General features: G+C 39.6%; 2 protein-coding genes across 2 annotated transcripts; both read left to right on the plus strand.

Moving 5' to 3' along the window:
• The first annotated feature begins 5,010 nt into the window (after nucleotides 1–5,010).
• LOC135472935 (acetylcholine receptor subunit alpha-like) lies at nucleotides 5,011–33,426 on the plus strand. Its single transcript, XM_064752672.1, is given in 12 exon segments — nucleotides 5,011–5,431; nucleotides 24,192–24,236; nucleotides 29,007–29,116; nucleotides 31,423–31,457; nucleotides 31,460–31,579; nucleotides 31,582–31,610; nucleotides 31,612–31,717; nucleotides 31,720–31,954; nucleotides 31,956–32,049; nucleotides 32,051–32,337; nucleotides 32,339–32,438; nucleotides 32,755–33,426. Coding segments are annotated over 12 exon segments (1,566 nt in total). The 5' UTR covers nucleotides 5,011–5,206; the 3' UTR covers nucleotides 32,935–33,426.
• A 9,556-nt stretch (nucleotides 33,427–42,982) lies between these two features.
• On the plus strand, nucleotides 42,983–49,899 carry LOC135473614 (cytochrome P450 10-like). Its single transcript, XM_064753474.1, has 9 exons — nucleotides 42,983–43,111; nucleotides 43,654–43,845; nucleotides 44,168–44,364; nucleotides 44,871–45,061; nucleotides 45,811–46,031; nucleotides 47,081–47,239; nucleotides 47,472–47,717; nucleotides 48,932–49,135; nucleotides 49,777–49,899. The coding sequence occupies exons 1-9, from the start codon at nucleotides 42,983–42,985 to the stop codon at nucleotides 49,897–49,899; spliced, it is 1,662 nt and encodes a 553-aa protein (XP_064609544.1).
• Nucleotides 49,900–72,089: the final 22,190 nt, after the last annotated feature.

Here is a 72,089-nt window from a genome sequence, read left to right on the forward strand (position 1 = left end):
TACAGGGGGGTTGACAAGCTTGCGTTTGTCTATTATGGAATAATTGACCCTACTGTGGCGGAAAACGATATGCTGAAAATAATACAAATTTCCCGCAAAACATATCTCGAACTTTGACACCAATCGGAACAGGGGAAATAGCTCTGGTTAATGTATATGCATGGGACAAGGTTCCAAATGTCCTCATAAGTCTCTAGTGTTCGAAAAAAATAATCAGTAAAATCAAATAAGTATAATATCTTATAATTTAGACCGGGTGGGTAGCGTTGAAGACATAACTGGATACACTTTATGAGGTTAATCCCGAATTATGAATCACCATCGCGTCATTGTCAAACGCCAGGCATGAGCTAACAATAGACACAGGCTCATTCGAATGATCACCTTGGCCAAGTGTCGTGAAATGGCGTCTGTCCAGTCGGCTTCCTGATACCTAATGTGTCCTACAATAAATAACAACACCTGAGTAAATAGGCGTCACCGCACTGATGAACCTGTGTGGTCAAAGATTGGCTTCTAGTATGCGCTGCATTAATGTATTACCGGAAACCGTGTTGAACAGTACAAATCGATACATTGCATGTGTTGACCATAGCCTGTACTTATTGTAATGGCAATCTCTGCAGCTAACAAACTGAGTGAAGCGAGGAGATTTCACACGTTTGAGCGAGTAACCCATTTATGTCCTGAAATCTGTTTGCCGTATTCACATATCCGGTACAGAAATTTGTGATGAATCTGGGACAAAGAGAAAAGCGAAACTTTGAGAGCACCTATAACCAAAACGATTAGTAGTGGAGATAAGACAGGAGATAGCTTTCACGTGTCAAATTAATTCGGCTTTCTTGTCCGTCATTACCCACAGCGGTGACAATGGATAAAAATGTAGTTTTATGTAGTTATGCATTAAAAATGTAGTTGTGTGTAGTTATGCATTTTTTCTGAGCTGGGGAATCGTTCTGGAGGTAACAAGACCCTGTTTCCGTGAGATGTGGGGTGGAGAGGTAGTTAAAACATTTGTTTTGTCTTCATTTCAAATGGCGATCCATCAGCTTAAAATGCGAACAATGTTACCTTGGTATCCAACACCAGATATCTCAAGTAACATAAAGAAGCGCTCAGACTTTGGAGATTTATATCAACTACGCGAAAATGATCTGTTTACTAATCCCTTTTACCCTAAATATTTGGTGTCAAACTCATCGTATAGCCTTCTTATCACAAGAGGCCCATCGGTGTTCATTCCACCTGCGGGCTGTATACAAAATTTGCAAAAACACATTAATTGTCTGTTCAATAAAAAAAATCGTGAAATAGGCAAGTTTTTCTCTGGCTACTTGTAGACTACTCGCTGTATGTGATTTAGTGTTGGACGCTGCTGGACCGGAACCTGTTTGTCGTTTGCGGTCGCTTTGTGGTTGGTGGTCTTTTTGTGTTAGTGTTTAATAGCGGCTGGTGGAATATTGTTCGTAGGGAGTGCTGTAGTGGTAAGTGGTATAGTAGTAGTATAGAGTATTAGTGATTGATGATTTCTCATGTGTATTGGTGGTAGTCGGTGTGTTAATGGTCTTTTTTTGGTAGAGGGTGTTTTAGTGGTGAGTGGTATATGAGTTTTATAGTTTTAGCTGTTGGTGGTCTATTGGTGGTATAGTGTGTTGGTTGGTAATTTATTAGTGGTAGTCGGAGTGTTGGTGATTGATGGTTTCTTGGTGTTAAGGAGAGTGCCGTTGATTGGTGGTCTACTGGTGGTAAGGAGTGTGTCATCGGTTAGTGGTCTGTTGGTGGTAAGGCGTGAGTTGGTGGTTGGTGGTCTACTGGTGGTAAAGAGTGTGTTGGTGGTTGGTGGTCTACTGGTGGTAAGGACTGTGTCGGTGGTTGGTGATGTACTGGTGGTTAGGACTGTGTCGGTGGCAGTGGTCTACTGGTGGTAAAGAGTGTGTCTTGATGGTCTGTTGGTGGTAAGGAGTGGTTGGTGGTTTACTGGTCGTAAAGAGTGTGTCAGCGGTTAGTGGTCTGTTGGTGGTAAGGCGTGAGTTGGTGGTTGGTGGTCTATTGATGATAAGGAGTGTGTCGTTGGTTGGTGGTCTACTGGTGGTAAGGAGTGTGTCGGTGGTTGGTGGTCTACTGGTGGTAAAGAGTGTGTTGGTGGTTGATGATGTACTGGTGGTAAGGACTGTGTCGGTGGTAGTGGTCTACTGGTGGTAAGGACTGTGTCGGTGGTTGGTGGTCTACTGGTGGTAAGAAATGTGTCGGTGGTTGGTGGTCTACTGGTGGTGAAGAGTGTGTCAGTGGTTGGTGATGTATTGGTGGTAAGGACTGTGTCGGTGGTTGGTGATGTACTGGTGGTAAGGACTGTGTCGGTGGTAGTGGTCTACTGGTGGTAAAGAGTGTGTAGGTGGTTGGCGGTCTACTGGTGGTAAGGGCTGTGTCGGTGGTTGGTCCTCTACTGGTGGACAGGACTGTGTCGTTGGTTGGTGGTCTATTGCTGGTAAGGATTGGTTGGTGGTTTACTGGTGGTAAGGAATATGTCAGTGGTTGGTCCTCTACTGGTGATAAGGAATGTATCGGTGGCTGGTGGTCTACTGGTGGTAAAGAGTGTGTCTGTGGTTGGTGATGTACTGGTGGTAAGGACTGCGTCAGTGGTTGTGGTCTACTGTTGGTAAGGACTGTGACGGTGGTTGGTGGTCTACTGTTGGTAAAGAGTGTGGTTTGTGATGTACTTGTGGTAAGGACTGTGTCGGTGGTTGGTCCTCTACTGGTGGTAAGGAGTGTGTCGGTGGTTGGTGGTCTACTTGTGGTAAGGACTGTCGGTGGTTGGTCCTCTACTAGTGGAGAGGACTGTGTCGTTGGTTGGTGGTCTATTGGTGGTAAGGAGTGGTTGGTGGTCTACTGTTGGTAAGGAGTCTGTCTTTGGTTGGTGGTCTATTGGTGGTAAGGGGTGGTTGGTGGTCTACTGTTGGTAAGGAGTGTGTCGTTGGTTGGTGGTCTATTGGTGGTAAGGGGTGGTTGGTGGTCTACTGTTGGTAAGGAATGTGTCGTTGGTTGGTGGTCTATTGGTGGTAAGGAGTAGTTGGTAGTATACTTGTGGTAAGGATGGTGTCAGAGGTTTGTGGTCTGTTGGTGGTAAGGAGTAGTTGGTAGTCTACTTGTGGTAAGGGTAGTGTCGGTGGTTTGTGGTCTGTGAGTGATAAGGATGGTGTCGGTGATTGGTGGTCTACTGGTCGTGAGGAGCGTGTTGGTGGTCTACTTGTCGTGAGGAGTGTGTTAATGGTTGGTGGTCTGTAGGTGGTACCCTAAAAAGAAAGCATAAACACATTTATAAACATGCTCAGAATTTATATATCTACAGTTTGGCACACGTTTAAACTTATTCATTTGTTCATTTAATCAAAATATATGGATCTCATTATGTTATGTAGTTGGTGTATCTTATTTTGAACGGTTGCTATTAATCATTTAATGAAGATAGTCATTATTTTACTTCCCACCGGATAGATGTAATGAATTAATTTGTTATTAATTGGGCCTTGGGGGGGGAGGGGTGGGAGTCACCACGAAAGATGATCTTCATACTCAAGTCGCAGGTAAACGCCCCCAATTAGCTTCGTTTCATACACTCTATAAAGTGTTACCCTATGCTGTAGGGAGCGACTGCCGCCTAATCTGAGGATGAGATTGTTCTACAAACAATCACCAAAGTATTAGATCTTAGCATCATTTGCGTGGAGAGCTGCATCGGTATAAAGCATACGGGAGCTTGCGGGTGAGTTTGAAGTTTGTTCTGTGTGATTTTCAACATTAACATCCTGAGCTAAGCTCTTGACTTCCTTCCTTCCTTATACCCTGAGGCTCTGTACTGTAATGTAAATGGATGTCAGTGTAAACCCTCGTCCTTCTATGTCCCACCTCTTGTATAATAGCCCGCCTAATTAATTAGATGCCGAGAAGCAAGGGCGACATCACCATCCAGATTGCTCAAAGGGCGAGTTCGGAGTGGAGATTCCGCCATTAGCTTTGATGCCAGAGTTGTCCGAATGTCAGTTTGCCTGGAGTGTTGACCAGACAGCACATCGGCTAATTAACAGACAAGCGGTTGCAAACTGGACATTGCTTATGGGACTCTCTCCCAAAGGTCTAGTTACAACTAACAAGAGAGCTTTGCCGAGTAGATTTGGTCTTAGCACAGGAGCAGATTTAAAACCTTCATTATTCCTGACATTGTTTGATGAATGAGTGCAGTCGGGAAATTGGCTGTAATTTTGACAGTGCTGTCTATGGACCACCCGCAGAAGACGGTGTTGATGTTTGATCATCTGACTTCATACAGTGTCCGTGATGTCATGTTGAAACCATCCGTTAGAGGAGCAGCTGTTTATTGATTACCGTGGTCAAGGTATAGTCTGTGCGGGCAGCAGTAAGACCCGTGAAACTAGGCCCACCAAATACCCATGTAGTTAAAGTCTAACGATTGTGGGTGAGAGTTTATCTATGGTGTCGATCTCGCTGAGGACAAGGCCGATTTCTGGTCTTATCCCCCGAACTTCATCCGGTTACACTACCGCGCCAAACTTGGTTTAATCATGGTTCCACCCTAGGAGTGGAAACGGCGGAAATTGGGCAAGCATCCGGACAGATGAAGGGCGCCCCCCTCCCCCCGCCGTCATCACCCGTACCCCTCCTTACCTTACGTCTAATCAATCCCACGCCGCTCTTTAAGCTCGTCGATCTTTGACTTACAAGAAATTAAGATTAAAATAACTGCTTGTGCGAAGGCATGCCAAAGAGGACAATCTGTGTTTTTTTTTTCCGCTGGCCGTCAAGTGTTTTTGTTCCGGATCGCGCGCTCCCCGAGCCCACAAGGCGGTTTAATCGTTGAAGGTGTCATCTCATAAGCTTTTTGCTCGGGGCTTATCCGCGTTAACCCGTCAGGACTTGCCGGCGAAAATAACTCATGATCTGACCGCCAGATGGAGCCTCTGGTAGTATGAGCTCGTCTCGGGCCGTCGACTGTCGTGTGTAGTCTAGCTGATACCAATATCCTGTAGCCTTTGCTGGCCTGTGTGTTAGCCTCAATGTTTTGTGGAGTGTGTAGTCGCCATGAACTTATATCGATACAAGCTCCGGTCCGCTTTCTTATTATGAATCCGACTTATTAGCTTTACCAGTGTGAAGAAAATCGGAGGGCGAAAAAAAGTCTACATACAGGATGTCAGTCTTAGTACGGTTCGCTAAAGCTCTGGGACTTGTTGGTGTTTATGCCACAACATTGAGTTTGTGTCTTACAGTTTGCACGGGGAATGAAGATGCGAAAAGACTGTACGATGACTTGCTGTGTAGGGGAGGATACAACAAACTCATACGGCCCGTGAGTAACAACAGCGACAAGCTGACGGTCCGGCTGGGGATTCGTCTGTCTCAACTTATAGACGTGGTGAGTACCCTTCCTCTCTGTCTTTCTCTCCCTCTCTCTCTGTAGTTCGTTATAACTGTAAATAGCTCGTTACCGTTAGGGTATAGGGGTTACAGCTAGTATATATAGATTTAATCGGCTGAACCTCGCACGTGTAACAGCCGGGTGAACCCTTTCGACTGCTGTTTACGGACTTCTCTACAAACTCTACACTTAAATTGAAACACCTTTTGGCACAGGCGTACTTATGTGGACATTCAGGTAAATCTATGCTTAACGAATGACGTAAACTAACTTGTATAACCATTAGTTTTTTGGTTTGAAACCTTGGAAGTCTTGGTGTAACGGCACTTGTTATAGCTGGTAGCATCTACCGTATGCGAAAGCCCCGCTCACCCCTATAGGTAATTGTTAGGCCAGTTATAGTGGGTGGGGTGCCGTACGGATTTGCTGAAAACTGATACATCCAGGCCTTCACACTCGACTTAAAGGGGGTCTTGTAATGATTCTACCGTCACTTATACTTCTATAACTCAAGCTGTTGTTAATATGTCTTCGTACAGGCTACCAGGCTTAAGGGTGCATTAACACCTTATGACAGCACCATTTGGAAGGCGAGAGTTGTGTATGTTGTATGTAGGTCTAAATATACACTCATATCATCATGCTCAAGATCTCCTGTATACTGTAAAACCAGCTAATACTATATGTCATTAGGCTGCAGTAAGAGAATTTAAAAAATAAAATGATAGGAATCTGAAGCATTCTTGCAAGAGATGGAATTATATACCAGACGGAGAGGAATATGTATAGTTGATGTTTAAATGTTTATTTATGGAACATACGTGCAATAAATAGCTTATGGCGTATGCTGTACTGTATAATCCCATTGTATAATTATTGTAGTATATACTGACGGATAAAAATTTGGTCGTAATTCATATCCGGATGAAAGCAAATAGGACATAGTCCAAACCTCTGTTTTGGATTTGAAGGTGTCTCCTTCTAGTCAGCTGTATACAGATTAAGTAATTTGTTTGTAAAGCTTTCTGAACAGGACACAGAGTGGTGTTTCAGCAATGCATTCAGCGTCTATTGTTATACCTGCGTATGTAGGAAACAAATACATTATACAATAGCAGAAACTAATTAACTGCCACTTAAATACTCATTACCTTTATTATCGTCGTCCATCACCGTATTGCATCAACTAGTACGGATTCCGTAAAGCCATATTTCGGCACTGCGATAAATTTTCCATACTGCTTTATAAACTTACAATGAAATGTCCATTTGTTATTAGCACATGGGGATAGATATGAATGGATGTCATTTACTTCTGGGATGTTTACACAGGAGAGGGACTAATCTGTATCAAAGCGTGTGTAATTTACACCTAAGTGTATGGGTAATTTAGGTACCAAGAATAGTTTAGTTTAAATGTGATAATGTATTCTATACATCACACTATATACATGTATCTCTATATAGCCAGCTCGTTCCAGAGGACAGTTTAACTCCTTTACCTGCATTGATTGTATGTATGCAGCATGTCTCATTCAGAACATACCCAGGTTATCGGTAAATATTTCTGTAAAATTACAAATTTAGTAAGGTTGATTAAAAGCGTTCTCGTAATATTTGTTCTCGTAAAAAGTCACTTGAGAACACGCTTTAAGATTATACGCGGGAAGCAAAGGTGTGTTGCCACAATGCCGAAGTGTTAAAAACAGCGCGAATTTTCTCAGTTACAAAATCGATATCGATTAGCGAAAATTGACATTTTTTGGTGATTACAACTTTTCTGACACCTTACTTTTAACACGCAAATTTGTTACAGCTGAGCGTGATTCTTCTCGTCCTGAGGATTAATGTGGATTTAATTAGGATTAACGAGGATTAATCTGGGATAAAACACGTGTCAAGAAGTCTGCACTGATCGTGTCAAATTGACTGTTCATCGTTAATTCGTGAACAAAAAATGGTCATATTTCACAGAGCCTTTTTTTATGTTGAATTCACCTTGATCGCGATCCAAACATGTTGGATAAACATGTGTAAAGATTTAAGCTGAACTGGTCAAGTCCTGTGGCGAATGACTTCAAGCAAAAGGTTCCAGGCCAATCACTGTACTATATAGCCCTGTGTTGGCTTGCTCTATCAGTATAAGATGTATTTCATTTCCTCGAAACTAGAATTACTGACAGTTCAAGGGCAATCGAGTGTTACGCTAAAACAGGCAGTTCTGTCTTTAATGCGCTGTATATTCACACATCTGTGGAAACATGGTCAGCCTATACTTGTCTCACGAAGCCTAAACACTAGTCTTCATGCACTGGTCCAGCTTTTGTTTAGGTATAAAACCTCTCGGAAACATATTCGTTTTAGGATGTGAATGGAAATGTTAAAGAATACGGAGAAAGACATTACAACTGTGATAGAACCAAATTCGAAGACTTACAATTAACTGGAAATTAGACACACTCAAGAAAAGGAATGATTATCAAATATTTAAAAATTTTTATTATAGAAGAATTTGTCATCTTATTTGGAATATCAACACCATACATTAGTCAATATTAGCTGTTGTTTCACCAAGCAGTAACTACCTGACTGACCCTATTAAACCATTGTACACATATGTATGATACGCTATTATTAAACAGCTGAACATCATCAGTTTATGTCAAACTGTCGTAATGGATGTTTCGTGGTAGAACTGGTGCCATGGCTCCAGCTTACTAAGTCAGACTCGGTCTGCCAGCAAACTTTCCTCGACAAATTCGGATTTGTCTTAATTCCAACATGCGCTTGCTGGCATTGCGGGGGCAATGAATTATACATATACCGTGATGATTCGCTTACCTTTAAATTCTGGGTTTTGCGTTGTCTAGCACATAGCCATTTACTCTTAATTAAGGGTCTCCACAGAACAACAAGGGGCTCTCCAGTAATAGAAGGTCATAAATTAAGACAACAGCCGCCCAAATTCGAGGCTACTTAACTGATTAAAACAGATCAGTAGATTAGCTGGATTAAAAGGCTGTGAATATATCCTATAGTATATAAGGTTGTTGTTTGTAGTCGACATAAAACTACATTGCGTGTTGAAAATAAGAGCAGAGGACTGTGTTTTCGTTATCTGACAATTACTTGACTGGTTCGGCGTGGCGTCCGTGCCACTGCATGTAAATGGTGAACAAAGAATCGTAGTCTAAGCTTGTGAAATGCTTCACGCTTGACCAGAAGTTATACAATGTGACAACAGCGGGCCAACTGAGGCATGAAAAACAACTTGTAGTATAAACGTGGAAAGCTGTACAGATTCGTTTTCTGTGACTGGCATTCACGGCGAAAAGGAGATGCATGGTCAGCATGGCAAACAGCCAGCTATGATATAACTCATAGAACTAGAACTGGATGAAACTGCGTGTATAGAATAACGGTTTGCGCTGATCCATTTGCAGTGAATACACTTAGATTGTCATAATTATTCCCCACGTAATAGGAAAACTGAAAGATATAATGAGTATGGCTGTAGAGATTTTGAAAAGAAAAATCCAAGGGATACTAGACCAAATGACATTATACCGTTCGGAATGTTTTATTGATATTTTTTTTCTTTTGTTACTTTTATCTTTTGTACATATAGTGGTAAAAGCAAACCTACACGTCTAACTAATCACACTTTAAAAAATATTCGGTAGATATGATTTAATGAACAAATAAAGCATTTGATAATGAAATTGTGAAAAGATGATTACCTACGTAAGGGGTAAGCCATCGACCTTTGTCAAATTGTTGACGAACTAAACCACGTATGAGGTACAGAAGTATGAACACCATAATGGTGGAGGACAGGTAGTTTTCAACGAGTGTTACATTGCATGCAATTAACAATGCCCATTGCAATTAGGTTGTGCAAAATATTTATTTATTTATTTAATTGTTGGTTAAAGCCATACTCAAGAACGATTTACGTATATGGTGAGCCTAAGTTTTATGGATGGAGGAAGCAGGAGTGCCCGGGATGAACCATAATCTCTGGCAGGTTACTGACGGACTTTCCCACCTGTGACGTACTGAGATGCACACCATGCTGGTGGAAAACTATAGCGGCCTTCAAAAATCAACGGACAACGCAAAGGGACCCACGCGCGTCGTCGACAGCTTATTGCCACCAGCTCCGCACGAACAGCGAGAGCGGCAGGATGTACACCAGCTCCACACGAACAGCGAGAGCGGCAGGATGTACACCAGCTCCACACGAACAGCGAGAGCGGCAGAATGTACACCAGCTCCACACGAACAGCGAGAGCGGCAGGATGTACACCAGCTCCACATGAATAGCGAGAGCGGGAGGATGTACACCAGCTCCACACGAACAGCGAGAGCGGCAGGATGTACACCAGCTCCACACGAACAGCGAGAGCGGCAGAATGTACACCAGCTCCACATGAACAGCGAGAGCGGCAGGATGTACACCAGCTCCACACGAACAGCGAGAGCGGCAGGATGTACAACAGCTCCACACGAACAGCGAGAGCGGCAGAATGTACACCAGCTCCACACGAACAGCGAGAGCGGCAGGATGTACACCAGCTCCACATGAACAGCGAGAGCGGCAGGATGTACACCAGCTCCACATGAACAGCGAGAGCGGCAGAATGTACACCAGCTCCACACGAACAGCGAGAGCGGCAGGATGTACACCGGCTCCACACGAACAGCGAGAGCGGCAGGATGTACACCAGCTCCACATGAACAGCGAGAGCGGGAGGATGTACACCAGCTCCACAGGAACAGCGAGAGCGGCAGAATGTACACCAGCTCCACACGAACAGCGAGAGCGGCAGGATGTACACCAGCTCCACAGGAACAGTGAGAGCGGCAGGATGTACACCAGCTCCACAGGAACAGCGAGAGCGGCAGAATGTACACCAGCTCCACACGAACAGCGAGAGCGGCAGAATGTACACCAGCTCCACACGAACAGCGAGAGCGGCAGGATGTACACCAGCTCCACACGAACAGCGAGAGCGGCAGGATGTACACCAGCCCCACATGAACAGCGAGAGCGGGAGGATGTACACCAGCTCCACATGAACAGCGAGAGCGGGAGGATGTACACCAGCTCCACATGACAGCGAGAGCGGGAGGATGTACAAATTTCTTGTCCTACAGTGATTGACAAGTGATTATTGCAATAGATATGTGTTATCTTTGATAGTCAGTCATGTATATACGAGATCAGTTAAAAAGCAGCCATGACCTGTGTTTCATATATAGGGCATCACTGATTTAATCGACTACACATTGATTGTGTCATAATCAAATTGGAGGGCAAGAAATTGGTTATAATACTCATCGAAGGAGTCAATAGGGCGTGGTAGCTTATCTGTATATGTGTATATACATATATATGTATAGGCCTATATATCGCGAAATATCACGCGGCTGTAGATAATGATTTCGGTTTTAACGTTGATCTTTTCCTGTTTTTTTTTTTCGCAAACCCCAACCAGTTACGTCATGCCACCATCGTGAGGTATCAAATGATAATCTGGAATCGACGTAAGACGTGAACAAAGAAATAATGGATCGCCTTGAATCGGACAATCACTTGGCTTCTGACATCACATTTTCCAAAGTTGTTCAAGTCCAAACCGGCCTACCCTACCCCAATATCAAAGTCCCAATAAGCAAACAAGCGCTGTGAGTGAAAATCCAACTATAGTCATTGTCAAGCTTAATGCAACCTAATTCAAGCAGCAGCGAATGATCTCCACATGTCGCCTGTAATTGAATAATATCGGACTTGTTCTGTCTGACGCCGTTATCTTAGTCCTGCTCCTAACACGATACAAATTGATACGATATTGATTTGCCTACCTCTAATTTAATAGTCCTGATTTGTGTAGACGGTTTGTCGAGGCCGACGTCCTGAGAAACGAAATGAGAAACGTTATGTAACCATATTAACTGACATCATTCACTTATGATTGGCGGAGAGTGTCTACCTTATCAACCAGCTAGTGACAATAGTATCATGTGACCTGTCTTTTGTCCGACACCATGGCAGACTGCCTGCTTCAGCTGGTGGAATTGGCAAAATGCGAAATGCCTAACAAAGTTATGTTTAAGAGACAATAAATCATCATCAGCCCAATACGATCCCTACCAATAACGAAGATACCAGCACCGGTATAATGAGATCCCAGATGGTACCTCTGTCTATGTTTAGTGCCAAAATAAAGAAGTCCACTAACCAGAAAATATGCCCTAAAGAGCTGGCCTCATTTTTAAATCGTCTGGAATTCTGTTATTTGATTGAAGTCTAGCGACTAGTTTGACTTATTACATATTATCATCACGTGCGTGGATGATTGAAGAAAACAATACCAAATAGAGAATATAGAATGAAAGGGACTCTTGGATATTTCTCAGTTTGTGCTTAACGATGAGAAATAAGGATAACAAGTTTTGTTTCTCATATACTTTTTAAATAGATTAAATGAACGTGTTTTATCTGTCAACAATAATATAATTTCCTCTTGTATCATTTCTCTAATATACCTCTTAAACGATGGATTCGGAGTTCAATCCCGAATCGCGTAATACCTTTAATTTTGGAACAGCCTCTCGGCGCCTAGTATTAGATGAATAAGTACTGGTCGGTCCGGTGTCGATGTAGGGTGATGCCTAGTATCTTCGCCATAGCGATCCGGTGACGCAGCATTATGAGTATGTGTCCATGTTTACTTAGAAGAGAATTATACTCATTGTAAAACTTAAGAAACTTGGAGTGAAGGCGTTTGATGGAATGAAGTCTTTAGCATTTTTTTGCTATCACTGATCTGGTCTTAGCTTAACCGGTATGACATTGTTTCATCCCAGGTCATCCCAGAGGCGCACTACTTGCAAGGCTTTTCCAGGATAGTAGCTCGCTACTGGAATGGTGTTCAGTGACCCAGTTTTTCCTGGGTCACAGCGTATTCTGTTAAAATCCCGTATAATCCCGGGCATTCAACTGATAGACGGCTAAATGCTACCCATAGTTTCCATCCCAAACTGGCAAATTTTGCTGGCAAGTGTAAGATTCTAGCCTGAACTAATCCTAATTTTAGACTCATTTATGAAGTTATTACCTATAACGTAAAGAATCCAAAGCATTTTCATCAACGCCAGACATCTTTCACCACTGGGACACATTAACTGGTCATATATATAGTCTGTAGCAGTTAACTCAAGTCTGCGTCTTCCTCCAATAAATGTAAGAGATTATTATGTCAATCACGTGACATTTCAGTTCACCTCGCGCTCAGTTAATCTTAAGGGTACAAACATATAGTGTTTAAGCTTATACACCACACACTTATCACATGGATACGCTTTAGCCCATCAACAATATTTATTGTAATGCGATTTGGGGATCAGGTTTCATTGCCTTTTTTAAAGTTTTATCATAACGTATGCACATTATTTTATGATATTTTTTCACCACCATGCTAAGCTTTGGGTTTTGACTACTTTGGGATGTAATGGAAAAGTTAAAAACCCATGTTCAACATTCATAATAGCCATGACTTTATTTGTGAAGTTCGTGAAATCAGATTGATCCGTTTCTCTTAGGTTTTTCTAACCAGAAGGCAGCTGAAAACCCCAGCAAGTCAGACTGTTAATTAATAAAGTCGATAGCTAATATTTTCGTCAGTAAAATGATAATTTATTCAGTCATACATTATATAAGCATTCAAAGTATAAATAAGTATCTATGTTAGCTTCTCTCATCCATCATGACGTATTCAGCTGTTGTGAAAATAAACTTCACTCAAAAAATTAATCCGTTAATTTTAACAGAAAGTCTGTTATCTTTGTGATGTTAGAACCTGTTCTGTTATTATAATATAATATTCTGTCATATTCAACATAATATCCTGTTAGTCTAACAGAATCTTAATGATGAATTTATGGAATATGTGTGCTATACTAGTATTAAACAGAACAATCTACTGCAATAGCAGAATACAATCTAGCATCACTGAGATAACAGATTTTCTTAAACTTAACAGATTGATTTTTTGAGTCTTGGTAAACCACTAATCAGAAACAGTCAAATATTTATAGTCATACAAAAAGGTCACTCGTATGTTTGGAAGATGACGGAACTTTATGAATGGGTAATGCAGGCCGTTATCAACTCAATCATTTGTAGACATGTCCGGAACTTGTATTGCTATCGAGAAGAAAGCTTCGGATTCCGCGGGAAGTGAAATGGAATTTTATGCATAGACATTATTACACAATTTAACATTAACAAATCGGTGGCCGTGAGTTAAATGTGAAGATTCGGCCATTTTTGTAATGAATTTTATTTGGTTACGAAAGTTGAGAGTATCGTGATTTTTGTGCAAAGGAATCCCTAAGTGTATACTGAAATATCAGCTTGGCTAAGACAGTGTGCAATTTTGATCGTATACCGATGATCCACTTACTTAAATATCAGTTCATATATTTGACTACAAGGTCTCAAACAGATCGTATTTATTCCGTGATAACAGGTTATGGCATGCTGTCATCAGCAGAACACTTGTTAATGCATCACATAGGTGAATAGAACGTTTAACAGCATGAAATTTGTAAGGACACTTATTGTGTGGGCAAAATTAACTTTCACAAATTTTGAGGAGCTGGTTAGTCGAGTAAAAGCAACCACCTGTCGTGTAGTCATATTTGTAAATATTAAATTTACATTTTGTTCCACCAATGTTCACCCAGTTAAGAATTTGAAATTCTGGAGGTTGAAGAAAGGCCTAGCAGTATCACACTTTATTCACCGAAGCTTTGGATAGTATCAGCGTCGCCTGAATGAGAATCGATATCTTATCCGGACGACACTCAACAAACAAAATTTCCTCGGCCAAACCTTCCTCCTGGGCACCTCGGTTGCGTGTGTACTCAATACGATGCCCATTATATTTCTTGCTGCATTCAAGAACACTTTTTCCCCAAATCAACTGTAAAGCTTTGCCCGAGGAGGCAATGCAGTTCCAGATTCTTACGGTTCTTGGTAATCTAGTTGGCCCTGCCTGGTCACCATAGATGAACTGAGAAAGTAGCTTTATTAAACGTCAACCCAGGGATTAACAACATTTCGGCTAATTACTGAACCCCAAATCGACCCCTGGGGTAAGACATTATTACACAGGATGGCAAATCCGGCATGAGACATCTTGTATAAAGACATTTTCGTCACTGTCGAAAACTTTTGACAACCTTTTGAATAAGCTCGGGTTTTGAATCGATTTAAAATCTTGCTGGGAGCGTGTTTACAATCCCGGTGTGTTTTGAAAGAAAGCAAGTAGAAGGGACATTTTAACAGAGAGAAGCCGTACAATATGAGATTATATTCCCTGAGGGAATGATGGATTCCGAAAGGCAATGTAGTTTTCTCGTTGGTTTCTTTGTACGGTGAAATCTGATCAGAAGTTTTAATTCGCTTACAAACATTATACCAACAGAGTGGCATGTGTTTTTTTTGCATTCAGGCTCACGTTATATTGTGTAAAATGGCGATAAAGTCGCTAGATGTCATGTGATTTTAAAGCACATAAACTGCGGTGCCTATACGTATTATGGTATTCACCCATTGCTTAGTCGTTCGGTGATTGCTTTTAGTCAGGCAGTATGTAATGTTGTATTTACTTCAACCGTTACAGAACCATCCGACACTTTAATCCAGTATTGCAAACTTACTGTGTAGGCGTTAGCCTATCTGCGCAGGTTCCATCATAAGAAAATGTCCAAGCTCTCCATCACAAGCATTAAATGTTGACATGGCTTAATAGTAAAAACCAAGTTACCGTTCTCCCTCAGGTTTCTTGGATCCTGTAAAGAGTGAATGTAGAGGGCCAAATGGCGTCATATATGTTCTTGGAGCTCTGGAGAGCCGACTATAGAAACCACTGATGAAAAAATTACATCCATAAGACAAATTTAAATTGAGTTATAGACTGATCTTGTGGATAATCTGATTATAAGAAGAAGCTGTTTGAGAAACCAGATGAATATATGGAAACTACACAGAATGGAAAACCCTATCAAGTGTATGTGGAAATGCTAACATTTCGTCTGGCGCGGATAAAATCTATTGGAGTTTAATGAATAACATTTGAGTAAAGACCAGCGAAGACAAATAGTTGAATATTCTTTCTTAGGGGAAATCTTTTCCTCTGAGTACGGTTTGTTGTTTCATAAGGTCAGAGTGGAAAGTAGGAGACATTCCTCGGGGAATTCATTTCCTCCGGTAAAAAGGACTAGTGGAAGTTTCATAAGATGTCCGGGGAAGCAGGGAATTGATGGGACAGCTCTCCGGCACGCATGAACGCTGCCTCTCCCCGAACTCTTTTTACCGGTCCCATTGTTTGCTCAGGCAGGCAGACAGCCCTCATTCTTCGTCTATCGGGAGAGTTGGACGGAACGATGTGCCAAGCACGAAGACAAGACAGCTACGAGAACAGTCAAACAAATAGGCAGAGATACATGTTTCAGAGATCTTCAAATCGTTGTCACGAGACGTATTTCTTTTCACTTCTATGTACTTAAAAGGAATTATTTGCCAGTATAAACATTTTGCGTGAGTAGTTTTTGCCCATTCTATAGGCATTACAGTCTTATTAGACATTTTAAGTAGGAGTTTTAGAAAAAGAAAAAGCTTATGATAATTTAGTGTAATTTACATTTCTTCAAAAGAAGATGCTGATGGACCGATTCTTCGTTCCTTAAGCATTTAGACGACGGCATTACAATATGCTATGCGATGAATGCATGAAGTTGTACATGATATTCTGATCGAAATTCGCTATTCTTTGAGAAGGTTTGTTCATAAATTCTATTTCCAGGAAAACGAACATGATGTCACCAATTCAGCTTTCTCTTTTGTGTAGTAATGTCATATTAATTTTAAACTCAACTGAGGCCATTACGCAAAAGCAATTATGTGTAATTTATCTTTTCCATATAGCCAAAACAGACATGTGAGAGGAAATTGGTGTCCCTTAAACAAAAATCTTGCTGAAACGAAACAAAATTAACAGTTCTTTAAATTACAGCAAATAAGGTTCAAATTCTATCTTGAAATGCAAATGGTAAGAGAACTGAGGTTTCTATAGGTTGTTTATTCAGTGGTTGTATTAAGTACAGCGCGTTTATCATCATGCAGTCGATAAAGCGATCCCATTAGTTGACTATTACGTAATCTGTATACTGGTATTCCTCACCCTTCATCTCCTTCGCTATTGGAGAGATTTGCATTTACATGTTCATCGTATCAACATTGTTATTATATATGTATATACACGGTAGCTTCACTCATGGTATTTTGTCATAATGTTGTAAACATCATATAGTACTGAAAAAGGTGATGTGTCATATTCTACACATCTCTGTCTTGTAGTTGTCATGAACACAAGATACATGTGTTTTATTTCACGGAATCTTTAACGAAGGGTAAAGTTTAATATAATGTCAAAATAACTTGCCCGTCTCATAAGTATAATGAGTAAACTGACAATACCCAGGGACGTTTCCAGCTGAGTTTGTGAGGAACCAAGCGTATTTATGATGCCTTTCTCACCAAGTTCTGTGGGTAAGAATCCATTTATACGTTAACCAAGGCGCCATTTATGACAAGTGAAACGATGTCTCCACATCCAATAAACTTGGCTAGGATTGTTTTTATGCTCTATCTGGAAAAACCTTTCTCACTTCGTAGTGATTTGGCTTTGGGCTACACGGTGCATCTTATTTTTGCCCTATACCATTCAGTGTATGAACTCCATTTAAGCAGAACTATATAAAAACTACACACGTCTGGAATGAACTCTGGATTATGGAGGTATGGTGGCCGATATCTGCCATATTGTGTTCTTGCATCCTTTCACTAGCGATAAAACCAGACGTGTTTATTGTTTTATCATCATGTTATTGCGTCATCAAAGCATTTAACGTTTTCACCCATTCATTCAGCCCTGCCAAAATGGCCTCAAATTTTGTGTACGTGTTATGGCATCTAGCCACCGAACATCACGTTACCGGAAGTGACTCCATGATACATACTACAAATCGTCCATCACATGCTAGAGGGGACACCTGCGTCCTGAAGGAGTATGCACATTGTGACATGGAAGACAAGTCATATTGCTGATGGCACGTAACTCTCCTAATTTATCACAGAGCCTCGTTAATTTTTTACCATATAGGACTGGAGCAGCGAGAGTCATGCTATAAGATCATATTAAACGAACTCAGGTGTATAATATTTGGTAATAGTTATTCCACCAACCTATCTGCGTTTTAAATTTTTATATATCATGTAAATGGTTACTGGATGTTCAGATATGCATGTATCTGACACTAAATATTGTTATTATTAATAGTTTTGGGAAGTAGCAACAGTCGTACGATTACTCGTGACATGCAGATGGAAAGGATATCTATCCTACAAGGGCGTGAAACAAACATCTATAAGACTTGGTCCAACAGACTATAGCCAACCCTACTGAATGACTTCTGAAGAATTAGAATTCGTGCAATTATACGAACTATCCAAGAAACCTACCAGGCTGCTGTAGTAGTTTGTTTTGCAAGTAAGCAATGGCGTGGAACAAATGGTGGAAAGGAAGTAAAATACGGCTCGCCTCATTCTCATCCAACTATAAAATTCAGTCTTTGACACATAATGCAGGAAAGAGAACGGCATTTCACAGCCTGACTGTAAAAGATACTTTTGACCTACACAGAAGAATGATTATTGGAATTTACTGCAGTGGAAATCTTAGAAGTTGCATTTTTATCTTGGTTTTCAATACCCTGGTATCATGCACGGCAAACGGTAAAGTTGGGGGACACATGTCTGGGAACATCAAAGGAGGCATGAGAAGAGCTCTTCGATAAATGGATAATTGCTCGTCGTGACAGTTAGCAAAATTGCTCAAAGATATGTGATGCGCCTTATCCTGTCGGTATGGGGGTGCAAAATGATAAACTGGTGTGAATACCTCATCTAGGTTGCCGCGCAAATATCAGGGTAGAGCAAATTTCTCTAACTTCGGGCGAAAAAAGAATAATTTAATCACAAAGCACGGAGGTAATGTTTTGCTGGTTGGACAACGATTATATGTGTGATTCTAATATACAATATTATATGTAGAAACCTAAGAATTATCAACACCTGGTGTGATGACTACCAGCCTTATTTATGAAAATGTGTGAAACTCTTGTGTATTCGTGGCTGTTGTGTAGTAGTTGTATGTGTTACTGATTTAGTGAGGTAACTTTTCAGTGAAATGGCCATTCAGGTGCAAGCTTAATTGTATTTTGTTTTTGTCCTATTTTCCCAGTGAACGCCATCGCAAAAACATGAACGAACAAATAGATAACACAGCCTAGGTCCGAATTACTTTAGGTGGGAAAGGCGCCTCATTCCTTGGTTGAAATAACATTGGTTAAACTCCCAACATACTAAAAAATTAAATACAAGATACACATCTGCCTGTGACAGGTCAAGAAGACTTTTATAAAAGACTTTTATTAAATGTCGAAGTAATGTTTCTTGAATACGATTTGAAAATTTTAAAAAGCTGAGGAAAATTGGCCTGCTGATGAAAAGATAATCGTTTCATACTCCTTACACGTATCGTTTTGCAGGCAAAGCCAGCTACTCAGTTCTGACAGCGACTGATTCCCTTGTCATGTAACACCTTTTTTAAACTGTACATGAATTTTTTCCCACATTATCTTGGCTATATCTTGTACTTGATTAAGCATACAGAATTACAAACCGATGCCGAATATGTCGACATGAAAAATCATAGCTCTTCATGCTGAGGGAAGTGCCATTTGTATCATTGTCTGGAAAGAACTATACAAATACTTCGTTTGTTAAATTCTAAGATGTGTATTTTTGTATACTCCACTGAGCATTCTTTTAGGTAGATTGTTTAATTCCAGAATTATGTTAAAATAGATTTTTGGATTAAAACTACCCTATGATCGCAAGCATGATTTGCAGGGCCACTCATACACATCACGCTCTGAAATTCCCCCAAAACCAAAATGGAAGTTTCTGGTCCCAGCATCTCTGGTCCCGTCAGGCAGGATGCGTTTATTCTAGATGGTCTCGTCCGGCAGGATCCGTTTATTCCAGATTGTCTCGTTCGGCAGGATGCGTTTATTCCAGGTGGAAGTGGCCATGTTGAATTACTATCATTCAGATTGTTGGTGAATCATGGAATAAAATGTTGCTGAGGATGGTTACCCAACATGCAAACTAAAATGTACATTGGTTCATGGGAACGACAGCGGACAATTAAAAACCTCAAATGCTGATCGATGTATTTGAGGAAACATACATGATGGAGACAAAATCACGCTGGGGAAAAGTTGCCCTCGTCGGTCGAGCCTGCAAATGGCGTAGAATTCATCAGGAAGGAATCAAAGTACGACTCAAATGAACGATGAGAGGCATTACCAACTACGCGTTTTCACGCAATGCTTTTCCTTAACGATTGCGACCTTTGGTAACGAGTGGGGGACTTCCTGGCGATTGAAGCGAGTACAATGTTGGGCGATAAACGTAGATGGTGCCACTCTCAATCTACCCCATTCTCCTGCCGTTTTGGCACGGTTAACTCTTCACTTCCGTCGATCATTTTTCCCATTGTTGGTTCTGAACTAACCTCGTTATCAGCGGTGCATGGGAACGTCAACGTAAATCAAAACAATTCAGTTGAAGTTAAGTTAATTCCCCAGTGCACGATGTCTTCCCTGAGTGAAATGTTGCCCAATTAGACCACCGAACCCCGCGGCTGTGGACTCCTGTAACATGCTTCTGGTATTCTCAGGCGCATGTGAAGCGTTCGATGAGACATCATCCCTAAACTTTTATATCACGGAAAATGTATGCAGCTCTCTGTTCTAGCAAGGGAGAATTTGACGCTTTTTGGATTTTTGAAAATGTTTGATAATGTTATAATATCGCATCTCCGTTATCTGATTGTTAGATGAATGAAAAATTACTGATTGAAGGTAACAGTTTGCATGATCAAAACTATTTCTATTCAAACATTACTGTAAACAAATATGAGTGGATATTGTTTAGAGCCATTTTTCCTCTATAAGCAATTAAAAACATTCCGAGAGAGTATATTGCCAGCAAGAAAATTGCCAACAGAAATTACGTCTTATGTCAAATTTAAATGAGGTTTAAGTACAATTGCAATACGAGAGCTTTGGAATTTCTTTACATTTTGAGAATGTCCGGAATCTAAGGCAAATCTTTGAGTGACGCTGTACATCAAAGGAAATCAAACCCATCTTATCTTATCCGGTTGGCTGGTATATTACACAGTAATTGCTCCTATAGTACAACGTCATAAACAACCAATTTGTAATGGCAAGTTGATTTGAATCGCTCCTATTCTTGAGAAGAAGAGCTTTTTTCCTTCGCTCACATATAAATCATTACAAGCAAGACTTCACGCATTAGAGCAGCTACACTACATGGTACACGAATGTTCCAGGAGCCATCAACTTGATGGGTTCTGGTTTTTTAAAAATGAGGTCCAATTTTGGAAAAGCGATTAAGTTAATTATTCATCATTTCGATAAAAGATTTCGACCGCCATATCTTTCTCTCCTTAACCTCTTATGGCAGCTTGAATTCCCCGTACAGTTTATATCCTTTGGTCTAGTGCTACTTTTCGCTCGAGGAAAGCTTCGCGGCCTTGTTTTTTTCTCGGCAGCATGAGTGCATGCCTAATCTAATACAAAGACGTAAATAAACTGCAGTTTAAATTAAAGTTTTAAAACATTTAAATCATTCTCGTTAATAACCTCTTGAACCTCTTAAGCATATTTACTTCCATGCAGCCTGGAAGGAATCAGAGAAAATTGTATGTTGGGATAGAAATTTCATCTATTTTCGAGCAATGCATGGGTTGCCAGGCATTGGTAGCTTCATATCCTCGGGCTATTCCAGCTTAAATGAAAGCATCAACTCCAAATGAAAGTTGGTTTCCTACCTAAAGAATTCTTCCCAGCGACAGTAATGGACATTTCACTTGTCACTTAAGCAATTTATCGGAGACTTGAATGATGTGATACGGTCTAACGCGCGACAAGACAAGACGTCTGGGAGGTGGGGGTGGGAGTCAGTGAGAACAGCAGAAACCTACTGCAACACACGGCCATCGCCTCAGCCAGGTTCCCGCCAACTCTATTGGCTTCATTTAAATCCACATTGGATTGGCATCTTGAGAAGTGAAAAATAAAGATCGTTCAGCGATCCGTCACATCAGAAATAATGTTTGGATAGCCCTCCAAACGCGCGCTAAAGAGACGTACAGTTAATGGATAATGTAAATGAATGGGCAGCTGGTTGGGTCCCCTTGGGTAAAATCCCACTCCTCTGAGGAGTTACATCGGGTGCAGGCTTTCTTACTTTATGGTTTACCTGTATCTCTTATCTTTACAGCAGTCTCTGCAGGGCTTATAGACTTGTATGTACTGCCTGTAAACCATGGCATCGTTAATCCAGGGAAGCTTTATCATTAAACAGCATTATGATAAATGACTGTTATATGTAGTTGATAAAAAAATGAGAGTGATCGCATTGTAATTACAGTGGAAAATGCTAAATGCTCAATGTTATCACCTGGCATTTTTTTTATTCATTTCATATCAGTGTATATTTTGTCTTTTTTTGTTGTTGTCTGAAATGACCTTTGAGATGCTTTCACCATAAACTGCTCTATGCACGTTATACACAATTCCCAAATCCGATTTAAATTAACACGAAGAGAATAGAAATGTCTTTGTAGCGTGTCGATGTTTTGAAAGTTTGGGAAAAAGGAGATAAAAGGGCAAAATTTGAAAGTGCACGAACCAGCTGTGGAATCATAAGGATAGTCACATGAGGCCAGGCTTCCTGAAAGTCCCAGATCTGTATTCAAGTCCGGGATTTGCTTCATTCGATGTGTAGCTCTCCATGATTGGGAGGTAATTAAGTCTGAAATGAATTGTCGAGATCTCACATGATACGAGACGGGACAAACCCAGTATTGGCCTAGAATCGATGCCAGCTCGTGTTGACCCATCCACAGGAATGCCTCAAAAGAATGAATAAAACCCCTCTCTATGTTATTAGCCTGTCATTTCGGATAGACCAGACTTCCTTAACGACAGAGTTCTGTGTCCATCCGAGTGACTGACCGCTAAAAAGTCTCCCCACATAAAAAGAATTATCTAAATTGTAACAAGCAGAGTGGCAAAGAATTTGTTGGTTGACGGTTATCTGCCAGCTCTTTATGGCCGTGTTTCTTGGCGGACTCGATTGAAAGCCTCTGTCGATTCAAATGGGTGATGAGAGACTAGATTCATGTATTTCCTATTCAAGGTGCCCTCTGTGCGGCGGTGACTGTGCGATTAAACTCTTGAACATGGACGCCCGTTTCTATGATTGATGGTTAGGTCAGTTGGCTATCCGCTCAGAATTTCTAAAAAGTTATTGAGCTACTCTTGGCCAAGAGTTTCAGTCTGGATTAGCAGAGGATGGTCGCAGGGAGGGAGTATAGAGGACGCGTAGATCCACCGCCCTCTGCCGCTTGGCGCGGCGCGGCGTGCCTTGGCAAGCAAAAGACGGCCTTCGTACATCACGTGATAATTGGCTGTGAGCTAAGCCAGATAACCGTGCATCACTCAATAACACGTGCCAGACGGCAATAACAGCTGGCAGCGTTGTTTATTGCAGTTCAAATTGCAGCAATGTGCACAGTCTGCCTTTATATCAACACCCCACCGGTTTATACATAACGTGTGGGCCCGTTGAGACACTTAAACGAGAGCGCTTATAAAATGACAGCATGCTCTCATCACTTCGTGATCACCAAACTGTACCAAATCGACCTAACCGACTGACAGGCCGACGAAGACTATTCTGACTTCTGTAGCGCGCAGTTAATCCCAGCTATATGCTGATAATTTTCAAGAATGAAATGGCTTCCTTATACGTAGGGTACAATTAAAGGCCGTCAAGTAATCGCGAAATGCCTTTCTGAACAAACCAGTCTAATTAAACCCTGTACTCTTTTAGTTACGTTTCTGTTTCAGTGTCGTTTCACGTGTACAGTTATGACGTGGTACACATTTAGTGTAGCGTCATAACAGATTCACATGATGACTCACTGATGGATCTGCATGCTGTCTCCATTTGAAAAAAAAAGATAACATATGAATTGAGATATAATTGAATTGAATATGAATTAGATAACATATGAATTGAGATCATTGATGAAGGATCAGTATTTAGTTTATATTCATACAATATTTTATATGCGAACTTTGATGTTGACAACAGTCGTTATTCATGGACAGAGGGTACATGCTTTGTTTTTAACAAATTGTTTTATTCTGATATCAATACTTCCAGCACGGATTTACCGGGTTTTGCCCTGGCTATTCCCAGTTTCACTATACCGGTAAATATTCTACTGGCATATTTCTAACCATGAGCGATGCCTGGGTTCAACTGAAAAGTTCTTTGTCCATGAAGGCACAATGAAACATTTAAGACTTTTGTCATATTGGTATATTTGCTAAATGCAATATAAGTCGTATTGTTCTGTTTTATTTCACTTATATTCATTTAATCATGACAGGGTTCCTGTATCATAAATTTATTCTGATTATGCGCCAATCATTGGTTTGTATTTACTTTTTTCAGGATGAAAAAAATCAGATTATGACAACAAATATATGGCTACGACAGGTAAGTAACAACGATCCAGTGTTATACATATACTTATTAGTCGTCTACGTATGAAAATATATATGTATTGATCAATGAACTTATTAAAATCGTAGTTATACACAGGTAATTTGGGTCAGATATTGCAAAAGATTTTGATTTTTATAAAATGACAAGACCAACTTCCTGAACCGTAAGATCAACCTGTAGCATCCGTTAGTGTTAACGATTCGTATACGAATGTCTAAATTAAACATTTTTTATTTAGTTTTTGTATTTATGATCTATTTTATGTAAAATAAGAGTAAATTATAAACAGCTGGTCTAAATCTATTTAATAATATTTTGAACCAAATTATAATTCGAATTCTTCATTAAGTATAAGCAGCCGGTGAACTATTGGTGTAGCTGTACGTGATAGTCACAGCTATTAGATGGCGTGAGGTTTCACCTCTTAGAATGGCGTCCTCTTGGAGCTGCCTCACTGGAACGATATGCTGAAGACACCAATTCAAAATGACCGCTACAAATTGTGTCGCCTTACGCAGAGTGCCTGAGAAAAAGCATACAGTTTGAGAATTTTGAAGTATTTGATGTTTTTAAACCTTATTCATAATCCCATGTGTATTCTTAGTATACTGTGTACTACAGAAAACGACGAAGGCTCGGTCTGACCTGACTGTTCTTAATGAAGAAAAAAAAAATGTAGGAAAGTAAATTTCCCACCCATTTTTTTGTTTCATCCATCGCCTGACGTGGCTATTTCAATTTGAGCTGACAGACGATGTCGTGTAGAATATCTGCTGGGACTCGAAATGGCGGAAGTTTTGTCGCTTAACCTACGCTCTGTTCCTCCACAGTAATTTTCTTTCATCGCCTCTGTGTGATATTAAATTGGTCAGTCACTGTAACAAATATCGAATGTACCTTCGCTCCGCTGAGCAGACCTTGTCACGGGAGAACAGCGGAGAAAAGTAATAAAATCACCTCTGATCCAGTCAGACAGAAAGTGTTGACCGGGCGTATCTGTTACCCCTAGCTTCCTCCGCCTGGCGGCGCTGACTGCCTCTTACGTCAGTGACACGGAAAGCTGGGCTATATACCAACACCATTGCTTATCATATAATCACCTCAAGAACATTTCACTGTATGATTGGAGGAAACCGGACTAACACACAACCATCCGCAGTTTGCTGGTAGACCTTCCCTCGCACGTATAATTGCTCATTATGCCTAGTCAGAATGTATATAACAGGAGAAAAGAAGAGCATTCGAAATAAATTCAGTTTTAATAAAGTTAACAGTTAATAAATCTATAATGCCACAAATCAAATCAGCAGAAGAGATATACATGGCAATTGTGGCATTTGGAGTTCTTAAGACTTGTGGGTAGCATTAGATTTATTGACTCTCCATGTAGTTTATTACAATTTTGTAACAGAAGTGAAGCCCATCTGCATGTAATCGAACTGGTCGTGGCCTCACAAATGGTCATATTCATAATTTCACCATTATTGCAGTGTAATAGATACTATTTCCCACTTGATGCCACATGACACTTTATGTATCATAGATAATACTAGGCGATAACGGTCTAAACATCATTTTAAATATTTAGGCCTAGGCTACCATAGTTTAAGGAATTAAGTATTTGTATCTTAGAATTAGCTCAGTTTGATAAATAATTTATTTTTTCGTTGTGCGTATAGTCTGAGCGAACGTAATTGCGAATTACTGTACTTATGGTCGAGATATCGTGGGGCTTTAGGCCTACATAGCTTCGCCAGATGGAACATAGAAAAACTAATTTCACAGTCTCTGAAGACATGCTGTTGGTGTACAAAGATGCAAAAGGGCCGGATAGTCGATGCGGGTCTTGAGAAAGTCTGGCCTCGACTAAACTACAAAAGCGATCGAATCGTTTTTCACTCGAGGAAAAGCTTCCCTCTGTTGCAGCTTCGATCGGCTTTGCCCAAGGAGAAGATAGGCGCGAGCACAGAGGCAACATATGTGCGGTAATATGAAATTGGGAATCGGAAATCGATCCGGCAAAGGCTTAAATGATACAAGAATTCCCGAGAAAAATATTCCGCTTATGGCATAGATGTCTTGATAATGCCTGACATGTGAGCACTCACGACATTCTTAATCTCTAACGCACTAAAAGTGCGATTTTATTTCTGGACAAGATGCAAAACTCGCCCGTTTCCGCCACTGAGACGGCTCGTGATTTATAATCCCCTTTATGTTGCACTAAGTTGTAAAGACGCGCATAGCCGGCTATCTGCTAACGACAAGAGGCATCAGTGCACCTTGCTGTACCACTTAACACACTCTTTATTCTCGCATTAAACTGCACTAAATGTCCATGGCGCAAAAAATGTGTGAACAGAACAGCGATCTTGACGCTGGTGTTCCACCAGATTCAATCTGTACTAATATTCAGAGTAGTAGTAATGAAGTATAAAGAAAAATAAGAGAAACTGACAAACAGAGCGATGCAATTGATCACGGTGTTCATCTCTTGTAACAGGCAGCGGAGTGTTTCCATTTAGCTGGCAATTTGTACACACTTAAATGGCAGCGCACATGGCCTTATGAATGTGCATGCCCTCTGCATCTTTACTTCTCCTTGTGTAGTTATGTCAGTCTTATCAAAGTCTGCCAGTTCCTCCCACCCCCACCCAGAAATGATAACTCTAATCCTTTGATGAATTTACACATTGCTTGTGAGTTTGATATAGAGCTCGCTGAGATATGCTACTGATGTGCATTTGTGAAATGTAAATAGAAAATCATGCAGCAATTGATGTTTAAAAATATGTGTCACACCAGCAAATTCAGTAATGAAATATCTGAGATGATAGCAAACGTGCATGCATTGGACACTGCTAGCTAAATCCTTTGTGTATTTGTGTTGTTTATTATTAACTTATTCCAAGCAAAATATCAATATCCACTGTAGAATGCTTTAGGTCAGTTTTGTCCAACTGTCTATGGCGTATACCAACTTTATAATGAGCATAGTGTATTTCTTTAATGTGCCAACCAGGACAACTTCCAGGAGAGATATTCCCAGTCGGTGTTAGAGTGTGTTAATTGACGTCAATTACTGGATGAATGTTCTGCTCGAAGCTGTGTGGGCAAAGATGTTCAACGAAAGCAACGTTGTCCTTCATGGCCTTTGTTTATTTCCCTTAGCTTAAAAATCATACATGTTCAGTTTTGGATACCGTGTATCCCAAATCAAAATAAACAAAAGGGTACCAATGAAACAACATGGTGTTTTCGGTTTCTCCAGTGACCTCACTAGAATTCTAGACAAGAAATAATTTAGAGTTACCAAGTGTGTCAGGAAAAATACCTGCGATTGTGTAGGTCTCGTTCCGACTTGTTTTTAAAAATATCTAAGTTTCTATGATTTGTTGTTTTTCTTTTAATATATATGCTATGAACAGCAGAACATGTAGCCAACTGATGTCATGGTGTTAGGGGCGTGTACATGAACAGTTAAAATAAAACCCTAACTGAGTTAAATTGACATGGGGCTGTATTTCACCGGTTACGTGTGACCATTTGCCAGCTGTTAAACTGTCGTAGCTGCTCTGGTTTTTCTCTCTATGCTGTACGTCTATCACACTGTCGTCTCTGCTCTGGTTTTTTCTCAGTGCTGTACATCTATCACACTGTCGTCGCTCTGTTTTTTTCTCTCTATGCTGTACGTCTGTCACACTGTCGTGGCTCCTCTTTTTTTCTCTATGCTGTACATCTATCACACTGTTTTCGATGCTCTGCGTTTACTCTCTATGGTGTGCGTCTGTCACTATGACGCCGCTGCCCTGGTTTTACTCTCTATGCTGTACGTCTATCACTGTCTTCGCTGGTCTGGTTTTACTCTTTATGCTGTACGTCCATCACTCTGACGTGGCTGGTCTGGTTTTACTCTCTATGCTGTTTGTCTATCACACTGACGTCACTGCTCTGGTCATACTCTCTATGACGTACGTCTCAATTATATTTGTAACGCTGCACAGGAATGGATTGACTATAAACTAACATGGATCCCCGACGAGTATGGGGGAGTCCAACGTATGTATGTTCCATCCACCAAGATCTGGCTGCCAGATATCGTACTCTACAATAAGTAAGTGACTGGTGGACAATGGTTACCCAAGCAGCATGTCCATGTTGTATTGTCCGGTGCTCTCGGGTTTTGTGATTTTTAATCTGTGATTTTGTAAATGATGCTATATTTCGTCAGTGGCTAGACGTTTCACAGCGCAGTGAAATTCACACTTTTTTTCGTGCTTTGTTTGTCTACGATTGACTATAAAGTGAAAGAAATGGTATTCATGATAAGAGAAACGCATGGTACCACAGTTAATGCTGCAATTATATCACACTTGGCTAGTTAAAATGTGCACTTCTTCAAAACTATAATAAGGGCATTAGGCAAGTGTGACGGCATTGCACAAATTACTTTGATGTCATGGCACAATAACGGTGACATCACTCGTTACTCGTAGCACGAATATAAGATGCTTAACCTTTGTAATATCAAGATGGCGCTGTATGGAATTTCACCGACTAGCTTAGGACGTTAATTTTAGTTAAATGTTTGTGATTGCGAGTGTTGTGCCATGTCACTGGAGCATGCTTGTTCAGATATTTAACTTCTTTAGTCAGTTCGCCACATACATAGCACGGCTTTGTTTGTTTTCTCACGTGTTAGTGCCTGCTTTGGTTCATTTGTGTTCTTTTTTTCCCCTTCTGTATCTTGTTGTGATAAAGGAATGGGAAGACACAAGTCTAAGATGGGACGCGAGGGAATACGGCGGTATTGCCAAAATGGAGATCCCCGCCTCCATTATTTGGCTCCCAGATATTGTCCTATATAACAAGTAAGTCAAAAGCACAAGAAGTTAGCTGATATATGCTATATTATTGCTATATATATATTGTATTGCTAATGTATAGTTTTGAAATTGTCTACGTTAAGACAAAGTTGTGGTAATCTGCTTAATGTTAAATCTGCATAATGTTAAATTGTGATTAAATTTGGATTCGTTCATTCATATGGCTCCCAGATATTGTCCTATATAACAAGTAAGTCAGAAGCACAAGAAGTTAGCTGATATATGCTATATTATTGCTATATATATATATATATATATATATATATATATATATATATATATATATATATATATATATATATATATATATATATATATATATATGTGTATATATTGTATTGCTAATTTCTAGTTTTGAAATTGTCTACGTTAAGACAAAGTTGTGGTAATCTGCTTAATGTTAAATCTGCTTAATGTTAAATTGTGATTAAATTTGGATTCGTTCATCTATGTCCACATTATCTGCATTTATGGATGTAAATAATTCAACATTTTAGAAATTTAGACTGTTCACTATGAAGCTGTGTTGCATGTTATATTTGTTGTGTATTGTCTTCATATGAGTGTTACCTCAATTCTGTGTCACTTTAGTTTTGTGTTGTTAAATGATCATTCTCCTCTGTAGATTTATGTAACACCCTAGTACAATATCCGGTTTTTAATTTGTCAGTTGGCCTAATAGTTTAAGAAGTGTCGAAACATACACACATGTATACAGATAAATATGGCTGGAGTTTTATGAATTGTTAAACAGATAACGTGAATTATGTTACAATCCCTGTGATGTGTGAGACGTACAATTAACCAGCTAACATTATGAGTTTTATTTAATACTCGGTTCTCTTTGATTGATTTTCTTGGTGTCCACAGTTGTGTTTCTCATTGATCTATCTAACAACTGTACCATTGTACTAATCAAAACTGTGGCATGACAAAGTGGTTTTGTCGTGCCCTTTGTTCTTTCTTTGACAGCGGCCTACAATGTGAGGTCACAAAGACTTGCCTCCTCAGCGTTGCATGTTTAGAGACACAAAGATTTACCCGTGGAAATAGAGTGGAGATTCATGACGTAATCACTCAGTTTGCTGTTAAACTCGTACATTGCCCCGAAACCATAAAGCCCCACCCCCGCCCCATAGGCCAAAAACAATAAAAAAGGGGAAAAAGCTGTCAGACTTGTAAAATCTTACATGCTAAAAGTACATCACCAAATTGCATTATAGATTCTGTCGAATAATCCCCAATATTAGCCTCATGATCTGTCAAGCTAGGCCAGCACGGCACCCATAATCACATCCTGTCTATCATTTCTTAAATTGTAGCTCTTCTTTATAAGCCAAATTGCACTGCACTGCATTTGCTTAGGCAAATTTCCCCGAATGAGCTATAACACAGGCGCCTTTTGATTTATATAAACAAATTAGCATGATTCTACTTTGACCATACGTGAAACAAAATCCCTTGACAATTTAATGTAATTTTGATTTATCATAAAACAATTATAATTTGAAATGGAAATCTTTATTTTTTGCTCTTCCTTATGTTTTTCTCTAATAACAAAAATGCTAATGATAAACGATCTCAGATTAAATATCCCCGGATTGTGCATTGAAAGCTTTTATTTAACTTCTCAACTGCCAATATCCTTCTTTTAAGTTCTGTTAACTGAAAATAAGATGCAGCCTTCTTATACAAGCACATTATGATTTATTTATTCGCAATTTAAGTTTTGTCCCTTAACAATCTTTGCGAAGACTAAGCCATAAAGCTACGATCTGACTGCAGATTAAACATCTCAATGTTCTCAATACACAGGAATAAACAGGATTAAATAATTTAACGTTAACATTATGTGAGTTTTAATGAAATTATTATTATAAAGGTATTTCTTCAAGTGAAAGAAAACATGTAATGAAAAAAAATGTAATTCACCTTTGTATTGAGAACATTTTTGTCGCCCTAAATTCCAACTCTTCCTCCGCTAATTTCATCTTCATTAATGCTGTGGCTATTGCAATAACCCTATTATTTGCGAGATAATCTTAATCACGATTATAAACTGAAGTAGGTGTATTAAGCGGTAGAATACGTTAGCGCTTGGAATGTTGTTCTGAGGCCTAACCCTTGTATTAACAATGTTACTAACCATGCATGTTATCTCACATTACATTGGAATGGGCTGATTGATCGCTTGCCTTTATGGCATGTCCAACGGTTGTTGTGGTGGCACTTAATTTGGGGCTGTGATATGTTATTCACCGCATGTACATGACATTGACTGTGTATTTCAGTGCTGATGGCAATTATGAAGTAACCCTGATGACAAAGCCACTTTGCATCACACTGGTCGAGTTGTTTGGGAACCGCCTGCAATTTACAAAAGTTCCTGTACCATTGATGTCGAGTTTTTCCCCTTTGACGTCCAGCTATGTTCCATGAAGTTCGGGTCCTGACCTATGATGGCGACCAAGTGGACCTTTGTACATATATGCTCAGCCGAGGGCAAGGACGATAAACCAATCCACAGAGGCGTAGACCTCAAGGACTTTTACCCTAGTGTAGAATGGGACATTCTAGAAGTTCCCGCCAAAAGAATCAAAAATTTTACCTATGCTGCCCCGAGCCCTACCCCGATATAACCTTTAATATAACAATGCGTAGGAAAACTCTGTTCCACACTGTAAACCTGATCATTCCTTGCGTAGCCATTTCCTTCCTGACAGTGTTAGTATTTTACCTTCCCTCTGACAGTGGTGAGAAGATTACTCTGTGTATCTCCATTCTGCTTTCATTGACCGTGTTTTTCTTGTTGCTGGCGGAATCATCCCGCCTACCTCATTGTGGTACCGCTGATCGGCAAGTACCTTTATTTACAATTGATATTGGTTACACTCTCCATCATTGTGACCGTTGTCGTCTTTGAACGTACACTTCCGGTCGCCATCGACGCACACGATGTCGCCCTGGGTGCGCAGAGTCTTCCTCAACATCCTGCCACGCCTGCTCATCATGAGACGGCCGAACATTGAGAAGGAGAACCGACCCCGTGTCGTCATCCGGACCTGCAATGGGCTGGAGGTCCGAGACTCGTACGGTGAGCTGAAACGTCCTGAGTAGAGAGTGTGCTTACGAGACAAACCAGGGCTCGTACCCTCTCTGCGTGGTGGACCGGATGATTTGTTAGCGGGCGAAAGTGAGACAATCTCCCAGAATTCGCCATCGGCACTACTCACCAGACGCAATACAGGCTATGGAAGGGGTGTCCTTTATCGCTGAACATCTCAAACATGAAGACCATTTAGCCGCAGTGAGTAAACCGGTAACAATATCACATAAGGAGGACCCGACCCCTCGTTAAGTGTCTACAAACCTTTGCCAAACCACCCTGTAGACGGTTCTGCAGCTGTAAGAAGGTCAAACGTGCTTCTGCCCCAGTGTAACTGTTGTTAACAGTCTTATACACTTTGTTTAATTGCTGTGACAAAATTCCTAAATTTGTTTTGACCAAGATGCTTTTGGCATAAAGAAAGGCCTTTCAAAATATTGAATACCTCTGTTAGGCTAAAATACTAACGAATTAGCGTTGAAACTAATCCGTCAAAAAATTACCTTTGTTGTTGCAGGTGCAGGAAGACTGGAAGTACGTTGCCATGGTTTTGGATAGATTGTTCCTCTGGATTTTCACGACGGCCTGTGTCGTCGGGACATTCGGTATCATTCTTCAGGCTCCAACTCTTTACGACGACCGTCATGCGTTAACAAAAGAAGATACGTGTTTCCAAGACATGCTTTTGAACAATTAAATGGCGTGTCTCCATGTGTGAATTTCTGAGACCTTTGTGTATATACTCATATCCCTCATTTCTTTTCAAAAGCCATGATGTTATTGTTATATATTGCTATGCCACTTCGGGAAATTCTCCTGGTGTAAGATATCTTGTTTGATCATATCGTGATAAATTATTGTTCTTTGGAAAATGTAGTCAAAGGTATAAATTATTGTTCTCTGGTAAATGTAGTCAAAGGTATAAATTATTGTTTTGTTTTACAAGGTATCTTGATAGTCGACGGTAGTTAAGGCACTCCCTGATCTCAACCCAAAGTTACCCTCTGCGATAATGTTTATTTGTGATCTCGGAAACTTTGCTCCTGAACGCTATGTAAACAACCACTTTTGTTGTCCTTCTGAATGCCATTTGTTTTCCTGGTGAAAAGTTATATTCTGTTGATAAAGTATTTGTTATTGATTTATAAAAAGAATGATTTGTGAATAGTATATAGAACTGTTTTCCTTATCATTTCTTGTCCAGTTGTCTTTACCATTCTCTTTAAGAAACTTATGGTTGACTCGCAGGGTTGTCCTTATGCAATGGACAGGGCTGATATTTTAATGCGATTGGAAATTTGCTTATCTACACGTGGAGGCTGCTAATAAAATTATTTCATATCTTCGATTGCACCTCGGTCGTTGTCTACAAGCATAAAAGCACATCTGTCATGGTTTGCGCAATCAACAGCAATCCTGTCGCTTTGTTCGTATTTGATAAGAAACTTTTGCGAGGAGACAATTTCAGGAGCTGTAAACACCACTTATGCTGTTAAAATCAATGTTTGGCGATGATCCCCAGTATTCCCTTATTCCTGAAACACAAACAACCTTGCAAGTCCTCAAACAAAAATCGAAGCGAAGTCGATGGAGCTGCATTGGTATTGCAGACACAGACTGTCTGCAGACACTTGTAACAGTCTTTTCCTCAACATATTCCCAGGTTCAGTCGGCATGTCTTAACTTCGGGTTAGCCAATAATGATGTACTTCACAATGGTGCCATTATAAAGAATATATACTGAATAAAAGGGAGTTATCCATGATGTATATATGTATATATAGTAGAATAGGCGTTTACTCTACTAAACCGTAAGTCTTGCACTCACCTATAAATGGAATAGGGACGGGGAAGAATGAAGATAAACGTCAAGAAAAGTTCCAAGTCCTAACTCACTTAAAAACATTCGTGAAGCTCAGCTTGATAATACCTGGATCTGAGTTCGATTAGTTCGGCCTTCTCTCTTCCCAGTTTGGGTAAATATGTGATAACAAGTGAGAGCTGAGAAGCAGCGAGTCCATCAGACAAGCACTGACTTAAGGCTAACCAAGGCTGAGAGGTGGCCCTCTGTCCTTTCTCTTTATCTTAGAGCCTTGCATTAAAGCCCGATGTCAGGAATTGAAAGATCGCCCGGGGGGCCAGGTCGATTCCACTGGGAAGACACACGAGTGAAGGGTCCATCGTTTCAGGGCATCTAGACGGCGAGGCCTGGTCGATACAGAAGACACGAGTGGAACCGATGGCGAACTGGTAAGAGAGTTGATTCTACCGAGGCTAAGCCCTCTGACTATAAGCCTTGTGTTGGTCCAATAGTCACTCTAGAGGTTGGCACCCAGAGTGATACCCGAGGGAGTGAAATGAGACACTAGATATCACCCGACAGGATATTAAACCTCGTTGTATAAGTCTCAACAAAGGCGCTTAAGTCAACCATGAAATGATTTTAATTTTAAGAGAATATAAATGGTGTTCGGTATCGTCAGCCATGTTTGTATCAGTTAAAACAAAGCAAGTAAAGCATGAAATAGGTGAAACAAAATTATTCTGCCACTCACAGTGAGTTTGTGACAATAGAAATGAGGATGGTATATCATTACAGCTTGCCGGTAAAACATTATGGTACTCTTCTTTGAAGTTTAATGGAAACAAATAGCTCACAGAAACGGTTTCTCATAAACTGGTGTTTTCCAGATTGTCTCCCTTTACGAGTCAACTTCATATCCATATCCACAAAAAACTCATCAAAGAAAAACAGCCAATCTGACATTCATTTCGATAAAATTAAGATACAGTCATCAGTGTTATAGATATTTAAACGCTTGTTTTCCCTAATTCGAGATAATAAACGAAACCTACTTACCTACGTAACACTGCTATTGATTAAACATTTGTTAATGTTGCACAATAGGTGGGAGAATAAAACTTAAATTAAACCAGCTATAGCGCAGATATGAAGTAAAACATTATGCTGTAATTATTTCAAGTACGTACAGCGTTATAATTAGGTATAAAACATCGGTTTCCAATATATCAAGATAAAATACCAGATACGTTTTAATAAAGTAAAACACGAGATAAGTTGCATTTAGGTGAAAACATCTGGTTGTTGTAATCGAGTAAAACACCAAATCCACCGTAATTAGATGAACTGTTCACGTGCGTTGTAATTAGCTGCAACTTCAGACTGCTAAATAAGCTTGTTATATTGCTATAGTAAAGTCGTCCTCGCGTAGCTTGACTTATTTAATTACGTTTTGTAGGGATGAAATTCAAGTTCATTTACAAAGAGAAGGAAAAAAACACACGAAAGAATCATTTATGTGGTTATTCTGTCAGATGCGCCCATCGTCGACGCACTGGACGTATGAACGTTGTTAATACGAAACTGGGCGATTGTTATTAACTCTACAACCCATGCTTTAGTATATCTATAGTTTATCAATGTACTATATAACGCCAAGAAAGCAAGTGCTGACTTGCTTAGTTACGTATGGTTTGCGCAAGAAAGTTGAACAGTATTCATATGTCCAAGTGACCGAAATGTTTTAAGTTAAGAATATAAAATTAGGGACACCGCCATCCATGGTGTCATCATTCTCCATACAACTCTAATGTTATCGCCTATTTTCGTTATGTGCTGATAATCAGTCATCTACTTCATTCCTCGGCCAACGTATCGCTTCCCCTGCAACACTTGCGCGGAAATTCACGTCAGAAAAATAAGCCCAGCTGCAGTGTTCAGACAAGCAGCTGGTGTTGACACGAGACAAGCGTGTGTATACTGACAGCCCGTAATCTACGCCACGTGACGATATCTACTTTGTTTTTCTGCCAGAAGTTGTGTGTGGCAAGTCAAATATACAAATTGTCAGTATCAACGAACATAGCTGAGAGAATATCTATTATTACTTCTTCAGCCTCATGCAGGTATATTAATGAAGACACCCTGATTAAGATAACATCAACTATACCTCACTGAATGATGTAAGTGCAGTAACCTCAAGATGAGTGAAAAATAAATGTCTGATAGAGATAAAAATTCAAGCGAAAGCTCACCCTCCGTCTTGTTTGATAAGTTATCACCACGTCTTTGTTTGATCAGTTATCACCACGTCATTGTTTATCAGTTATCACAGCGTCGTCGCTATAATCGTGATTGTGTAAAACAATATTTTAATTAAACTGATTTTCGATTTTCACAAAAATTACATATTTCCTAATGAAATAAAACTTTTCTGCCTTTACCAAAGATAACCCTCAATTACCTTTCAATACATGTTAGACTCGTACATGTACTATTTGTCGTGTTAAAATTATAATCTTCACAGACCAGGCTCATATATGGGGAAAGGTAATTGTTAGTGATGTTCTAAAATCACAGGAAACATTCGACTGGATTTGTGCCGACTGATCTTTTGCCAAAAATCTTCCGGTTTAATATCTTTAAATAAGAAATTACATTCGGAGATTAAGTTTGGCATTGGAAATTTAACACGTTCAAATGCAGTAATCATAAATACACCGTGGGCAAAAGTTAATAAGGTGAACACCTTTGTTACGCAACGCCTGGTTAGACAAACTGTCAGAAACACACATTTAAGCAATATTTCAGGCGTGATACTCCACTTGTTATATAACCCTCACCTTTCATCCTTTCGGCTGAATTAAGAGTGGCGAAGATCAAAAGCTTTGACCATATTCCTTGAGATGAATAATTGAATATATACATATCAAATCAGGAAAAATTGAGGATGTGTAAGCAAGTGTAACTAGAACGGCCAAATGTTGGTCAAACACTCTTCTATCAGGTGAATAGCTTTAGGAGATATTGACGAAGAAAACGCAACCAACAATTGGTCAAATTTCTGATCATATCAAATCAGATAAATAGTAAAGGAGAATAAAACTGAAACTAGAAAAACCAACGTTTTATTAGACCCTACCCCGCCAAGTGAATCATTTTAAAAAATATATGTGAATCAAGCACAACCAACCGCTGACCAAACAAACTTATTTCGTCAGGTGAGGACAGTTTGAGAACGCGCATGAAACAAGCACAAACGCCAGCCCTTTTTGACTTTTTTGAAAGCTTAGTTTTTGGTAGGGGAAGTTGAAATTTGGACACACTTGTCTTAGGAAACACTTTGATGACATGGAAAAATTTCAACTACTAAAGCCGAAAAATGAGCTGTAAGATTACATTTCAAATTCTGACTCAAGTCAGAAATGTCTTTGAGGAATCGGCCCCAACGTACAAGAGCAATCAACAGTATATATAACATGAGTCAAACAGCGCACTCCCTTTCCGAGCTGTGGTTACTGTCAGCACAAAAAGCCTTCATCTAATGAAGTATGGAGTTCGAATCCAGGCATTGGCCTTCCTGCCATATGAAAGCCAAATCTCCAAAGTTTTATAAATAACTTTGGAGCTGGAGCTGTGGGGTCAAAGCCACATGACGTGTCAGAAACTGCACGTCAAAACGCAGTGGTCAAATTAATAAAAACAGTATAAAGGCAATGTCGTTCACTTGCTCACTTCACATTCACAGATGTTCACAAATTGCTTCACTATACTAGCTCATGCTACCAAAGCCTTTGAGCAGTAGAAATTGAATTCATACGACCAAAGTTCGCTCAGTATGCAGTAGGCTAAGGTGAACATAGAAATGAATCATGCTGTTTCAAACGTTAGTTGTGTATATAGTATGATTACTGAAAGAAGGAAGTTTTTCCCCTTGTTTATGATATGAGCACAAGTAGGTTTGTGCGTTGTACAAATCATGTGATACATGTACATGTGGGCCTATCTTACATAGTGACATCATGCAAGAAATGAGTTCAAAAATATTAATTAATATGGAAAAATCCTTACTTTGATTAGTCATGCTGAAAAAAGCAATGAATCCCAAATCCAGACAATTGCAGTGTATTCCGCCCAAATAAGTGGTAGCAATTTGATAGTTCTGGCACGAAAACATCTCAGCATTACACGATTGGATTAAGTGGCATTTGAAAACTGACAACTACAGAAGTCTGACGAAAACTAAATTTATTGTAGATAACAATAATGTAGGTAGCATTTCCCTGGTGTAATTTTCACACCGTAACTTATTACAAGATCTCTACAGAAAATATTGAAATGCTACATAATATTCTAGTCATTATCATTTCTGATTGTATTTCTATATTGTATTTTTGTGTACATGACCGAGCTGTACCAGTTAGCTTTCTAAGAAATTCCTAGTGAAACGACTCAAAGCTACACAGTTAAATACGCAGACATGTTCAACCTTGGTAGATGGTTCGAAGATGTCATTCAAAGTCCAAGGGAGCTCAATGTGCAAAGACACATCTACTGTGCCCCGAACATGCGCAAACACTAAGAGCTTCGCGGGCAGGTCAAGGGACAACGTCCTTCCTGTCAAAGGATAATCTCTGTCAGTGAAAAATAACAGATTGCAGATTGTAGTCATATTCCATTATGCAAGGATCGCTGGTCGTATTGATCGCTGGCCTATTTCATTGACCCGCTGAATTCTGATATGCTTGGACATGACAACCATTCAGTCAGCCCGCCGCTGACGGCGAGTCCTGGGCAGAACTAACCAGCCAAGGACAACCTCTCCCCGCCTCCACTGGCCTGGCTTAGATTCATCCCGACATGACTAAAACGTAAAGGTTAATGAAATGTGATTTGAGTCCTGTCTTCCCTCTCCCAGATTTAATTGGTCGTCACTGAGAAGAAGCAAGACCGTGATGTACGCGAAACTGAGTATGACAAGACAAGTGAGGCATCTCTTTGAAAACGGATAAAAAGTATTCATGAAATTGCATCCAGCCACTAAATACTGGAACTTGACGATTTTTTAACTTTTGTAGTCTGTAGTTGAAAGATGTAATTAGGATCAAAGATTGACATGTATAGAGCACCCGTGTTAATTTTTGATCTCAATGATTAGCATGAATGTATATAAGTGTGTATAGTGAGTAGATGAATTACAGACTTGCGTACTGCTGGCATTGAATTCGATTGAAGTACATGTTATATAAGCCTTTTCCATGTTTTGAGGTTCAAATCGAGACACTGGGAAAGTAATTTTTGGGTTCTTTTGGTGGCAGTAAGTTGCTCGGGAAAGTTCGTCAGTAACATGTGAGCGCTTCCTCCTGTCACCAACGTCCTATCCTTGAGCCTCTAGACATTTTCCTAATATACTAGTGTCAGTTCGAAGGTCACCAAAAAGTGTAATCGTGTTGTTATCCAGCAGTAAGTCAATAAGCAATGCAGGTGTCATATGAAATAAAGAAAATACAACGTTCCTGGCCCGCAAATACAATGGTGGTATCTTGGCTAATCCGTTAAGAAAATCACGATTTAGAAGGCGCTTTTGCTCCTGCGTAGATCCAATCATGTTGAATAAACTTCACATTGAGAAAAGAAATGTCGTAGTGCATAAACTGTGTCCAAGGAAAAATAAATTTGGACAACATAATCGCCAGGTTAGCACCGCAAAAATCACGATTCGGCTGCACCTGGTGAACACAGATTTAGAAGAAATCCGCTTTGGAATGGCGTGTCACTTGCACATGGAGCCCCACCCACGCGTTTTCTGTGGTCAGAAGTGACGGGAGAGAAATACTTCACAAGCGGAGAACATGCTTCCCGTTCTACAACATCACATCTGCTCACTGTAGCAGGAGAGAGTTGGGAAGCAGGAGGAGGTGTGGAGAGAGGAGCAATAATCCATTCAAGAATATTCAAGGCACTTGTGAGGCTATCATCCCTATCGTTCTTATACGAATCTCATCTTATGATTTAAACTTATAAACACATTGATTTTATTTCATATTTCGTAATTTACAATAGGTATTTCACCAACATTTCAGTGTTGGGCACTTGACATTCCCTCCCATACCCAACAACCTAAAAAAATATGTAGAAATCTGGATTCCAAGAAAGCACCTTGTTGCTCACCAGCAACAGTCCTTATAGTCCTTATTACTTTAAGTGAGTGCGTTATTTCAGGACGACACAGAGACATACAATTAAGTAAATAAATGACCTTATAATATCCACATCACACTACACTACGCAGTCATGTACATTGTCTGATGACCGTTACACATATAAGCTACTTATTGCCACTGTAAAGATTCGTCTCTCCATGCAGTCACTTAATGACGTTTTAACGATGCAAGTGGAAAGGCCAGAAGTTAATGACACATTGTGGCTGCAATAATAATGACCTTCCAAAATATTAAAGAAGCACAAAGCAAACGAGGTCAGAGCTAGAACAGATTCGCGTTTCGTGTAATTACATGGTAACAGAGAGCATACGTGCAACGTGTTTAATTATGATGTTTAATTAAAACTTATGCATTTATTGATTTTGACTGGATATTACCTCATGCCAGAGAAAGTGCAACAGGAAAGTGAAATTGGCCATGCGACCTGAGTGACCAGTCTTTTTCTGAGATAGTTCTTTAGACTACACGTTATGTTATACATACCAAACCGATACACACATTTCCTTTCCTAATTGTCCATAACTAATTCATCAAAATAAAATGTTTAAAAAAGCTCAAAATAGCTAATTAGTGGAAACTGCAAGTTTGTACACGTTGATGTATTCCAAGATTTCAAACAAATACTATTTTTTGTATTATTATCCACAGACTTTTATTTCTATTTTGTTATAAAAGTCAATGCCATATTAACATATGTGCCGTTGCCATAAAAGTGACGAGCGATCAGAAAACTGTGTCTATGAAATCTTGGAAATCTTGTATAAAAGTTTTGGTTGTCGCCAGCAATTTTTAGTTTAGTAATACTACTCAATGCTGGGAAATTAGAAAACCGCCTGTTATCAAAATCACATCAAAGCTTTCAATAAAACACGTCAACTGGATGTGAAGGTGTGAGGTTAGGATGAGCAAAGCGACGACTAGGACGTTTAACTTAGTTTAGGTGTCATTCAACGACAAAATGGTTTCCTGATAAAGCTTTGCAGGATTCAATGCTTACCTTTCTTGAGTAGGCAGATTTTTTCTTTATGAACCACAAATCATAATTGCATCAACCTTTATTTGTGTTACTTGTTTGCCTCTATACTGTATTGTGATTCGGAAACTTGTCTTACAATGTGTCATGAGTTCTGTCCTCCACTTTCTGAGAGGAATAAATGGTATCCAAGTAGCACGAAGGATTTATAAGGTCACGTTGACCGTTTCCTTGCTAACAGAAAGCAACTTTTGACATTTGAGTGGGTAAAACTGTCCAAGAGGCTTTGGTCAATCACGGTAATCACACGGCGCCATGCTAACGCGCAGCTGCTTTATAGAGTTGAAGCTAGGGACGTGCATGCGGATGGAAAATTTTAGCGACAAAATCTGTTACTTTCTACGCAGATTTTAGGATCTTCCCATCATGTGACATATATCGGAACCAATCAAGATCAAGTCTTTTGCACCGCTGGGCGTCAAGTGTTTGTCAAGATACGCAATTTTCCCACAAGGGCACGAGAACCTTTGTCTCAGCTGGTCGTTCTATTCATAAATCACTCCCGTGGCGTTCGTAATGCCGAGGCGAAATTAAGTATAAAAGGAGAAATGCTGCGATTTTTGGAAAGGAACAGAAAAACGAGGAGAGGTAAGAGCTACTGGTCAGGGAAAAGAAACTAAACCAAAGAAGAAAAACTACAAACAAGCAGGAATCCATTCAAGGTGAAAATAGAAGACAAGAACAACCTGACCAGCACTGAACTGAGACCAACAAAGGAAGAGCACATACCACGTTGGAAACAAGAAGAGAAGAAGAGAAGTTTTCCGTTCCTTACAACTAACAGCAAATATTTAAGAAAACTGGACTTCAAGCAAAAGCATTAATTAAGTATCCGAAGAATTTCTAAACAAGAAAAACTTACTTTTTCACTCGGACTACTGTTTAAGGTAGGTAAGCTGCATTTCTTGTTTTCCCTTGTGTTATGTTATCATTTTGTCTTCGGTCTTTTCTGGAATGACTGAAGTCTCGTTCTGGAATCTCTTGAAATGTTTAAAAAGAATTATATTCTTATGACTTTGGCAATTTTGCGACAATAAAGAATGCCCTAAACATGATCTAATGACAAAAATGTTTACAATTTCTTACTAACGGCATGTAAACTACATTATTAACAAAAGGCTTGTAGGTAAAGTAAAATATTTGAAATACGATAGCTGTGATGAAAACTGTGGACATGTGTCTTTGTTCTATGCGAACCATGATTAGAGGGATCAGTTGTAACTAGATGACACAATGGTGTTGAATAACCACAGAACCTATACTTAGAACAGCATATCTCCGGCCGTAAGTGGGAAGGTCCTCAGCAACCTGCGGATGGTCGTGGGTATCCCCCGGTTTCTGTCCGGTTTCCTCCCATCATAATGCTGGCCGCCGTCGTATAAGTGAAATATTCTTGAGTACGGCGTAAAACACCAATCAAATAAATAAATAATAGATAGAATAGCATTCTTCAACTTTTGAGATTCAAGGCGTGCATACAAAATTAACACGTACTAAATTAACAGTATCTAGTAGATCAATAATTCAGATGGGGCATTGAAAATTGTGTTACTAGAAAAAGTGACATGAGTGTATCTAGAATATCAAAACGGTGTTACAGAAATTATAATTCCACCATTAGCTAACAACATGTTTATAAATTATTCATTTCAGATTGTATCAATACCTAAGTGAACTTTGAACAAGAATGACCTCGGCCGTATGTCAGTCCCTCATCAAATCTGCTGCCCAGGTCTTACCATTAAAGCGACTTGTATCCACGTCTTCCCATCTCTCCGCCCGTGCACTATCACCAGACGAATTAGCCCACGAAACTGTAAGTACATTAGAAGTGAGTTTAAATTCCCAGTACAGGTACAGACCATCATCGATCTCGTTCTGTGACCAACATTGCAGTATTGGGACGGGCTACGTTAGAAATTAGCAATAGATGGCTTTAGCTAGATATCCAGTTTGGTCCATAAGAAACTGTCGGTCTTTCAATAGTATATTAACTGGCTGGAAAGGATATGTTCAAACTATATTGCATGGAGAAATATGATTTCGTGATTTTTGTTCAGCAATTCTGGCCACAAGAACCTTTCTTCAAGCCCACAGGACTCTGTATATTGTAAACTGCTGTATCTGGGGTAATAAGTATTGCCCAAATGGCTGTCCTTATGTTTTGACATTACTGAATACACTTATTAATAAGGCGTGTTTCCTCGAACTATTGCTTCATCTTCCCTTTGCTACTAACAATAAAACATAACATCTATAAGCATTACCACATCCGTAAACATTACTGCAAACTGCCAGTTCATTGTGCATTTTCTTTCTCTTCTAAAATGAGGTTGTGAAATGTTCATTTCATTACAGTGTCCAATCACAAGAGCCGTTTCAGCGTTACAGAACACATTTGGTGTCACCAATGACTTCATCGAGGAAGAACAAATCAGCACAGGTGTTAAACCGTTCAGTCAAGTACCCGGACCTAAAGGGCTGCCTGTTGTAGGAACGCTATTTGATTACTTTAAAAAAGATGGTTTACGGTTCAACAAGATGTTTGAGGTACGTCAAGCCATTCGAATACGAATCATGTAAAAAAGGCACATGTATTACCAGACAAGACATGTTACGTAATAACATCGATATAATTATTACACAGGTAGTTGATTTTCAGTTGTTAAGCAATATGAAATGTGGTAGAACTTCTACATACTGCATGTGGACTGTGACGTTAGCGGAGCCATGAAAGGTGTTAACACTGCACCGGCAATGTTGCCCATTTGTTCCCAATAATGTTACAGTGCAGAAATGCAAAAATTTGTACTAGTAGTTGGCGTGATTTCGCATGAGTATAAACTAATTTCCACAACTTTGTATTTCATAGGCCTATCAGCAGCGCGCCGAAGAATTCGGGCCAATCTTTAAAGAAACCATTGCAGCAATTTCCACCGTTGTTATAAGCGACCCGTCCGAGTATGCCAAGGTGATCCAGACTGAGGGGCGTTATCCGATCCGAAGGGAGATGGAACCTATGGCCTATTATCGAACACAGAAAGGGATGGGACTGGGGCTCGTTAATTCGTAAGTTCTACGTGAAGCGCTGATAGAAGTCACGATAACCAACCATTTTTGCTTAATAAAAACGGGTATCTCTTTGATAAATTGTTACCTTAGTACCCTTGAAAACCATGTAGGTTTTTCATGAATATGTATAACTACTGTAGTTATATGGTAACGTCTGATGGATTTTTGGCCAGTGTGTCCTGTATATTATTAAACATGACTAACCCTAGTCTCCTGTATTTTACTAAACAGGACTAACCCTAGTCTCCTGTATGTTACTAAAAATAACTAACTCGAGGCTGCTGCTTTAAGTTAGGGAGTTTGTCAAATACCTAGTTGGTTACATCAATTCTTTTTTTCTTCCAAAATCTTGTCCGCTGTCACCTTAAGTACGGCGTTCAAAACGGAGCAAACAAATAAATAAGAAAAATAAATAACAACTATTGTAATGGATCTTATTTGCCCAGACATTGCAAAGCTTGGATTCAAGTGATGACTGGATAATAGCTCTGTTTATTTTACAGACAAGGGGAGGAATGGCACAAATATCGAACTGTACTTAGCAAGAAAATGTTGAAACCCAAAGAGGTGTCAGATTATTGTGGCTCCATGAACGAGGTTGCCAATGATTTCATGGATAGACTGAAGTACATACAGGATGAGAACTGTGAGGTACCAGCGTTAGAGAAGGAACTCTTCAAATGGGCGATGGAATGTGAGTAATAGCCGTATTGTGCTTGATACGTAGGTCTGTGTTACTCTTCTTGTGGATTAAACATCCTCGAGGCCTGCGTAAGCCATGGTAATAGGGGTGTGCAAGTTGCTACTATACATGAAATGAGGTAAAGTGACAAGAGGCCGTATTTCACCAGTTTCGTGTGACCATTTTATCACACTGTCGTCGCTCCTCTCGTTTTTCTCGTCTTAATTATATTGCAACGTTTTATTTAAAGAAGTACAAGATATATTTATATAGACCTTTTCACTGAAACTGTGCGTTTAATTCAACACTTCTATTATAAATACAAATGGTGGTTAAGAGAACTGGAGACAGTCCCAATATTCCACATGGCTTTAATCAGATGTTAATCGCAACTGAGGCCAGATTAAAAAACACATTATTTATGCAGTGTAAGACGAAGGTATAAGTATGTTTCTCTGGACGGCCGTATCCTACTTAATAAATTTTCTAAGCCACATCAATGCCCTTGCAAGTTCAGGATTCTTGTTAAAACGTTAGTTCAGCAAGACTCTTTTAACTCGTTCTTAGAAAATTATCTATATATTTATGGAATTTGTTATGGTGGAAAATATATTTCACAAAAATTGAGATACTGCTGATATGGCGTAAATCCATCATCATTCATTCGTTTTATATTATTAAATTTTGAAAATCAACATATATTATGAAAAGGCTATCTTACAAATGTGCTTCACAAAGTTTTGCAACTCTTTTTATTCCAGCTATAGGAACTGTTTTGTTCGAGGAAAGAATAGGATGCTTTTCAAACCCCACCCCTCCTATGGCCCAAGGCTTCATCGATAACTTGATGGGATATTTTAAATGTATGCAACCACTGATGTACAACATTCCCCTTTACAAGATTTACCCAACGAAACTCTGGAAACAGTACGAGCAATATGCAGATAACGTTATTGCTTTGGGGAGGCAGTTCGTTGACAAGGTAAACTGGGTCTATTGATTTTTTCTTCGAATTTATTTAATTGCTTTTGATTCCATGTGTATGAAAACTCATAAAAATGGAAAAATAATCAAGTTTAAAAGACGGTATAAACGAATTTTTTCCAAGTGAGTGACAAGTTCAAATTTTTCAATCGTTTCGCATTCCTTGAGAACGTACAAAATCATTAAATTCGACTGTTTGCAGACGCAGTCTTAGGCTAGTTGATCAGAAATGACTTTGTATACATTATTGCTTCTTACTGGATTTTCATTGATTACATGTAGAAAAAAAAGAAATGCCGATTTAATCACACACATCATCTACAAATTGCTCCATCGGTTTCACTGTGAAATACGTATTATTGTTCGGTCTGGGTGACACTTTTGAGTAGTTGTCAAAATGAGGAAAAAAAAAGGACGAAAATACCGATTTCTGTTTTCAAGACTATTTTCTGAATATGTTTCTGATCATCAGGTCAGGTAATTCATGTTCAGGGTAAAGTTTTTCCTTTATCTCCTATTTTTCTGTGAAGTCTGTTAGCCGAAGTGTATTGATATTTGGTCACCATTTCGTGCTAAATTTTGTACTTAGAAGTAGGGTTAGTCAATTTTCAGACCAGATTCTGTGCTATACCCAGTTTCTTCAAAATAATCAAAAAACTGTTTTATTAACGTTCAGAGATTACTCCTGTTCATTTGAATAAAAGAGCGGTCTGACAGACAAATAAATGTATAGTATGTTACAAAAGAGTTAATCTAATATTTCACTGATATGCCCTAATATGCTAAATTTTAATTGGACTGGTCGATAACGAATTTGTATTTGTATTTCTTTATCATTATTTCAAGTTTTGTCGATCTATTCATTTGATAAGGGCCTAGAGTGTATTTTAGCAGCTGACAAAAAATGTAGAAAAGTTTTTTTTAGCCTGAACAGAATACTGCGAGTTGTTTGCATGGGATTTACTTTCAATTTTGTCCTTCACAACTAAATTTCTTTGCCAACTATGACGATGTGAAAATATGAAGGAGCCACTGTTATTATTTCAGAAAGTCAACGCTATTAAGCAGCAAGTAGATAATGGTGTTGAAGCATTCGGGCATGAAGAAAAGTCGGCGTTTTTGACATATTTGTTGTCCCAGAGTTCTCTAACGCCGGAAGAAGCTAACTCTTCCGCAGTCGACCTGATGATGGGTGCGGTGGAAACGGTAAGATAAAAAATAAAACACATGAATCAATACTCAACAAAAAAATGTATCGAAAATGTTAGAAAATCAGCAAATAGCAACCACCTTATCAGAACGAGTCAAACTGTCTCCTCCAATTTGAGAACAAAATGCAATATCTAATGGATTTAATATTATTTGTCAGATTTGACAAAAGTAAACGAATTCTCTATTTATTGAATTTTATTTTCAATGTTTTTTATTTTCGTTTTAGACTTCCAATGGAACAATATGGACACTGTACTGTCTGGCCCAAAACCCAGAGGCCCAAGAAAAAATATATGAAGAGTTGTCAAAGGTTCTCCCAGAGGACGGGGAAATCACTGCCAAGAACTTAACGGACATTCCCTACATAAAAGCCTGTTTAAAGGAAACGTTTCGAATTTATCCAATTACATTCGCCACAAGTCGTTATCTGCAGGACAACACAGAGATCGCTGGATATGAGGTGCCCGCGGGGGTGAGTTATCAATAAATTACTTTCCATTTTGAATTATTCATAGAACACCAAAAGTTTTGACACCCTCAAGGACTAACTGATCTAAACTATTCCAGATTTAACGACTTAATTTCTACGATAATTTTCACGACACTGACATCAATAATGTACGATCAAAATTGTAGTTACTAATTAATTTATTTACTTCCCTCCATTTGTGGTACATATGGCCTTGGAACTCATGAGGCTACTGTTTGTCTCATTACACACATAATCCCTTCAAAGAGCCTTCTATAGTCTGTTTCTTTCAGAGAGTCCCATGTATACAGCCTTGTAAAATCAGTCATATTCTCTACCAAAATTGCCTTTAACCAGTGACACGGAATAATTCAAGCTCTACACATTCATATGTTGAACGTCCATATTATTACAAGGAAAATGCAGTTAAAATGGGCGTGGAGAGTAATTTGTTTTACAATGGTTGCACCAATAAGCGGTTAGAACTCCATGCAGTAACACAGCCTGCACTACTCTCTCTCTGTGAATACACCACATCGCTTTAATTTCCTATCACCCCTGTCTAAAGCCGTACTGCCGTGAGATCATATACTACAAGACATAAAATAAAATTCATTTATTAAGGTTATATTATACTAAAACGGGTAAACAGTTTCAAACATGGCAGTGTCAGTAACAGAGTTTACAGTTAAGTTAATTGCAGTTTAGGAAACTTCACATCAGTACTCTTGACACAATATAGTTTCAGCACTCGGCCTTGTTATATATCCGACAGATTTTTCTGAACACGGGCTTAACAACATTTTTGTGTAGCAACTTTCCGTATACCAGGAAAAAATTCATAGATATCCTGATTTCACCGGTTACTTCTGACCATTTGCGAACTATTGCACTTGTGATGCTGCTCTACTTTTACTGGCTATGTTCTTTTACATTATTGTTAAAACAGCGATTACATAAATCTCCAGTGAACTCTGACAAAAGTATAGGCCATGAAGATTAGTGTGCATCACGATAATCAGATGAATTGCACGTATACAACGACAATCATATTTATGTGGTGAGGAATCTGGGCTTCACTGAACTTGAGCTGGATCTTCAAGACTCAATCATCTGAACACTGCCCAATGTTTGTCCCAACGTTTCTCTTGGCTTTAATGAAATGAAATAAGCAAATCATTCCCTTTAACGTTTATATTTACCCAACCTGATTCCAGACGCACGTGCAGGCAAACATCTTCGGGATGGGCCGTGACCCCAATCTGTTTCCAGAGCCCGAAAAGTTCCTCCCAGAGCGCTGGCTTAGGGGTAACACGAGTACGGACTTGAGGGCCTTCTCTAATCTGGTCTGGGGACACGGGGCGAGAATGTGTATAGGACGGCGATTTGCCGAACAGGAAATTTACATTGCGTTAGCCAAGGTAAGTTACATATTGCAGTTTATGCATCAAATCCCAACTCCCATATCTGAAATCATATTTGGGGGAATGTTTGTTACTTCATCGTCTGACGAAGAGAAAATGTTATTTGACCAAAATATGTCACCCCTTAATGTCAATATACTGGTCTAATTGAGATATGACACACACCTGCACCTATGCAGTTTTTAATGGATCAGTACATTAATTTGATCAAAATCTCTCACCAATGCGGTCGCTCTGAGTTCAAGTCCAGTCAGCAAGTCAGCAACCTGCGGATAGCCGTGGGTTTCCCCCGGGGTCTCCCGGGTTTCTACCCACCATAATGCTGACCGCCGTCGTATAAGTGAAATATTCTTGAGTGTGGCGTAAAACACCAATCAAATTAATAAATAAATAAAAGTTATTCTTGTGAACCGGGTGAATATTCTTGTCAACCGGGTGAATATTCTTGTCAACCGGGTGAATATTCTTGTCAACCGGGTGAATATTCTTGTCAACCGGGTGAATATTCCTCGTTACTTGTCGGTTATACACGATATGTCGGTTATCCACAATTATTCTTCTCTACGCTGGAATTTTCATTCATACATTTGGGGGTTATTAACATATCTGCTTTTAATCTCCGAATTTTGGTTTTACAGATTATCAAAAACTTCCGCCTGGAATATCGTCACGAGGATCTGGAGCCTGTTCTCAACACCATTATGACACCCGACAGGCCAGTCAAAATCGCGTTTGTCCCCAGGAACAAAGCCTCGAGCTAACAACAACTCGTCGTTGCATGAAATAAAAAGTAACTCTGGTTTTAGCTTCATGTCATTGGCCTTCACAGTCATATACAGTCAGCATTTCATCAAAATTCTTCTTTTTTCGCAATGTTATTAGAAACACAAAAATTCTATCTCGAAAACAAATGTAAAAACATTTTTTTCTATGAATAGTATTTCCGTAAATTGTGGAAGGATTTAAAACAATGTTAGCCTAAGTTTTAATGTTCAAATATCATAAATATCTGAATATGATAATTGTTAAAGCTGTACATATCGGCAGCATTGCAATATGAGGAACAGGTCATTTTAATATAGGGCATAAATAATGACTGGGAATTAAATTGTCTTGTTTTGTAATGAGCAACATTTAATCATTAGCATTTTTTTTCAAATTTTTCAATATTGGTTGTGATTGAGGCATTTCCGTTTCGTTACAAAACCAAGATGAGAATATTCGATGAAAAATTACAATCAGATTCATTGCCAATCCGATTGTATCTCTTATCAGGGGCCATGATTGACGTAGTCGTTGTTAATTGCTCGTGACAAACGAGATAGCGGGTTCAAAACCTATTCTACCTGGAACGGCCTCGACTTTAAGTCAGCAGGTTTGTCAGGTAGCCAGCAAAAGTTGGTGGTTTACTCCGGACAATCCGGTTTCCCTCCTGTAAACATTGTTTAAGAGCTAGATTCTTGAGTGCGGTGTGAAACATCAATCAGTAAGGATTATAACATACTCCTTGTTATAAAAAGGTAATATCTATCAAAAACAAAAGTGAAAGAAAGAGAACATCAAAAATGGCATATCTCTATGATAATATGATATCAAAGACCAAAGAATGAATATTTCTGTTTTCTGCATTTGTTGTCACAACAAATTAGTTCTCAATGTCAATCTAACTGGATATGTTTTAGTTTCGAATTATGTCCAGTGGTAATATATAGCTTGCCATTAACAATTAATAAGAAAATTATTTCACTTGAGTACAGCACATTCACGTTGTGTGATCTGTGAAACAATCTATATTTTCTTCGAAGACATTTTGTCACCTCGTTCAAGATTGTTACAAAAATGGCCAGCCTTTTTCACTGGACGCATTCAGTGGGCAAAAGGGTATGGCGCTCATTGTGTAACTGGGAAACTTTTGCTGAAAAATGAGCACATATATAACTGGATCATGTCAGTCGCAAGGCATTGTTGTCAATTTGGAGAATATATCGCCTTTCTATCCAGCTGAACAGTTCTACAGTCACACGAACTTTTGTTCATCATAGATCTTGACGACTGTTCAGAAGACAGAACATATTGGATTTTACATTTTCTGCTACACTGCAGTATTTCTAAATTCGCAAAGAAACTTCACAGATTTCTACGGCACAATCATGCAACCTATATTTTGTGTGATTCATCACGAGAAATGGCCGCCATTTTGAATTTTAGTGTTCCTCTCTAAGTGTCTCTAAAACAGTACGATGTCTAAAAATTAAACTTAGTTCATTGGCATACAATGCCCATCTTATGGCCTTGCGGAACGCCCGTCAATTCTGAAGCCACCTGAATTGCGTCCATCTTGGATGGTACTTTCCCTGCACATATTCTTCTTCTGTTCTGTGATACGTCCCACTTTTTGTGTAGTTTTAACAGTTAAGTTTGGCACAATCATTGTAGATTAACCACCCAAAACGGTGTTTTACAACATTGATACCGACATATTTTGGTGGGAAGAAGATCCCATAATAATTCTTATAAGCACCTTTGTCTCCCAGGCTGCAGCAATTATTTGGAACTGTTTTTCATAATTACAATTCCTTTCGCAAATCCGCTAAATTAGACCTTGCATTATTCATTTTCTTACACATTCCTTATTTCTATTGATTTTAAAAGTATTTCATTTCCAGAGTGTTTCCTCTTCTGCAAAATTTAGCTCTTTTCGTTACATTGTACTCAAAAGCAACAGTAATGCCGTATACTCTGAAGAGGAAAATGTTACTTAAGGACTCTGGTTTCAGTATTATTTTCGTTCTTAGACAGAGCTTCAAACGGTGCATTAGTGGACTAAATTTCATTTTAGAACGGATGTTTTTGCTACTGCTAATACTTTTGTTAATACAACTGTGTATACAATTACTATACTACTAGAGGAATACGCTTGCTTCTACTCACGTTCTTCTGTTGCGCGTTTTAGAAAGCTCATGGTACGAAATACGAGTAAGAGACGCAGAAGATTAGAGGTATCCAAATCGTTGTACATTATAGTGGCACTCTCGTCTCAAGTGCTGTTCAAAAGGCGCCGCAAAAGAACGCCAGTGGGAGTAATCGTCTTTCGTAACTCCTCCCACTATTGTTGCATCTTATCCTTTACGCATTAAAATTTCGCCTGGCAAAAAGTTGTGTTTTCTGTATTTTTATTTGAGCGTAAACGAGCGTGTTTACAAGACATTAATTGCATTATCGAATGCTTTCTTTGTGTGTGTATGTGTTTTTTTTGTGTGAAAGGTGTCATGTTGACTAAGAGACTCGGCTTTACTGATCATGTCTATCATAAGTTATGATCAGCAGGCGACACCTAACGGCGCCGTTTATAAGTAGAGTTACTAAGCTGGATGAGATCGAGAATTTGAATCCAGCTTTCGTAGGTATCTGGGGGAAGTAACGGTTTCTTTTAGATTCCGGTTGGTGGTATATTGCATATCATAGAGACGTTTTATCAAAAGATATTAAAATCCCTACTGAGTACTAAAGCGAAACCTAAGTGTCTGACAGCGTTTGACCTTCGGTGGTCCTGCCTCAGCAGAATCGTTCAATGATCTGTGCGATTCGATGGGTTCGAACATCCGCCTATTAAACGGGAGGCCCGGGGTTCAAACGCCAGTCATGTCTGGTGTCATAGGAATGGAGGCTGCGTTATACATTTGTACGGCCTGCTGTATGGAGACAAGGTCATGATTTCACCCAAATAGGCTTGAAAGTAGCCTTTAACATCAAGTAAAACATGTGTGGATATTTCTGGGAAAGTCTCAGAGTTGTTTACGAGCATGAATGCTTGATTATGGTTTAAAGTTAATGGCCATATCGTTGCGAGTACATTCATCAATTCACATAGGATTGATTGATTGATGGATTGATGGATTGATCTAATAAAATGAGAATATTTCGCTTATAGCGAGTTTCAAGGGAGGTCACCGTGGTAACTGTAGTAAACCACTGACGTTTGGCAGGTAACAGGAAATTTTCCAACGTGTGACTCTCACAACAGAACTAGTTCAATATGCATGTTATATGGACTGAAGTCAAGTAATCTCAAACAAAATTCGTCCAAGTCTGGATAAACGACACTATGAGCGCTGCATGTCGACTGTCAGAGGCTGATATTGAGCAAATATTTCGTGTGTCTGATTTATGGAATTAGAATCATCGCAGCCTTTTGACGCCCCATGTACTGCTAGCTGTTTCCTGTTGGACGTTCCAAAACTGGAAAAAGCCATATGTTTACTTCCTGCAAAAAAGTGAAATAATGAAACAGATGTTGAGTGAAACGTCCAAAATGATGTGCTTAAACAAAAGTGCATAACGCGTTTGACGAAACTCTGTGTGATAAAGAATAATTACATAGAATTACATACATAATAATAAGACACCATTTCCGAGACACCTGTTCTTGGGAATGCCTGTGGTATGGACAAAGGGAATTTAACAGATTCCTGCTGAAGGCCGTTTCTATTTTTCGTATAACTGGTATATATCGTATCGATCTGCAGGCAATACGACTTGTCTTTAGACAAGGATAGAACGAGCATATAATTGCATAACACCCCTACACTGTCAATATTTCAATATCTGCCTGCTAATGAAGGTGAGATTAGCAGCAGTCAGTGCCACCTGGAAAGCCCTACGCGAGACCTGCTGAACCTTACCTACACCACAGCTCCATTGGTCCCTTGTAATACAGGGAGCGTGACGGCCTGTCGTATTCCAGACACCGTGACGGCTTGTCGTATTGCAGACACCGTGACGGCTTGTCGTATTGCAGACACCGTGACGGCTTGTAATAGTAGGAAGATAGTGACGGATTTTTGTTTTGTACGGCCTAGACCTAGGCCGTACCACGGCGGCTTAACTATGGTCGCAGTATAGGCGGGCGCTATCAGCCACCATGGCCCCTTGCCTTTAAATTTTACGATATATGTGTATCGTTGATCGGCCCTGATTAAATGTGCGACACTTTTGTCATGACCGAAAGTTGCGAGTGTGGCGTCAAAAAAAAAGCTCTAAACTGGTTTCGTGTGTCTCTAGAGACTTAGATTGAAACTGAATTGTAAACCATGATTTGACGGAATTGAACATTTATAGTATCACATTAAAAGAATTTGCTATTTTTTCACTGTGTTATTATTGAAAGGGCATCTATATCTCCATTCTGTTAACTGTTTTACAATTGTCTATGTAAGAATATGTGACAAAGTAATCAAAACTGCTTTGAAATTATATCTGACACGTTTAAGTATAATCCATAAAGTCAGTCTCTATTGCGAGGGTACGGATATCACAAACACTTGAGTGTGATTCTCGAACAAAAAGAATTTGCGTGGTGAACTGTTATGTGAAACCAAAGCCAATGGATTGTCCCTTTATGTCAGTCTTAAATGTGATGACACAAAGGCTTGTATCTGACTTCAAAATGACGAAACTCTTGTGATGTAAACGTAACACTATTGGCTGGCCACTTGGGCATCGTTCGCGCGGAGAAAGCTGGCCTGGCTCTTAACGTGGAAGACGCTCACGTGGCAGTGATATGGCTCGTCTGTTATGTAATACGTATCAATTCCGGCTAGGTTAATATTCCTTTGTCCATGTACCGGAAAATTTGCACTCTTGGGTTAATTGTACCTGCTTAGGCGAGAAACCAAATATGCTGGTGGCGCGCCTAGGGCGATGTGTAGGTTAGTGTGGAATGGAAAGCCAACCAGCTCGCCTTCGGCGGTTGCCAGAGCGGTGCCCGCCGAGTCTGTTTACCTTCTGCTTGGGTATCTGCAAAGCCACTCTCTTGTACTAAAAGGATGTTGACGGCTCCACGAGCGCCAGGCACATCGTTGGCTGCTGCTCGGGCTTGGCAGAGGTTTGTGGCCAGGGATATTGTTCCACATTCCTCACTCCGTTCCGCTCAGACCCATAGATACCATCTTAACGACCACTTCAGGATTATCCTATCTAGGGCACTGATGCGATCGACGAGACTTTCCCTCCCTTAATGCACATTTGGATACAGGTCATGATTGTTTGGACGATGAGCTATTCTTCGTTCCTCCAGCAATCAAGGATTTAGTCGGAATGGTGTTCTCCGAACTAAATTTTTCACAACCATGCAGTCGCGCATTTCAGCATTCACATTCTACAAAATATATGTTGACATTCAAATTTCTGGCCAAAAGGCCTGCAAAGGCCTGCAAACAGACTTATTTATAACAGTTCATCAAATGTAATTACAAAACGCTCAGCCCTGATTTAATGATTAATTAAGTAACCTTTAGTTGATAATTTGCATACACGGTACTCAAGCTTAACGAAGATTGCAAGAATAGACTTTGCTCTCCGAATTCCCTGACCAGAAGTACGTCGCTTTGGCCATTCTATACCCTCATAGTTCTAACTTTTGAAAATATTTTCGCTATCCCATGACCATAAGCTTTTTAGTAAGACAAGAATGTAATGGCTAAAGGTATTTAAGTGATCATAGACGACATGCATGTACGCATATAGACAACGAAATTCTCTCCGGCCTTCCCAACCAAAGTAACATTTAGCTACAACATTTTACGTTTGTTATACACAGGATTTGGCAATTTATCTGTGCAGGGTCATAAGAAACGTTTGGGGAACGTACCACGCGGCCAAACTGTAGGTATGCCTATGATTAGGTAGTACATAAGATCTGACTGTATACAAAATATTTGATTGTACACATGATGTGTTAATGGTACACACAACATGCCAGAGTGCATGATTTTATATATCACATCATTTCATAAATCACACGATTCGATAATACACATTGTTTGGTAGTTCACTCAACTTCGTTGTTCATCGTATCTTGCAGCAAAAACAATATTTCACCGTACCGTACCGTACACAATTTAGTAGATGTCATTTGAAAGTACATAAAAGTTGGTAGTTCATTTTGTTGAAATGCGTGAATATATGCTTTTGGTACTGCACACAGTGCTATTCACCAATGGAAGGACCCTGTTTTTAAGGTTTTACAACTTTAATACAGCTAAGACAGTCAGTTACATCTACTGTACCGAGTTCCGCATCACTCACTTCGTGTAGGTAGGCGTACATAAGTCTGAAGGTCATGCTTACCGAGAAGGACATAGTACCAGAATCATCTATCATTTTGGACAGCTGTGTAATTACAGTCAACTGTACCCTGCTCATAAACACTGAACGGGCGATCGACAGTGCCACGAATGCTGACCTAGACCAACTAGGGTATGTACAGTACATAAATTCAGCGAAGCCCATCGAAAGTTCAGATGTGGATTTAAATCCTAACAGTTTGTTTTGCGTGAGATATGTTTAAAGTAATTAGTGTCTTTATATCGGATGATTTGCTCTCCGTTATGCAAAAAAGTACACAATGCCCCAGGTATAGCAAGCCAGTCGATTTCGCCGAGGAAACGTATTCAAATTTTTCCGCAAAAACAGATGACCACTTGTCTACAAGTAAATAAATCCGTTCTTGGTAAGTCAACCAGTTTTGATCAGAAGGAAGTTTTCCTGTCTAATGCATAACGCTTACCCAAGTTAATTCTGCGCATGGCGTTAAGATAAATAAATAAATAAATAGACAAGTTGGAACGGCTCTAAATATAATGGAGGTGGAGCAAGATGGAGCAAATCTGCACACTTGCAAACTCCAACAAATGCAACTATTATATAATTCGAAATACCAGTTGTACCATCCATAAATGGTTGAGAATAACAGCTGTGTTCAAAAAGACTAAACGACACGCATAATTTTGAAAGCGTTTGGGTTGATTGATTGATTGATTGATTGATTGATTGATTGATTGATTGATTGATTCTTGATCAACTAGTATTAATCATGATTGGTTGACTGAATGTTGATTAACTAATACTAATCAGAATTGATTGATTAATTCTTGATAAACAAATAGTAATCAATGGGCAACCTCCTGCACTTCCACAAATGGCACTACATCATAAGCCCTTCAGTGAAAAGAAACACGGAGACGAAAGCAAAATGATTCGATATCTGTCGGCGTTGGTTAATTCTGAATATGAAATTTCAGATCGCAATTTTGTCCGACAAAATGAACCAGAAATTTCGTACAATAAATGCGTCGTTCGCAAAATTGGAACATGGAGATCGGTGGAGCCTCGAGTGAACTCAAATCAGTTGGTCAGTGAACAAGCAAAAGCCATTAATGTCTCACATTTAACTGGTTTTGTTTGTTAAATGCATTCGATAGTTACAAAAAGCCCCTCAGTCACTTGATCGTCAAGATCTTGGTTTGTATTAAAGTCAAACATAAATCACCACAAGCCCGTCTTTCACAAATCTGCTAAAATACTGTCACAAACCCAAGCCAGCAAGCATTAGATAACACTAGGCTTGACATTTCTGCACTTTGCCATAAATTCTGCGGAGAGTGTTTGAGTACCAAATAACTATGGAGCCCAGTAGTTCCCCGGGCTGTTTACAACATGTCCAGTTTGATAGATGTGCCAGCGAGCACAGACAACATGCGGCTAGCAAATGTATCGGGGTTCGATATTTGTTCGAGTGGTTAGGGAAAATTCTTGACTTTTCTGCCTTTAAAATGCTCACATGCTTGACTCGGGGGATGGTTTTTGACACGATCAATTAACCCGCTTTTTCTCCGCACAGCTCCCCAAAGACCGATGCTTTTTCTCACAAATAAAACCGATTATCTCGGCATATTTATCACACAGTGTTTTCGTGAATTCAGAGTTTTCTTCAGAATACCAACTAAATATATGTGCTTGATAAAATCAATTTTGATCTTAGTCATAATAAAAACGACGTAAATGACCTGGTGTAGATTCTAGCAGCTGTAATTAACAAGGGCCTTTAACAGGAAAAAAACTGAGCAATTTGGAAAAGTAGACCCCAATATAGGGACATGATCGATGAATCCAGTTGTAAACACCTGCTGCGTTGTGCACTAGGGAGGAAGTATACTTGTGTGTTGTTGTTGGGAGTGGTTACGATAACATGTAGTCAAATGTACCTCCCAAATCTCCTTTCCCACCCATGTACAACATAAGCAGGATCAATACTTCTTCTGCTCTACCGTGTTAAACGGGAGGGCTCCAGAGAATATTCTGGTGTAAAGCCCACTGCCGAAATTACCCTGTTAACTTGACAATGGGGACAACTTAGTCATTTTGAAAATCATTCTGATTTTAAAGCGTATGTGTCTGGGATGATTTTATTCCTTTGCATGATCATTTGGCAAACTGAGAGTTCAACTCTTATTGTCATCAAAACCCGGAGAGTGCAGGAAGCCGGAAAATACTAGCGATTCCATTATTGGCCGAATGTGTACCAACACCAGGTGTGTCCTAACAAATGAAAGGCAATCAAGAACCATACGTCCATATCCTGCTCTTCTAAGCTTCCTCAAAATATACATAGATGCAAACACAATGCAAGACTTAATTGTGATAACCATAAACAGATATTAACTTTTTTATATTATAACACTTGTGATAAACAAAATCAAACATTTTTATTGCTATATTGTAACACTTGTGATAAACAAAATCAAACATTTTTATTACTATATTGTAACACTTGTGATAAACAAAACCAAACGTTAACTGTTGTTATATTGTAATACTTGTGATAAACAAACGAACTTTTTTGATGATTCTTGAATAGTAGCAGTGTGGTCAGCAGATACAGATAAATTTAGATAAAATGTTCAAATAATCCTTTATTTAGACACAAAGAGGCAATCTATGGTTCCGTTAATTCACTCCTGGTCTGAGCTAGTTCAGTTGATATAATCAAATGCCCCCCCCCCCCCCCCTGCTAATAGCAACAGCAAGGCAACAACTGCCTAATACATGGCATCATTGATTATTGCGGGTGTGTAACAATACCTGTTTCAACCGGCCTGGAACGGGTTAATATTCCAGGGAGATCTTTTTGTCGATTCCGGTTATCTTCGATCATTTGCGTCAATTCTCTAAAGCAGGTATTCTTGTTATTGTATAACAGCCTCATGATAACCACTGATCATGGTGTAATTCTCCAGTGTAAGTACTTTTATCAAGGGTGTATCTAAATTTAGGATCTGGTTTTCGGTCCAAGATTTCTACTGTAACATTGTGGAGTTAGGAACGTGATTCGAGTGATTCACACATCGAGATTTCTTTAAGAGTATAGGATTAGCTCGTTTATAGTTCCAGCTGTACCTTATGTGTATAGTCGGACAAGCATTATAAAAACTGAACAGTTTAGTGAATAAAAAACTCAATTATGCTTAACCATATATATTTAAACAAGCATAAGTTCAGACTCCCTCCAACATCCCGCAATAAATCCATGTCCACATGCCTCTCGATAAGTGCATATTGTTGATGTTAAATCATAGGATGTCAAAACCTGTGACCAGTCGACCGACAAACAGACAGCGCGACTTATTCAGCTGCTTGTCCAAGCTAAAAGTCTGCATTGATTCTACAAAGTCTTATATTCAGATATCTGAAAAAGCATTATCGGCACTATAGATGTTAAAATCTGTCATGGGGTGAACATATTTATACATTCAAAATTAATAGCCAGTCATTTTCTGACTTATTCGACAGGATAAATACATTAGACGTATGACTTAAGAAGAGATTTGTTTTTAGAAAGGCTCTTTTAGCTATGAAGCAGCTTTCATCAAGATTGTGTTACTTAATTGTATCAGCTGTTTACGTGTAGGTGGTTAACAGTTTCGCCATAAGAAAGCTTCACACAACTATTCCACATTCCCTGATCGCTTTAGACAATACTCAAAGACGACTACCCTAGTGTGATTCTCTTGCTTAAGGTAAATTAATACATTAACGGGCTTGGGCTATTGTGGAAGGCCCAGTTTCCGTGGCTTTTAATTCAACCGCTGAGTAAACTTGCTAGAGGCGGGCCGGTTCTTATTGCTGTCCTCCAGATGCCGCCATTCAGAAGGCCCGGGGACGTAATAAGGAACTCTGCTTTCTAACAAGTCAGTCTCTAGTTCTGTGAAGGAGTGAAGGTGTCACCAGTCGTGGGGGGGCTAATAAGATCAAAGCCCCGCGCCCAACTTGGTTAATGCCAGGAGTTTTGAAGCAAGCTGCTACAGCTGGAGAGCTCTAGCCTCGTACTTCCGCCAAATCGCCTTGGGCGCGGGCTCTTCACCGTCTTCCACACAGCCAAGCTACGATTTCTTTCTATCCTTATTCAGGAGCACTCCTTGTTTCTGCAAGGCTCTGATTTTAACCCCTCAGACAGGGAGAGTTTAACAGAAAAGCTCTTAGATTTGTCCCCGATTTCACCTCGTTATCCCCCAGTTAGTTCTATTGCTGTTGCTAGCAGCTATCCTAATGAGTAGACCTTAAGTTGTTGTGTTGAAGACACTGGTTAATAGAAGAATACCCTAAGCTGAGCACGTCGTTGACGAGACAAAGCTGAGCGATACCGGGCACAAGTCATTTGCCAACAGGAACTGTGTCACGCAAGCAGAGACGATTTCTTCTTTTCAAAGTAAAACAGTTTTTCACATCAATCTATCTTATCAATAGTTTGATTTAGAGTATTATGTTATAGTACACAAGTTGTTGATAAGTATATAAGTATGAGCATGGCGGTGTATATGAAGGTATATGGTATGAGAAACGACGTAGGGGGCGTATAATTTGCCGCTGTTTAAGCATTTACATGAACAGTTAGAATAAAACCTAACTGAGGTATTGTCAATTGACAAAAGACCGGTTTCGCCAGCTATCACACTGTCATCGCTGCCCGGGTTTTTATCTCTATGCTGTACGTCTTAAACATATTTTACTTGTTCTGATTTGTGAAATATTGAATTTGGCGGTAAACGCGACAAAAACAAACAAAAACTCACACAAAAAAGACAAGTGTACAGAATATAATGTATCATATTTAGTAAGGGATTAATAATGTATCGGGTGTCAGAGTGCATTGTTTGCTGCATGTAGGTTCAGACTGTCGAAAAACTGCCCGTGGTGTTTTAAATATGTATTCATACATCGGTCAATCAATAAATGTGTCACGTACACCAGCCAATAAACGATCCCTCGATCACGCAATACTTTTACAGTAAACATGATTCACACAATACCCTAAAGTGCTTCTTGTGAGATGAGTTATTTGCCAAACATTTTGGGAGTTCGAATCCAACAGCCTCTGTCTGGTTCCGTTGTGGTTTTACATTGTGTTGATGGTCTAGAAGCTGGCGCAGTGTTAAGAGGTGGTCTGGGTCATTTCCTCTCAAATGGTCCTGGTCGATGTCACTATCAGATCAGTGAAACATTCTTGATTACGTCACAAATGTTAAAGCGGTATGCGTTGTCATTGATTGTGAATTAAGCATTTAATTAAGAGTTAAATCGTGTGTGTTTTGTGACGTCACAAGTTTAATATTTAAAGACAAATTAGTGAGTAAAGAATATCCCATCACACTCTTTTAAGTTTTTTAAATTGTATAATGAATATAATACTCTTAATATGAGTAAATATGGACGTTTCAAGATCCTTAAAATTTCCATGCTTACAGGACACACGATTTGGAAAATGATTACCTTAACGCACCTGTCTTACATCTTCTCGCATCACTGAAAACTGCTGACTGCTTCTTTTTTTACATAAATGTCCCGATTTAAATTTACATACTTTCTTAGTTCTTTGAATGTTCGTGTTGAACGTTCGTTTGGAAATTGGTCTGCCTATTATCGGCTTGAAATGTTCATTATGACTAACGATTCTATCTGTGTATTTGATAAAATTAAAATGAGGGAGAGTTAATGGCTTGGTGCTACAGGGTCTAAATTTTATTTGTGTAAATTTCATTATCGTGAAACCATTAAGGTAGTCGGCGCTTTTTCAAGTACCTTATTGATCCAGACGCGAGATATCTTGAATTTAGATCAGTAGATCACCAAGCTTGATCAACAAGTTATATGTAAGGAGATTCCGTTTAATTCAAGTCCATCAAACGCCGCCTATTCTCGCGCTCCGCATATGGAAAAGATCTTCTCTGTGACTGTAGGTGATACCGAGGCAGTCGTCGGCTTTATATCTGTGACAAGGATAGTCTCGCACTATTGACAATTTTGAGCCCAGATGTGGTCGCTACACAATGTAAATAGCAAGTCTTACAGTGTGTTGACAGCAGAGGCGCATTATTTGAATATTAGCCATTGGTGAATACAGATATGTAAATAGTTACATACTTAATTGACTGGTGTTGTCCAAATCCATACAAAATAAGTTGTGGCCTTGGTCACGTGACTGGATTAGACAACAGCTGTTGCGCAGTGCTTGCTACCCTTATTTGATGTCTATGAAAACTTTGACGTGTTGATCTCATGAGCTCTGGCTCGAATAAATCAATAAATTCATTCACAGTTCGGGTAATAATTGATGCAAATTCATCGATGCGGGGTCTGGAGACAAGTCAGACAAGTATCGAGTTGGTTGTCCAGGAGAAATCAGCCCGGGTCCGTGACCAGCTCTGTGACGTACGGGCAGGGGAATCCTCTGATCAGGCAGTATAACGGCTTTATGGATTAGTGCCCACCTCAAGTTGGGGCTTACTGGAATCTGTAGTGACAGGGTACATGAGCTGTAGTGTTAACCCAGCCTTACACTGTGACATTCTTGGGGATCCTGACCCCTTGTTGTACCCCCAACAGTGTGAAGCCGGGTTATGCCCTGTCATAAATCAACCGACACAAGACTCGGGTTAATACCGACGATAGCTGCAGAGAATCACTACAACTGATGATAATAATGTCGCGGGCAATGAACTAACCGATTTCTGGCTTAATAATTCTCTGTCCACATCTCCCGCTCAGTGTCTTCGTGGAAGTGCCACATTGGCGACTACAGTCTGTGGGGGGAGATAGCGTCCCTTGGCTTTAACAAGAATCACAAAAGTTACGTGATGGTTGTAGAAATGGCATCAAAACGAATGCCTCCAGTTGTAAGCCTGAGAGATACCCGCGCCTTGTAGCAACGTCACTCACAAATACTGGAGCTGTCAATACTTGATCACTGATCCCAGCTGGCGTGCGAGTGAGCGAGACGAAAACAAAGTGAGTTTCGGCTCAAGATTGGGTGCCATCGGGAAAGGGGAGATACTCTGTGAGGGATTTTATTTTACGCTAGGACAACCGACAAATTCCCTCAACTTGAGCGTCAATCAGCCGTGACTGAGTCGTTGATAAAACGGCCGGTTTGAAACCAGGAATGGGCCCATGGAGATATGACTTGTCTCGAATTCCGTCGACGAACTGTGAAGAGTGAAAGGCGGTGAATTGTATACAGAGCGGCTCGCCCGCAGAGAGCCGTCCGGTTCCGTCCCTTGGCGTTCACGCCCGCGCTGCTAAGGTAGAGCCTGGATTAGGCATGCGTGTAATTGCGTGTCGTGTGTCAGGGAAACACAGTAGACGTGTAGGTAAGGGCGAGAGGCACTGAGCGGCCTCTTTATGTCACCTTCGCCATGAGACACGTCATCTTTTCCGCTGTTCTCTTCCTGTCCCTGTTTCGGGCCTGCCTTTTCCTCTATAACGATATGCCTGCCAAGAGACTTCACCGACATCTTTTCAAGAATTATAACAAGCTGATACGACCCACGGGCCATAAGGGCACCCTGACAGTTCAGCTCGCCATGAGGCTTGCCCAAATACTAGACATAGTAAGTATTCCTGCTGAACCGGTTATATCTATTCTAATTAATAACTGTCATTCCTGGTTGAACTACGTTTTATTGTGTTATCCTATATGCCAACAAATTCTTGGTGTTCTCTGTATGTTATTCAAAAGGAAGTATTATATCTGGTTATGAGAATGGCAAGCTGTTTTCTACAGTCGATTATTTTCCCTGTCATTCTAACAGTCCGTAGATAGCTCAGACAGTAAATTAACATGTGGTATATCAGGTGTATTTATCGTTTGTACCCTAATGTTATCAGTAGCAGCATCGTCTTCAGTTGTACTAATCGTACGTTTGAATCTGTGTATCTCCAGCTATATAGGTTATCTACACCAGTTAATTTCATGACATCACATTTTCTCTGTCATTTATTCAATTCGCAGCGACTCAGAGAAAAGTTTATGTTTCGTTTAAGTAGCATTATCTTATATTAGATACAAAGAACGTTATTGATGTTTAAAATGAACAGTAAGTAAGGGCCTTAGATGGTGTCATTAATTGTCCAAGTACCGGATACACCTTTCTGTGGACCAGGTGAGATTTTCATTCTTTCCCTCAGTAGGTTAACCTCCAGTTTGATAAAAGCGGAAGTGACAGATAGCCTTCAGTTTGATGAATGTGGAAGTGAGAGTTAACCTCCATTTTGATGAATGTGGAAGTAAGAGGTAACCTCCAGTTTGATGAATGTGAAAGTGAGAAGTAGCATCCAGTTTGATGAATGTGGAAGTGAGAGGTAGCCTCCAGTTTGATGAATGTGGAAGTGAGAGGTAATCTCCATTTTGATGAATGTGGAAGTGAGAGGTAGCCTCCAGTTTGATGAATGTGGAAGTGAGAGGTAACCGCCAGTGTGATGAATATGGAAGTGAGAGGTAGCCTCCAGTTTGATGAATGTGAAAGTGAGAGGTAACCGCCAGTGTGATGAATGTGAAAGTGGGAGGTAATCTCCATTTTGATGAATGTGGGAAGTGAGAGGTAACCTCCAGTTTGATGAATGTGAAAGTGAGAAGTAGCATCCAGTTTGATGAATGTGGAAGTGAGAGGTAACCGCCAGTGTGATGAATGTGAAAGTGGGAGGTAGCCTCCAGTTTGATGAATGTGAAAGTGAGAGGTAGCCTTCAGTTTGATGAATGTGGAAGTGAGAGGTAACCGCCAGTGTGATGAATGTGAAAGTGGGAGGTAATCTCCATTTTGATGAATGTGGAAGTGAGAGGTAACCGCCAATGTGATGAATGTGGAAGTGAGAGGTAACCTCCATTTTGATGAATGTGGAAGTGAGAGGTAGCCTCCAGTTTGATGAATGTGGAAGTGAGAGGTAGCCTCCAGTTTGATGAATGTGGAAGTGAGAGGTAACCGCCAGTGTGATGAATGTGGAAGTGAGAGGTAACCGCCAGTGTGATGAATGTGGAAGTGAGAGGTAGCCTTCAGCTTGATGAATGTGGAAGTGGGAGGTAAACTCCTTTTTGATGAATGTGGAAGTGAGAGGTAGCAGAAGCAAAGTGCACTGGAATATGCCATGAATTACTATACAGGCGAAACATTCTGACAATCCACTCTTACCGATGTAAACACAGCAAACAACTCGAAACAAACCCGTATTTGAAAATGAAAATGTTGGTATCTCCAATCTTCCCCTTCTAATATCCACCTGGCATCAACACTGTATTAAGTTCAAAATCATCCCATGAACTTTTGGCATTAGCCTGACATTAGAAACCAGCGCTAAGTGCTTCATGTTTCCCCACCAACAGGTAAATGAGAATAACTGTACAAAACTATATGTCTCTATCCTTAAAAGAAAAGACCTCTAAAAATCGAAGTAGGCATCATTAAATAGACCACTTAAAACTATACATAAATATACTTTCATTTATTTTTTAAGATATTTGTGAAAAGAGTTAAATGGTAATGGACCATGCTATCAGAGTTTATGAACTCTGACGTCATAGGAAGTTTTACCAACTCTAATCACAACTCTGAATGGTGGAATAACTCTTTTTACACCTGGGTAAAAAATTACCGAGATAATCTTCTTAAAAATTCCTTTCTTCTGGTGAAGATCAAGAAAAAAGGTGATGTGACGTAAGAGTTCCTAGACACCGACAGTATGGCTCATACAACCCACTATAGTATTCAAATATTTGAATGCCTTTCAGTGTTCTTCTCTTCAGTCTTCAAAAATCTGAAGAAAAAAAAGAAATGGAAGTATTTTTACGCATTGTATTAGTTGTATGATGAACGATTCTTCATATTTTAGCTTTCTTTTACTTTAATACATGCATATCAAACGTAAAAATTCTCTGGCTGGTTTCCTCTACCTGGATTCCTCCCGCCATAAAGCTGGCCGCCGTCGTATAAGTGAAATAAAATACCAATCATATAAATAAACAAGTTCAAAATTCTCAAACTTTGCATACTATTCCGGCACAATCCATTCAACTGGAACTGCTCATATCCCTGATTACTGTTATTAAACAGCGTTTCAGTCTTTATTATAATCTATCAATATTAACAACAAAAAAAGGGTTAACACCCGTAAATATTAGTTCAGATTCCTTCTTATGGAATTGACGTTTATATTCCGTCACCAAAACGGAATTGTTCCAGATGATCTACTAATCCTTAATACGTAACATTTCACTACATGAACAAAACGTATCCACCTGGTCCCTCATGAACAGATTTAATGGAAGAATTTTGTTAGTCACATAACCACATGGATGTGCATAGATTCTGGTATAAATGGTCAGTTATTAGAAAATCATGTAAACCATTAATTCCATTTAAATTACGATTACATTTCAAGTGAGATTATTAACGAACGACCATTTCTATGATCTTTGGTATATACTTCAGAGTTCAGACTAAGGTAGCGTTCAATCTACGTCAGTCTTAAATATGTGAATTCAAACCAATGCTCAATCCTTAGATCAATGATCAGAAAAATACCGTGTGTTTTATCACACGGACCTTTGGACAAAGACGGTAGGATTGTGTGAAGTAGCTAGAATGCACACCTTTTGTACATGTGCACAATCGTGCACTTAACCATTTGTAGCTGGGCTTTTGCGGCTTTAGAGTAAACAATGTCTCAGTTTTTTTACGTCTGTCCCATAAGTTGACCTCAGTTATGTATAACCGTTATGTCTTGCTAGCAGCTGATCATACACAATGTAACAAGTACGAGGAGCTTACGTGTAATAATCATGACGTCGTATATTGTATTGCATATACCGCCGTGAGGTTCGCACGTATAGAGGAAATATTTAATGTTATACATTTATATACAAACAGGCAGCTTCCCTCAGACTTGTTTTTAACCCTTGTTTTATTAATAAAGTACCTATTAAAGAGTGAGTGAGTGTTTGGGGTTTAACGTCGTACTTAACAATTTTTTCAGTCATATGAAGACGAAGGAATCCTTAGATCTGTAAAAGAAACTGCGCTCTTGCTATCACACTATAGCTGATAACCAGATTTCCGCTCGCCGGTTATAGGCGTGCATAATGAGTAATCAATAACACAAAACAGAATGTATGAATAAAATCGCGATTGTCTCTTTACATATCCTTCTCATAAAAAGAACTATAGTTGTGGCCGGTCAAGCACATCAATGCTGTGAGAGGCTAGAGGATGGGGAAGAAATATGCAACCCTGAATCACCCCTGATTAATTCAATTACTCATTTAATTATCTTATCTAACGAAATTAATGAGAAGTGTTGATAACTCTAAAGACCAATACTTTAGCCTTGTCCACTATCGTTCTGCTTGAGGTATTATCAATCATTTTACCGCTATTAGGAAAATCTATTATTGGTGCATATCAGTTATTGATAATTTTTATTATTTCAGTGTTAATGTAAATGTTTTGATGAATTTTGAATGGAATGAATGATTATGGCTTTACGGATGACGGATGTTTTTTCAGCCATATCGTGCATGGCGAAATTTTGAATTGAAATCAGGTTTATATTATGCTGTAAATAATGATACCCTAGATCTATAGCTATGTGACAAAATGGCGTGTATTTGAAAATTATCACGCCTTGCTATATTAAGCCGAAAGTGAGTGCTAACGAAATTTCCCCTTTAATCATTCAGGAGGTGCAGAGATTTTGATTTTAGCGGCAGGTGTTTAGTCCTAGGTTGTTCTCAGAGACGTTCAAACCAGTTCAAACTACTTAGTCTCCACTTGATCTCATTTGTTGGCTGACTACAATAGTAAGATTAGGAACTGACTCAGGTCTAAAATGCCGCTTTTCGGACTTCTCAGACTTTCCTCCATATAACCATACAGACTGTCAAAAGTAAATACAATCACATACCAGGCTTTAGCCTCTGCGTGGAATACACGATTTGACATGACAATTTTTCCACATAACCACGCATTCAAACCATTGTCAGATTGTGGCATGTAGTTTGATATTCAAACACAAACTCGTGCATGCATTTGAACATAATTTGTTCGGTTAATGAGGAGATTATATTGACTCATACTCGATATATTTAACGGCAAATTAGATTAACACTCTTACTAAAGTTAGATAAAATGGAAATCTTTTGCATCTTGAAACAGGGACGTGCGTTAAATAAATTCATTAAAGTCAGAAAAATATATGTTGTCTGGAAAACCCATATTGAATTTTTGTTACAGGGAAGGCATGATATTGCCTTCGTCATTTTAAAATTGCTTTGTGGTTTATGCATGTACATTATTACTGAACATACCTTTCTACCTAACTGTACACATATGTGACATGAATATGGTATGAGGAAATGTCCTTGGCGTCTAGTATATGCGTTAAACAGCTTAAAAAGATATTGAGAAAATCAAAGCCACTGAATGTGACTACTGTTCAGGCATTTCTACAAAATCCATCACATTTCATTGCACAGTAAATGTTATGTAACACATGGATCGTTTTTCTTCTGCAATCAGCTGTATGTATACACGCTCCCCGGGAATGGGCAGTAGTTTATGTTGTACCTCAGAGATATTCTAAACAAAATTTTAAGGACCATATTTGTGTGATAAATTAGTGTTGCTGGTAGTGGATGACTATCGGATGTTGTGAACCTTTGTACACAAATCTGATAATGTATGCTCTGTAGGGAGATTTCTGAGTCCCAGGAAACAATGACAGTTTGCTCTCCCGTCGGGAAAGACGAACAGTCCACGCAATGTTTTAGTTCTGGTGCTTGCATCCTGCCAACCACAAGCTTTTGGTGGACAATTGCTGTAAATACGCCTTAGTGGTTGAAAAACACCCAGCGGGCTTATCGCAATTGGCATTATATTCCAGCTAAAGTTAGTGGGTCTGAAAGAAAATTACGCGGCGATTCAGGGGGTCCAATTTGGAGTTTCCGGTCACCAGAGGGCGTTGTGGGTTAGGTTATTGTACGAAAGTACGGCGTGAAATACTTCAGTTGGTTTTCATTGAAAGGGAATCGTTGACTAACTACAGTGCTTGTTTCAATTCATTGGGTATCGCTACTGGAACTCTAGACTTTATTATGTACAGGATGTGCTGAGATATTTACTAATTAGAGTGTTCACGCCATGTCTCTAGTGCCTCACTACTTCAAACCGGTTAGACTAACTTAGATAAAACATCGAAAAATCCTGAACCTTGGTATTCTTGTCACGGTCATAGTGCTGAATGATCTTTACCGACTTCAAAAGGGTGAATGTTAACGCTATGAGTTATAGTTCTTTTCTGCTGATAGCAATCTTTTAAATTTGCTCCTGGGAATTACCATTCTATACAACTCATAATTAGTCAGATAGATTACAATTTATGCCGAAATTCTGTAGATGGTTGTCTGTTTGGCGAACCTGGTATGAAACTGAAAAAGACTGTGGAAGACAGTGCTCAGTACTTTGTATGGAATCTGGTGACTGAATGGTTAAATTTTGTATAATGGCAGAGATATATATTTTATATTTCCAGTTTAACGTGTTTGACGTGCATACATTTACCACCATGTGTTTCATTCCAGATGAAATGTTGATTTAGTTCCAAAAAACACGCCTTAGCTTTGTTTCCCCTTCCGAGATAACTTAAGATTTTATTATTTGTTGAGAGACAAGTACATGCATTGGCGTTCAAGAAATACGCTATCATCATTTCTTGGAATTGTGAAAATTCGTCTCATCCAATTCATATAGTTCAATTTCATTCAATCGATTACATTTAATCTGTACTGATTGTTCCTTATTCCAGCAGAAAAAAGTATATGTTTCTTTCTAATATGCACTCCTTCATACTTTCGTCAATGCCAGTTTCTTAAATTCATTTGTGGACATTACACATGTCTGCTATTTGGTGAGGCGGGAAAACGTTTTGGCCACATAACACTATTACCAGTGAACATTCTGGGACTAACCATATTAATGCCTGGGAAGCATTCCTTTTGCTAGACGTTCTTTTGGCCGCTGATATAGAGCTAGCGTATGGGCTGAGTTTTGGCAGTTGATTGACTGGATTACCCGTTCGTTTAGCGGCCATAAGGTTAGGACTCGCGGGTCGGCCATAATGAATGGGTGTCGATGTTGTGCAATACGACTAGTGTATTAGTCTGTCGGAAACCCGTACGTAGGTAGCGTGCCAAGAAAGCTAAGAGCAGAAATTATGGCCTGATTTGATGCGGTTCCGGCAAGGCAAACTACATCAAGCTATTTAGACCGGCAACAGAGTCCGTTATACGTGCGCTAAGTTTATCGATGCTGCTAATCAATTGGATTGTGCCCAGAAAGGCAAGGGAGGAGAAGTCCGTTACCCCTCTGACCACCCCCTCCACATACATGCCCACCACCTCCCCATCGACCATTTGGCCCCCAGTATTTAGATCAATATGACAAAGCTTCAAATAGCTCACCAACACCCGTATGATAGAGCACACACTTCTACCGAATAGTCCCAGAAAGAACATCAGAGATAAGAACGTAACTATTAAACGATTCATTGAACAGAAAATTGTTTCGTCTGATGTCTCATATCATCATAATTGTTGGGCGGGATTAGTTCTTACAGCCTTGACTAACATCATGGTGCCCCAGCTCCTTTACAGTGTTTCCTGTATTTGAGCACAAAAATGCAATCTTTCTCAAAATTATTAGCAACCTTGACAACGGAAGCCCGCACGTGCGGTTCTGAAAGGAATGACACATGTTGGGAAAAGTTCAGCTGTGTTCACATTCTTCTGATAGGTGAGCAATGATGTATGACTTCAGTGATGGAAACAGTCCACTGTAATTAAGTGCTTCGTCACTTGGCAACGGGAACATTGGCGACATCAAAGACTCCTCAGTGACTCTACCTGACTCAGATGTTGGGTAACTACAGTTTTCAAATGAAATAACACAAAGTTACAAATGGCTTGCAAATATCACTGGTACCTAAACCGAAACATTGCCAGATTTCTTAAGCGTATGAGAATAAGTACCTGGAACTCTAACTAAGTGAACGGGTGGATAAATGTGTAGCTTGAATAAAAATAAATGTGTTAAAGTGTGGGGATATCTATTCGAAATGATGAAATATTTTTATAGATTTCATATCATATGAAGGCATATATTTCTCCTGATGTTTGTTGGAAATTATTTATACACAGTTACACACCTCTGCATAAACTTCCCAGGACGAACGGTAGAAAAGGTAACTCGCAGGTCATGATCAGTTACGTGTTCTGACTAATATTTATATAGCTTAGCCTTTCTTGGCGCCTTACATCATGCCATTGTTTAGGCCAGGCTCCTCGTGTTTTCTCCATGTTTATATACACAGGTGTTAGCCAAACATTTATGTGGTTATAGATTTCTTTCCGACTTTGATTTTATCGACCAATGAATGACGACAGCTGCCACCTGGCGAGGTAAACATAAAAACCCCGAAACAAACCGAAATGCAAACCAAAGTGGACCACATAATCCGCATAATATTTTGGTGCCTACGTTTTCATTTTCTCTTCCACGCTCGTTTCGATCTTTGGAGGCAGCCTTTCCCACATCGCAATTGCGTAGCCCAAGCTTGGCTTGAAGTCCGCAAACATTATTAAGCTGTCTTCTTTGACACAACGTCAAGAGTTTCAGCGTCTAATCCTCTTTGCTGCCAGAAAATGGCTTGATTACACGAGTTTCAACCAAACAGACGGAAGCGACGACCGCTGGCCTGTAGCAGCCGTCTAGCATTAGAACGATTTGTCCTTGTA

This window comes from Liolophura sinensis, chromosome 8 (genome assembly GCF_032854445.1).
Source record: "Liolophura sinensis isolate JHLJ2023 chromosome 8, CUHK_Ljap_v2, whole genome shotgun sequence".
NCBI classification, from domain to species: domain Eukaryota; kingdom Metazoa; phylum Mollusca; class Polyplacophora; order Chitonida; family Chitonidae; genus Liolophura; species Liolophura sinensis.

Excerpts from the sequence above, each read along its gene's own strand:
- LOC135473614 (XM_064753474.1), top strand. The coding sequence starts at position 42,983 with ATGACCTCGGCCGTATGTCAGTCCCTCATCAAATCTGCTGCCCAGGTC. Across the intron at positions 46,032-47,080 it reads GGAGGCAGTTCGTTGACAAG|AAAGTCAACGCTATTAAGCA; the intron begins GTAAACTGGGTC and ends TTATTATTTCAG. Across the intron at positions 49,136-49,776 it reads TTTACATTGCGTTAGCCAAG|ATTATCAAAAACTTCCGCCT; the intron begins GTAAGTTACATA and ends TTGGTTTTACAG.